The 71,497-nt window shown below is 40.1% G+C and overlaps 4 protein-coding genes and 1 long non-coding RNA gene across 6 annotated transcripts; 3 read left to right on the plus strand and 2 right to left on the minus strand.

Moving 5' to 3' along the window:
• The first annotated feature begins 4,988 nt into the window (after nucleotides 1–4,988).
• kcnmb2 (potassium large conductance calcium-activated channel, subfamily M, beta member 2) lies at nucleotides 4,989–8,599 on the plus strand. Its single transcript, XM_034703511.1, has 4 exons — nucleotides 4,989–5,086; nucleotides 5,850–6,020; nucleotides 6,249–6,444; nucleotides 7,511–8,599. Exons 1-4 carry the CDS (start codon nucleotides 5,028–5,030, stop codon nucleotides 7,793–7,795), a joined length of 711 nt encoding a protein of 236 aa, XP_034559402.1. The 5' UTR covers nucleotides 4,989–5,027; the 3' UTR covers nucleotides 7,796–8,599.
• Nucleotides 8,600–12,168: 3,569 nt separating this feature from the next.
• LOC117827045 (phosphatidylinositol 4,5-bisphosphate 3-kinase catalytic subunit alpha isoform) lies at nucleotides 12,169–28,908 on the plus strand. Of its 2 annotated transcripts, XM_034703497.1 has the most exons (22): nucleotides 12,169–12,559; nucleotides 13,901–14,316; nucleotides 14,529–14,738; nucleotides 14,890–15,140; nucleotides 16,040–16,285; nucleotides 16,896–16,981; nucleotides 17,081–17,186; nucleotides 18,173–18,325; nucleotides 18,798–18,932; nucleotides 19,031–19,155; nucleotides 19,265–19,346; nucleotides 19,564–19,728; nucleotides 19,867–19,970; nucleotides 20,174–20,345; nucleotides 21,468–21,476; nucleotides 21,781–21,887; nucleotides 23,853–23,974; nucleotides 24,296–24,374; nucleotides 24,563–24,733; nucleotides 25,574–25,691; nucleotides 25,807–25,958; nucleotides 26,123–28,908. In XM_034703497.1, the coding sequence occupies exons 2-22, from the start codon at nucleotides 13,965–13,967 to the stop codon at nucleotides 26,391–26,393; spliced, it is 3,216 nt and encodes a 1,071-aa protein (XP_034559388.1). In that variant the 5' UTR covers nucleotides 12,169–12,559; nucleotides 13,901–13,964; the 3' UTR covers nucleotides 26,394–28,908. The 2 variants fall into 2 exon arrangements, with proteins under 2 accessions (XP_034559388.1, XP_034559389.1); XM_034703498.1 differs by lacking the exon at nucleotides 21,468–21,476 and having other exon boundaries at nucleotides 12,178–12,559; nucleotides 26,123–26,805.
• A 3,164-nt stretch (nucleotides 28,909–32,072) lies between these two features.
• LOC117827328 (calcium-activated potassium channel subunit beta-3) lies at nucleotides 32,073–36,873 on the minus strand. The gene is made up of 3 exons (XM_034703884.1): nucleotides 36,572–36,873; nucleotides 35,101–35,272; nucleotides 32,073–32,824 (listed from the first exon to the last, which is right to left on the minus strand). Exons 1-3 carry the CDS (start codon nucleotides 36,688–36,690, stop codon nucleotides 32,456–32,458), a joined length of 660 nt encoding a protein of 219 aa, XP_034559775.1. The 5' UTR covers nucleotides 36,691–36,873; the 3' UTR covers nucleotides 32,073–32,455.
• Nucleotides 36,874–45,238: 8,365 nt separating this feature from the next.
• Nucleotides 45,239–45,944, minus strand: LOC117827329. Its single transcript, XR_004634187.1, has 2 exons — nucleotides 45,825–45,944; nucleotides 45,239–45,635 (listed from the first exon to the last, which is right to left on the minus strand). It is a non-coding gene; the product is annotated as an uncharacterized LOC117827329 (long non-coding RNA).
• Nucleotides 45,945–46,033: 89 nt separating this feature from the next.
• mfsd8l2 (major facilitator superfamily domain containing 8-like 2) lies at nucleotides 46,034–56,380 on the plus strand. Its single transcript, XM_034703883.1, has 10 exons — nucleotides 46,034–46,103; nucleotides 46,174–46,236; nucleotides 46,358–46,477; nucleotides 46,722–46,801; nucleotides 47,283–47,568; nucleotides 51,124–51,197; nucleotides 51,627–51,840; nucleotides 52,757–52,879; nucleotides 53,057–53,187; nucleotides 55,564–56,380. Exons 2-10 carry the CDS (start codon nucleotides 46,182–46,184, stop codon nucleotides 55,636–55,638), a joined length of 1,158 nt encoding a protein of 385 aa, XP_034559774.1. The 5' UTR covers nucleotides 46,034–46,103; nucleotides 46,174–46,181; the 3' UTR covers nucleotides 55,639–56,380.
• The last annotated feature ends 15,117 nt before the right edge of the window (nucleotides 56,381–71,497 follow it).

Genomic DNA, 71,497 nt, shown 5'->3' on the forward strand with positions numbered 1-71,497 from the left:
CACTGTCATTTTTTTTCAGCTCACATTAGTTTCACACAGAAGCTGTAGCTTTTTTGAAAGTTGGTTGTGCAAAGACTGGAGATTATGACAGGCACCAATGAGGAAACAGTGAGACAGCAGAGACCATGTGCACAAAATGATGCAGCGAATGGTCCAGGGTCAACACACAGCACATAGCTGGGAATAGAAAATTGTTATGTGGCTCACGCCTACAATGTAGGTTTTTGATATATGATTTGAGTTCATTCAGAAAATGTATCCATATACAGCCCTTTTTTTTCGTGCCTGGATTATGATAGAAATATGCTGCATTTAAGACAAAACAAAAATTAACTCAAGGCAAAATACATTTAATTTATTATTAATGGACATGCATGTTAATGTTAATGTTAGTATGAACTGTATGTCCAGTATGCTCAAGACATGCACTTTGTAATTCCTTGGTCTGTTCACACTCTCCAGTTGCCTATGTGTGCACTCCTCAGGTGAGTGTTTACTGCCCTGTTATACATCTGTTCGGGGCTGCGAAGTGCAGCATGTGACGTTTTAAAGGCACCAAACTTTAAAAAGAACACTTGACAGTGAAGCAATAATCACTAGAAGGACAAGGCAAAAAATACATGCTCAGACATCCTTCATCAAAGAGCGTGTTGATAGCAGACCGGGCTTTAAATTCCACTGAGCAGCTAAACACGCAAAGTGAGTAAACACCTGCTGAAGCAAAACTTGGGGGATCAAAGCCGAGCCCTGAGACCTCCAGTCACTATGAAGTACATGATAAAACCTTACAAATCCAAAGGAAACGACCAATACTCATATATCATCATCATCATCATTACCACTGATGGACTTTGTGACATTAATCCCCCAGGGACACTCATGTAGAGTTGAGCCCCCTAAATCCTTCCTTGTTTCTTGATATGTTTGCATCCATTTTTTGCTGTTTTTGTGTCACTTTTTAATTTATTTACAGTGTTAAAAATGTATTTGACGTATCAGTTTAGTTGCATTCCTTGTAATGCCTTTGTTGTTGTTTTGTCTTTGTAGTTTTTTGGGTAATACTCTAAATCCCCTTGTTGCTGCGTTTCATTGTGATTTTGCTTCTTTCTAATAATAATAATAAACTTTGTTTATATAGCATTTTCTAAACAGAGTTACAAAGTGCATCACAGAAAGTAAACAATAATAATAATAAATATAAACAAAAGATAATAATTAAATAGAAATATATATACGTATACATATATACACATACTATATATATATATATATATATATATATATACATACACATATATATACATACACATATACATACATACACACATACATACACATGCACATGTATATATATGTACATACACACACACACACACACACACACAAAACACACACACACACACACACACACACACACACACAGATACGTGTGATGTGTGTGTACGCACGTATAAATAGAGGAACTCCAAAGTATGAGAACACATAACAAGACTTCCAGGGCATAATACTCTTTGTGTCTCCATCCTACATCTCTATGTAATTTTATAGTGTCATTTAGTGGTCATTTTACTTCTTTATGCGTCCATCTTTTTGTACTCCCTTTGCATCTCTCACAGGAGAAGCAGAGTTCACAGGGTTATGCCTCAAAAAACAGCAGCTGTGAACTCCAGAAACCCATTCAGTAAATCATAGGTGCAAAAGACAACACCTGCTCCGCTGTTACGTAGAATACCACCTGTCATTTTGTTTTATCATTCATTTAGTCACGTTTTAAGTCTCAAGATGGGTGAGAGGCAGATGGAGGAAATATAAACCAAGGACAGACCCATAGAGAAAAACAGTCAGGTCGGTCGGCTCTATCTGCCCTCGGCTTCAGATACGTAGTTCATTAAACCGATAATAGGAAAATCTGAACAATACGTTCCTGCTGGGGTAAGCAGTTTCACACTAGAGTTGAACATGAAGCACCTGCACACACACACACACACACACACACACACACACACACACACACACACACACACACACACACACACACACACACACACACACACACACACACACACACACACACACAAAGCTGTCTCCCTCCAGTGCTTCATGTGGTGACACTGCAGACTCAGGGACTTTTTAAATAAGCAGGGATATGAAGGAGGACGTAAATTTATCCCAAGTCATTTTTTTTAAGTAACTGTCTTTCAGGACTACTTTTCACCCTGTCACTGTGACATCATTTCAGTATCATTCAAGTTTCATGCAGATCAGCATGAGTTTAGATTTCCAGGGGTCTAATGAAGCTGCAGGGGTTACATTGCAGTTTTTAATGTCTCCCTTCATTGGAAGGTAACTCTGAAGGCCCAGCATAGTCGCTTTACAGCGTGAGACTGCCTGGCCCGGCCCATAAATCATTAAGATTGGCGTCACCATCCATGACTTATAGACAGGAAGTCACCTGTCACTATAAGTCCAGCCTACGTGCAGCATGAGGCCCAGCTACCAATAAATAAACTGCTCTCAGAAGTCTTAAAACCACTGACTGTGAAGTTGGTGCAAGTAGTAAGGCGGTCTTTCTGAAAGTGTGTGTGTCCATGTTTAGCTGAAATCAATACAGTTATGTGTGGAACTTGAGACACTCAGGAGGCAATGACCAGCATGCTTTTAACGGAGGAGAAAAGTTGTGAGACAGAGCATAAAAATCATGTAAGTGTCACTCTTTGTTGCATGAAAAATGGAGTGGAGTGAAAGGATAAAGTTAAAAACCCTTCTGGGTTTCCTGTGGATTTCTTTTGTCACTCTGGGGTCGTCTCTCAGCAACATTTCCCTTGAGCAGCTGGGAATGTGATACAATGAGGAAATTACTCATCTAAGAGGAACTTGTTTTCTGACTTTTCTGTTCCTTGGACTCTGGCAAGGTTGACATCTCTCATAAAAATACAGCCTGCTTATTGTGCTTACATGTTGGACTGGATGAGAGCTACGGAAATATTCTGATACCATTTTTTCCTTCTCAATAATGATTCAGATTCCTGAATACGAGTTGTGGATAAGTATCCCTCTGACACTAGAGCTATTAATAAGTGTGTATATTGGTGGAAAAACACAAATTGCTGACATTTGCTCGCTTTATCTCTCACAACATTCTCTTCATGGTCACAATGTTGCTGTTTGTTGTTGCACATGACATTTGCTTCAAGTGAATTAATTTTGGGACTGAAATGTTCATCAGATTTGTGCAATGGCTAGCATGCTACTAGATACCCAAATATCACGTCTAAGGCTTTATCTGAGGCTGATACAAATGCTGCTGTAAATATTGGTACAGGGCTAAGATGAATTAAACATTTTATTTAAGTATGTTTTCAATTAAACACAAGGTATTTGTGCTAGAAAGATAAGCACTCAGTGAAGAAACAGCCTCATCCCATGATTATGCTCTACTGATAAGTTACATAACGCGCCATATGGCCCCTATCATCCCCCAACACCAAAGCATGAAGATAGATGAAGATGGGGAATGAGAGCCAACGCATCACCAGGGTTATCAAGTGGACACCTCCCTTCCCCAGTGTTTCGTATAAGGCCCACAACACTTCAGGCAGGCAGGACAGTTAGCTCCGGCATCCCAGAACCATTTCTCTCCGTACTAGCTCTCACTTTCTAACATATTCATGCACCAAAATAGAGGACAAAAGAGAGAAAGCAAAGAAGAGTAAGTAGAGAGATGCTAGAAAGAGGACATGGAAGGCAGAGCCAGGGTGAAAAGTCTGTTTGGGACTCACCTCTGCCGGGCTAGGTTGTATGCTTTACCGCCCCACACTCCCTGATTTTCATGAGAGCAGAGTGAGAGGGAAGGAAAGAGCACACAAGAGAAAAGTCAGAGGGATGCAAGATAAAAGACAGGGAAGGCAGGGAAGCATGTTCAGGCTCACCCCCACTGGGTCAGACTTTCTGCTCTGCTATCCCAACTGCCCCATTTTCATCATGGAAGAGAGAGACATAATTATTATAATATCAAAAATATTATTTCTCCTCATCCAGACCCACTGACTTGTTTTTACTGCTTCTTATCATTCTGCATCTGTGAAACAGTAAATAAACAGCCTGATTCAATCATTGATCCCGACTTGATCGATTTGTATTTCTTATTAAATTCTGAATCATACTGGATCAGCCTTTTGATTTTTACATCACTGCTTTATAGGAGTCAACGACCCCATATAGCTCATAACAAGCTTGTGTAAATACATCTGTTTAAAATGTATGTCAAAGTAAATGCCAGGCAATCTCCAGAGTGGGTTTGCATCGACCTTCACCTTACCAGTCACCCTTCAGTGACCCATAACAAATAACTCATAATGTCTCACTTGTCTAATTCATTTGAATCTGAATCAAAGCTAATCTTATTTATGAGGCCAGGGCTGCATGCGTTTGCATTCACTTGTGTTTGTCTGCAAATTGTAGGACTGGCAAAGAGCGACGAGGAGGCGCATGCAAGGTGTTGTTGTTGTGCCCTGAGAGGAGCCAATGACTTTGTGTTGACAGCACAAGTGTGGAGAATACAGCAGGTAGGTTTTTCACACCTTTCATCTCTGGTTATCTGTCATCTTGTTTACCCTTTGTAGAGTTTCTTTGTGCTCAAAATGAGATGTTTACATGCTGGTGTGAGTCCACTATATGAGGGCTGCTTCCTGCCCCGACACTGCAGAGTACTGTGAATCATGACATGCTGTTTCAGGGTTATGAAGAGAGACGTATTCCTTATAGTTTCTTACAAAGCTGGACATATTTAGAAAAGTATTAAGTTTGACGGCAAATATGCACCAAAGGTACAGTAAAATTTGTCATCCTGTAATTTTTTTTTAAGTAAGTGTCGGCTTGGGATTTCTGTTAAGTAAATGGTCTTTCCAGTAAAAGTGCATGTTAGTGTAAAACAGCTTAACATAAGACTGGCCATAATTCACAGGTCTTTCCAGCAGTCTTTCCGCCCCACCTCATCGAGGAAAGGAGGACGCGGATCATCAGGAAAGATGTTCTTTGTGGCGGGAGCCAGAAATGCAGGAGGGTCAGGAGGAGGAGGTGAAAGGAGGTAACAGGATCATACCAAGTTAGGCTTCAAAATTCAGACCAAAAAAAAAGATAGACAAAGGATCATGGTTCTGTGTGTCTAAAGCGTCCAGAGACAGCTTCTCCTGTAATTTGACACTACATAAATAAAAATTAATTGGTGATTGATGAAAGCATTATTACTTTTTGAGACAATGGGCCCTTTAACCCTCTGTGTGTCAGCAAGACACCGGATAGATGCACACAATAGTACAACAAACAGTCCCGTTATATGTGACTTTAATTAACTTTTTGTGTCTGTTTTACACGACTTTGAAGTTGTCTCTTAGTTTCATTTATTTGTTTTACATCTCTTGTTGCTGTTTTTAACCCTTGAAGCCATTTTTTGTGTCTTCAGTGTTGTTTGATGTACTCAGGTGTCTTACTGTGGCAGTTTAACTTCTTTTGTTTCTGTTTTGTAGCTTTTTGTGTACAATATACTTCTTTGTTGTTGTTGTTGTTTTGTATCCTTTTTTGTCTTTTGAGGTTGTTTTATGTCATTGTGTTATTTTGTGCCACTTTGTTAGTATTTCTGTGTCATATCGTTTTGTATTATGTTTTTGATGTTGATTTGAGTGGCTACATTTATCTTTTTTGTATCTCTTTTTGGTCATTTATCTTCTTTGGTGTCTCGTTTAACTTTTATTTGTGTCTTTTTGTTGCTGTGATGCCCTTTTTGTCTTTGTTGCCATTTTAGATGAAAAACTGTCTTGTATTGCAGTTGTGATTATATTTTCCTAATTTAGGTCAATCTATCAGAAGTTCCGTGATGTTGATTCATTGGACAAGAAGAAAACAGTGACAGCTCTGAAGCCAGGTGAAGATCGAGCCATCTTCCTGGGCCTGGGGATGATCCTCTCTTCAGTCATGCTGTACTTTGTCCTAGGGATCACAATACTACGCTCCTATGCAGACAGGTACAACCTTGTGTTAGTATTTTGTTTGTACTCCCTATAAAAGATTAAACTGATATTTCTGTTTGAAACATGTTTTATTCATGAGACACGCTTGTTGAAAAACAGCTTCAGAGCTCTTTCAATGTGAAAATTGAAAACATTATGAAATTACACTCCAGCCGAGTTGATTTCACACAGTAAGATCCTTTTTCTCTGCATTAAATTGGATCATCTTTTTTATGTCAACAGTGTGTGGACAGAAGAGGGTGTGTGTATTGTACTCAACTCCACAGTCACAGCAGACATGAACTGTTCCTACAACTGTGGCTCAGACTGCTGGAGGGTCTCAAAGTACCCGTGTTTGCAGGTTTACGTTAGCGTCAACAACACGGGCCGCGTCAGCCGTTTATCTCACAATGAGGAGACGCAGGACATCAGCTCTGAGGTGAGTGCAAGTGAGAAAAAACTGTGAATAACCACACATACACTTTCTTCACAAAACTGTTGCTTTGATTAAATATTAAGGCATGCTCTCTGTCATGGTAGTATATGGAGATCTTTTCATTTTTTTTTCAAATAGTGGCCCCAAAGGAAATTACAATAATTGTCTAAAATGTTTGTCTTTCTTTAAAAAGCGAAACACCATGCGGGTTATAAAACAATTTGATAACATGTGTAATCTTTAAGTCATGATGTCACATCCTAGTCCTTTATAGACAGGCACAAGTTTGCATAGTTTTTAAATCATCAGTACTGGCATTATTTTGGCGTTATCTTATCATTATGGTCTGTACTTTTCTTTTAGAACTTTCTCTTCCCTGAATGAGGAAAATTATCTTTTCTTAACCTACGACGTTGTCAACATCAAGTCTATCTCAAATATTACATTTTTAATTATCTGTGAAATAGAAAGACTAGCACATTTTGAACGATGTAATCTGAAATAACTGAAATACTAGATTTAATTATGACAAAATAATAATCCCCATCATTGTTTTAACTGACTTCATAAAAACCATGCTGACCATATTCATGTATCCACAAAATAAACACAGTATTTGGGGATTTTAACCTTTATAAATGTATGATAAAATATGTGTATGCAGTGTCTGTGTATGATAAAGAAAGTTTTGATTACATTTTTTATTAAAAGTAAGAAATTCATTTGTAACCACAGCTCAGGAGTCAGAGAAAAGAAGTGATATAATAATAATACTAGTAATAGTAATAATAATAATAATAATAATAATAAAAAAGCAATAATAATAATAATAATAATAATAATATAACCATTATCATCATGTTTCTAATTTCAAATTCTGCAGAATATTTTTTATATCTTAGAATAATATGATTCCACAGTAGTATTTTCTCAGGATAGTATCACACCATGTTGCCAATCAAATTTTACCTTTTACAGTATCCCAATATTTTGCCATGTGTGTTTTTCCCCATTAATTCACAATGATTACTATTAAAAAATCCTGTTTCCTTTGACTCCCTCTCTGCAGTGTTTGTATGTGCCGCGGTGTCAAAAGGACAGCTCTGCCATGCATATCATCATCATGAACATCTCAGAACATCTGAAGGTGCATCAGCAGGTCCCTTGTTTCTATGACCCTAGCGAGCAGCAGGAGATGGTCCTCCTTACGCGCCTGTACGACCACAGTGTTGTCTTCCACTCACTGATGTGGCCCTCCTGCATGCTGACTGGAGGAGTCCTCATCATCGTCATGGTGAGGCTCACCCAGTACCTGTCCAGGCTGTGTGAAGAGATAGGAAAGATCAAACGGTGAAAAAGCAGCAGTGAAAGACAAAAATATGGTGATTTAGTGATGGTTATCTCTCATGACAGGGAAAGTTCTGGTCAAACCACTTGGCTATGACCTCTTATAAACTTCCCTTTTCAGCTGGGACTTTGGGAGCAGCTGATATTCACTCAAGATTGAGGATGTGACTGTTTATAATATAAAATCAAATGTTTGTAAACTGTCCCACATGTAAAATATGGTTATACAGTAAAACTATGACTGCATTTGGCATGTTGTTAACTTGTAAAAAGATTTATTTGTACTTGTTTACAAGAGTTGTTGACAGTTGTAATCTTAAGTATGTTTTTATGAGCATGTGCCTGAAATGTCACATATGAGACAGGTCAAAACCAAAGTTCAAATGGCTGAGGGGAAAAGCTGCTGGATGTTCATTGATGAGGGTTTGTAGAACTTTGGAAACTTTTCAGATTTATATGATTGTTTTTCAGAAACATGTCCTTTTTTTTTTTTTACCTCAGCGACCAAATATCTGTGGATTTGTTATATTGAAATGTATCTTGTGTTTCAACATAAGGCATGCTATGATTGATTGACTGATTGATAAATCTTGACTCTCCATGACAGTATGTTCACTTCATCACAAAATTACAATAACCCTGAAAAGACCACGTCTACAAAGTAGTGCATGGATTCTTTGAAAATATATTCTGCAAGGTGTGGAATAAATGTGATCCTGCCTCTGATTTAGAGGTCATAAGTTTACTTTACAAGGAAAACTACCATTGCATCCATCTTCGTGTTATCTCTACAATAAAAACTTAAACTGAATACTCACATTGTGGTGAATTTTGGTTCTTTATGTCAAATAGTCTAATGCTCCAGCTGTAACACTCCATAATATTTATCCACAAGGAAATAAAAAAACAAAGAAAATGTTTCATAGAGTTGCCATCTGCTACACCTGCATCAAAACACTCAAATTGCTGAGTGGCTGATGGCAGTCATTATCATTAGGAGAACATCCTTGTCCTAGATACATGACTATATTTGCACAAGGATAGGTGTGCAAATGTAAGCTTTGTATTACTTCTCCTTATAAGTTCCACTGAAACATTGTATTGCGGCCTGATTAAGTGGCGAGACGTGGTATCAAAACATATTAGCTAAGTGCATTAAAAATACTTTATGCCATGGAAGTTAAGAACAGGGTATCATTCAGTTTCCTCTTTCCTCTTTCCCTCTGGGGGTCTATCCATCCACACATGCTGCAGAAAGAATCTGCTGTAGGCTCTGCATGTGACTGTGTGAAGCAACAAAACAACAACCCTGACTCTGTTTTTTTTTTCCTTGTGGTATTTCCTAACAGTGAACAAGCGGTTCCCCTGAATTCCCCACTCTCATCTCATGACAAACTGCTCCCCGGCAGCCAGTGGTGGACAAAGTACACAGCTTCATTACTTTAGTCAAAGTATAGATACTCCATGTCAAATATTACTCCAATACAAGGGAAAGTTGCTCTGTCAAATTATTACTTGAGTTAAAGTACTGAAGTACTTGCTTTTAAAAATACTTAAGTATTCAAAGTACTTCTTAAAAAATCTCAAAACATTGTATTGTGCATTCAAGAATAAATAGGAGTACATTATGTTACATTATGTTTATCTAGAAACCATTACTTGAAATCTCTAAAAACTATACCATGGAATAAAAACAGAAACCAAGTTACTCCAAGCACAGACAACTTAGTTTGAAATGTTCATCTGGAATGAAACAAATGTTACGTAGCTCAACACGCTTTCTTAGGTTGGACAGTGAATTTTTGTATGTTTGTATCATTCTTCATTTCAAAAACGTCTAACACAGGCTGAGGATACGGACATGGGTGCTCAGGTGAAGAATTATAGCCATCATTACCCAGGGGCGAAGCCAGGGGGTGGCAAGGGGTGGCCATGGCCACCTCCAAAAACTGATTGGCCACCCTGAAATTCTTTAACGTGATTGGCTATTTGCCATGTTAAGATCTTCAACACATCGCTGGAGCTGTGTGAAGTGCCCTCATGCTTCAAAAGCTCCACCATCATCCCAGTCCCAAAGAAACCCACCATCACAGGACTCAATGACTACAGGCCCGTCGCCCTGACGTCTGTGGTCATGAAGTCCTTCAAGAGACTAGTGTTGAGCCACCTGAAAGACATCACAGGCCCCCTGCTGGACCCCCTGCAGTTTGCCTATCGGGCAAACAGGTCGGTGGAGGATGCAGTCAATATGGGTCTGAACTACATCCTGCATCACCTGGACTCCCCCAGGACCTACGCTAGGATCCTATTTGTGGACTTCAGCTCTGCGTTCAACACCATCATACCAGACATCCTGCACCAGAAACTCACCCAGCTCACAGTGCCGGCCTCCATCTGTCAGTGGATCACCAACTTCCTGACGGACAGGAGACAGCAGGTGAGGCTGGGGAGCATCAAATCCAGCACCCGGACCATCAGCACTGGCGCCCCACAGGGATGTGTTCTCTCCCCACTGCTCTTCTCCCTCTACACCAATGACTGCACCTCAGGAGACCCCTCGGTGAAACTCCTGAAGTTTGCAGACGACACCACCGTCATCGGTCTCATCCAGGACGGAGACGAGTCTGCTTACAGACAGGAGGTGGAACAGCTGGCTCTCTGGTGTAGTCAGAACCATCTGGAGCTGAACCCGCTCAAGACGGTAGAGATGACAGTGGACTTCAGGAGAAGCCCACCCCCACTCCCCCCCCTCACCATCCTGAACAGCACTGTGTCTACTGTGGACTCTTTCAGGTTCCTGGGATCCACTATTTCCCGGGACCTGAGGTGGACCTCCCACATAGACACAATCAGAAAAAAGGCCCAGCAGAGGATGTACTTCCTGCGTCAGCTCAGGAAGTTCAACCTGCCCCAGGAGCTGCTGATCATGTTCTACACCTCCATCATCCAGTCTGTTCTGTGTACCTCCATCACTGTCTGGTTTGGCTCTGCAACCAAACTAGACAAACACAGACTGCAACGGACTATAAGGACTGCAGAAAAAATCATCGGTGTCGACCTGCCCCCCATCCAGGACTTGTACCGGTCCCGGGCCAGGAAACGGGCAGGGAGCATTACCGCTGACCCCTCACACCCTGGACACAAATTCTTCAAACTCCTCCCCTCCGGCAGGCGCTACAGATCACTGTGCGCCAAAACAACCCGCCATAAGAACAGTTTCTTCCCCCAGGCTGTCACTCTGATGAACACTAAACCATAACAGTGTCATACCTGTTAGATAAATACTCTCTGTAAATATACATGTAGATACACAATGCAACAATTCTCAAGCAGAATTCCATATTTCTATTTTTTGTATTATTTAACTACTATTTTATAATGTAAAAACTACCTCTGCAACTCACCACTGCACTTTATCATATTATTTTTAGCCTGTACATATTAGTCATGCCTATTTGTTGTTTCTTTGTATTTATAGCTAAGGTTATTGTTATTATATATATATTTTTTTTTTTTTTTATTGTAGTTCTTATTCTTATTCTTATGCCTTGTACAAAGAGAGCACAGTTTACTGAAGTCAAATTCCTTGTGTGTTCAAGCATACTTGGCGAATAAAGCTGATTCTGATTCTGATTCTGATTTACTTATATCCAAAGAAACTATTGCGCTTCAGCAAGCTGCAGAGACAGTAGTTTCTGTGGATTTGAATATTATTTTTGTTGATGCTTTGACTTTGGACAATCGTCTTAATTTTGAGTCCTTAAAGAGTTCAGTTCAGCAGATTTAAATGTTGACACTCTGCCGAGTTACATTTTTAATGTTAATGTTAGAAATATACAAAAATGTAACATTTGTTTAATTATTTTATAAAAGAAGTTAAAGTAGATGTGATTACTGGAAGTAACCCTCCTAGGTTTGGGGTAAGTCCCTAATGTTTTCCACGCCTGGCCAACCCTTCAAGGGTCAATGCGCCAGTTTGATCACCCAGGTCAAAACTGTGTGGCTACGCCACTGTCATTACCACCTCTAAAGGAACTGCCTGATCTGAGTGAAATTTGCTCTTTGTTTATTATACAGGTATGACTAAACCTCTGAGACAAACAGAACTACACAAACACATTTTACTGTCTTAGGGATCAGATTTCAGAGAAGAGAAGGAAACTCATGAGCTGACTTCAAAGCAAAAGTATAGTGAGTAACTAGATCATTGATAGAAATATAGTGGAGTAAAAGTACAATAATTGTCTTCTGAATGTAGTGGAGTAAAAATAATAGGTACCCCAAAAAATAATACTCAAGTAAAGTACAGATAATCAAAAAATGTACTCAAGTAAATTTACTTTGTTACTGTCCATCACTGCCAGCAGCTAACTCTCTCCCTCAGTGTGTGTGACTGTGTGAGTGTGTGTGTGAAGGGAGGGCGGTCCATCCGTGATGATGAGCCTGCTAGCAGCCTTCGAGCAGGCTAGCTGTGTGGGGCTAGCGTGCTGCCAAAGTGTGCAGTTAATTTTCGGGACAGCACGATGAGGAACATCATGAAGTATTATATACTCATTCCACTACAACATTTTGACAACACCACGGGGAGATAGGGGCGTGTTTCCGTCACTACAGTGGGTCGCTGCGACCCTCCAGGATCCTTGTTTGGATGGACTATGGTTGGAGCTAGTAGCACCGCAGCGGGCTCGGATGGGATTTCCTCAGATAGCCGATGCTAAGAGTTATGCTAGCTGACTAGCTTGGCGGCTAACCGGTTGGCTATCTGACACAGGTAGCCTTACATTTGTTTTTTTGTATTTGATGATCATGCTAGTCGGACTATAACTAAGTTTCTCACACCACACACTGTCGGGTCGCACCCCTTTATTGTCACTCCATGTTTTCAGGCTATAAATGTCATTGATCTGCATAGAGAAGTTAGCTAGCATGAGACGCTATATAGCCAACATAGCTAAGAAATATAAACCCAACATAAACCCACAAAACAGCCTCTAAACACTGAGTATTAATGATAACTGGGAAGACCAGATTAAGAGACAAACATTACAGGCCAACTTAAGTACTGACGGATGTGTTTTGTCTTGTTGTTGGCTAACAAGTTTGTTTACATGATACTTTATGCCATATGATTCGACATTAATGAACCTTTGTTGCCTTTTCAAAGCTATTTTAATACCATCTTACCGCATACTTTTAATTGTTGATTGGTCTTAAATATGCGTTTTGATGAGAAGTTGTGTTATCTTTGGGTAACTTACCAACGTCATTTATAGATATCTATATGTGACATCTTTAATAACTATAATCAGCATCACTAAGTCAGCCATCTAAATTGCAATGACTCAGTTTCTGCCACCTTTCTTAGTTCCTGAAGTAAAGAGACCTTTATAGGATGGCTCTGTACAACATGGTGATCTGAATAGGCAATAAAGCTAGATACTGTAGTTGGTCTTCAATATGTGTTTGGATGACAAGTTGTTATCTTTGGGTAAGTTGCCAACGTCATTATCAGATATCTACATGTGACATCTTTAATAACTATAATCAGCATCACTAAGTCAGCCATCTAAATTGCAATGACTCAGTTTCTGCCACCTTTCGTAGTTCCTGAAGTAAAGAGACCGTATAGGATGGCTATGAACAACATGGTGATCTGAATAGGCAATAAAGCTATATTCAAGATTCAAGATTCAAGAAAGCTTTATTGCCAAGTGAGCTCGCACACACAAGGAATTTGATGTTGTGAATGGAACACTGGTACTTAGCAACAAGACAGTAAAAACACAATAATACAGTAAGGACACAACAAGGCAGTAAGGGCAATAGATATACAAACCTAAACACAAATCCAAAAGTTCTAAATAAAAGTAAAAATACTCTGTACAAAGAAAGGTAAAGATACACTGTAGATCTACAGGATCTGGGGTGACCAAATTTGTCATACAATATTTCTCAGTTAATAAGAACATCCTTCCCAGGTCTGTGTATTTCACATTTGTAAATGCTATCATCATGCAACCTCAATTTCCTTCAGATATTCACCAACAGCATTTTGCATTACTGTGCACAGGTCAGTGCTTCTTATATAATCCGGTTTCCTTCTTCCTCACAGTTGGTTGACATCGCTCATCTGATAATTACCAGGCTCTGAAAAGAGCGGATTTGCTGGCACGACCATGCCTCCCAGGCCCTCCTCAGGAGAACTATGGGGGATGCACTTGATGCCCCCCAGCATCCTAGTTGACTGCCTTCTGCCAAATGGCATGATTCTCACGTTGGAGTGCCTCCGGGAGGCCACACTGATCACAGTCAAGCATGAGCTTTTCAAAGAGGCCAGGAAGTACCCTCTCCACCATCTGCTGCAGGAGGAGAGCTCCTACATCTTTGTCAGTGTCACTCAAGAGGCTGAGCGGGAGGAGTTTTATGATGAGACCAGGAGGTTGTGCGATCTCAGGCTCTTCCAGGCTTTTCTCAAAGTTATCGAGCCAGTTGGCAACAGAGAAGAGAAGATCCTCAACAGAGAGATAGGTATGGCTCTTTACTTATTCAGCACTTCAGGAAAAGCCACTGTATATTATAGTTATGTAATGTACCAACTTGGCGATATAATTACCATGTGGAGGATTAAAATACTGCTATGTGTGATGATGTTTTCTGTGTTATACTGTGCCATGACGAGGCAAATGTCTCTCAAAAGACCTATAACAATGTGTTATTAAACAATGTTTGTTTCTTTTTAGGTTTTGCTATTGGAATGCCCATATGTGAGTTTGACTTGGTGAAAGACTCCGAAGTTCAGGACTTCAGAAGGAACATTTTAAATGTTTGCAAAGAGGCTGTTGACCTCAGAGACAGTAACGGGCCCCACAGTAGAGCTTTGTACGTGTATCCTCCTAATGTAGAATCCTCTGTAGAACTTCCCAGGCACATCTATAACAAGCTAGATAAAGGTAAGACATTGGACACAGGGCTCAAAATGTTCAGTGAACAAATAAATGAATATGATATAGAAGCATTTGCCATTTTCATTGCATCTCTTATGTGTGATTCATTCATGGCAACTCTCTTATATTTGGTATTTTTTATTCTGCTTCTCCTCAGGTCAAATCATAGTGGTCATATGGGTTATTGTGTCGCCCAGCAATGACAAGCAGAAGTACACCCTGAAGATCAACCATGACTATGTGCCGGAGCAGGTGATAGCTGAAGCCATCCGTAAGAAGACGCGCAGTATGCTGCTCTCCCAGGAACAGTTGAAGATGTGTGTGCAGGAGTATCAGGGAAAGTACATCCTCAAAGTCTGCGGCTGTGACGAGTACTTACTAGAGAAATACCCTCTGAGTCAGTACAAGGTAATCTAATTTAATCTCAGGCCTGCTGCATCAGATGCTATTGTGCTTAGAGGAGAAGAGATCCACTTCACATTAAATTATCATCCAACACAGATGTGCTATGCATTTAGGACCTGAAATGAGATTTTAGATAGAAAGTGCTGCTTGTCAAATGATGCTGATTCAATAGACTGTATGCATCACTTGAGTACTTCATGTTTCAGTTGTTGCTGTGTTGTTATTTAACCCTCCCGTTATTTTACTTTCTGAGGGACAGCAATAATCTTCCTGGGTCAACTTCACCCGGGGCGTATTTATTTATTCAAAAGTGTCAGAACCCCAAAAAATCCCAATTTACATTTTTTACATCTCATTATTAACTCCATTACTAACCATTTAATTCGATATTTAGTGCATTGGTGTTCTTAAATTCTTACAGATTGTGATTCAATGAGGATAATTCACTCGTTTTTATGAAGATTCATGTTAAAACTTTTTTTTATGTACATTGGAAAGTGATTGGGGTGAAATATGTCACACAGTTGCAAAGAAACATTTAGTATTTGTCACTTCTGACCCTTTTTAGCTTCCACTTTGACTGCCAGGTCAAAATTGACCCATGAACAGTATCTATGTAATATAAACATGCAGGGGGGTTGCAAATGTGTGAAATGAACCATTTTCATTTTATATGTTGTTCACGCTCATTAAGCCATGCAGAAGAAGTTTTACAGCAAAAAAATACTTAAAACATTTTTTGGGGTGATTTTTGAACTTTAAAATGGGTCAATTTGACCCGCAACACAACATTAAACATTGGGTTAAATTCCAATATGTTACATGCTTTTAAATCTGGAAATGTTCTTCTTTAAAATGTCAAAAAACATAAATAGTTTCTAATGTCACTTTGTCCTCAACAGTATGTGCGCAGCTGTATCATGCTAGGACGGATGCCTAACTTGATGCTGATGGCCAAAGACAGCCTGTATTCCCAGCTGCCCATGGACAACTTTACCATGCCGTCTTATGCAAGGCGGATATCCACAGCAACACCCTACATGAACGGAGAAACAGCCACAAAGTCTCTGTGGACTATCAACGGGACGCTGCGGATCAAGATATTGTGCGCCACTTACGTCAATGTCAACATCAGAGACATTGACAAGGTAAACATGGAGATCAGCACTGTCGTGTTGAGCCATCTACATTTTTAAATAATTGAATATTAAGTGCTTTGTACAGCTTGGACTTAAAATACATTCTAACATGTACATACACTTTGCTTTCAAGTTCAGCATGTAAACATTTGGATACTCGGGCAGTGCAATTCAATTACATGGCTATTCAGAGGAAGCCACAGCCGACCATCAGCTGCATAAATGATGCCAATTAGTTGGATACTGAGATTAACTAGCTTTATGGCTAAGGAAGAAATTAGATCAATGAATGAATAATGAAAATGTTGTAAAAAAAAAAGAACAGCACTTAAACTATGTGGAATTATTTTTTTATTTTTCAGAAAAGATAAAGATTACAACATCAGACATGTTGCACAACAGAAAGTTATTGGAACTGCTCAGGATTAGCTAAAATACTTCAATGTTTTGTAATTTATCAGATGCCATATAATCATCTCTATTTTGACTAAGGGTCTGCCTTCTTTTGCCCGTATTTTGCAAGCCTATCACGCAGCCTCCTTCATTGTATGCAGTCAGAAGACCATGTCTTTATCAAGCAATCGATCGCTGAATTAATCTGTTATTGTTCTGTCTCTAGATCTACGTCAGGACGGGGATCTACCATGGTGGAGAGCAGCTTTGTGACAATGTCAACACCCAGCGCGTGCCCTGCTCGAATCCAAGGTAACACACCAGAGAGAGTGGAGTTTCACACTCTGGGACCTTCCTCATACATGCAACAGTCATGTGGTTCTGTGATAATACTTTCCTTCTTCATTTCAGGTGGAACGAGTGGCTGAACTACGACATGTACATTCCAGATATCCCTCGTGCTGCCCGGCTCTGCCTCTCCATTTGTTCTGTGAAAGGAAGGAAGGGAGCTAAAGAGGTTAGAAGTGAAATACTGAACAGCTGCATTTAAGAAATGATGATTGTGATTTTATTTGTGGTAATTTAGCAGAATAATGTGCTTCTGGATTAGATTAATGTATTCTGTGCTATAGTAAATACTTCTCCAGAAACTGGTTGGACAACAACTAGTGTTGTCTGTTTACAATTCAGGAAAACAATGCATTGTTTTAATAAAGAAGCATATCAATAATTTACAGTTTTTCATCATGCCATCAGCAATTACTATCTGATTTATTGCTACACGTTGTGCAAGTAGTTTTCCACACAACAGCAGAGCAGAGCAGAGTTAGAGGACTTTGTTATTTAACCGAGGAGTTGGTGATGTGCAGCATCCAGCAGTGCATAGTGGCTGCTTCCTCTTGTTTTATTATGCTCTGCAAAAGATAAATCTGATCCGCAGCCTAAATGGGGGAAAAAATGTTCATGTCTGGCATTTTCAAAATGCATTTTTCATAAACTGTTGCAGTCAGCATCGACCCCAGTGACAAATACATTGTGTTTTCTTTTGTCTGCTGCACAATAATAGTCGAACACTCTCATTGTGAAGCGGCGTCTATAGAAAATGCATTTTTTTTTTAATGCAGCTCCGACACAGGCTTAGTAAAGTGAGGCTGACTCTCAGAGACAAAATTACTACTCTGGTCTACATGCATTCACCATTCTTGTGAATCCTTTGAGTGAATGTAAAAGCAGATTCTGCCACCTACAATGGATAGGACTGTTTACATTTGATTTTACAGAATACAAAAATATTGAATGGCTGGAAAAAAATGTGAATCTTTGATTTTGTGAAGGTGTTAGAGGTCATAACTTTAAACATCACCGTAAAACAATGTCAATGTTTGTAAGCTTGGGAAACAAACCGCCTCTCTTTGTTCTGCTCTGCACCTGTCTGCTTCATAGCTCGGGGCTGTTGACTCTAATGATTTTCATATGCCTCATCTTACTGGTATTTTCCTGTAGGAGCACTGTCCCCTCGCCTGGGGCAACATCAACATGTTTGACTACACCCACACACTTGTAGCCGGGAAGATGGCTCTCAACCTGTGGCCTGTCCCACACGGCTTGGAGGACCTGCTCAACCCTATCGGCGTCACAGGATCCAACCCAAACAAGGTGAGCAGCAAATGTCAACAATATGAACAAAATGCTGAGTCACTGTTTATGCTCCCAGAGGTTCCTCCTGTTTTGCAGAGAAGATAGTGGTTAGATGGAAGTATTTTCATTCCATTAATAACCTCTTTGTTGAGCTGAAGATATTCAAAGTAGAAAGATGTGTATGCAAAAAATATCAGAGCTATGAACAATGATGACATTTACAACTGACTACATGTTCATCTTTCCCCTTAATTTCCTCAGCCTTTTAAATCTGTTTATTGTGTATCTGTGACCTCTGAGCCTCATAACCTAGTTCTAATCTAGCAGGTGACAACATGTAGCGTTCCAGAGCTGGACTTAAGCTGCCTGGATTTAATAAACAAGCCTCTTATCTCACTTCATTAATGACTCATTGACACAGGCATCTTTGGTTGACAACAGTAAACAGCTTGAATGACAGTTTACCCTCTTGCACTTTCTAAACTAACAGGAAACCCCTTGTCTGGAGCTGGAGTTTGACCATTTCAGTTGTCCTGTAAAGTACCCTGATATGACCATCATTGAGGACCATGCAAACTGGAATATCTCCAGAGAGCTTGGCTTTAGTTATTGCCACACCGGTTTGGTAAGATAGCAAGCATTTTTTATTTATGGGTTGTGTCTGCTGGGTTGTGTTTTTTCTTCCATTCATTCTTTTAACGTCTGTGTTTTACGGCCTCATAGAGTAACAGACTGGCACGGGACAACCCCCTGACCGACACTGACAACGATCAGTTACGTCAGGTGTGCAACAGAGATCCCCTTTCTGAAATCACTGAGCAGGAAAAAGACTTTCTGTGGAGGCACAGGTAATGTATTTTCACTTTTTATATCATGTGGGCTGTTTGAGGCCTTATAGGTCTACTCTTGTTGACATGAAGGCTGTCACTAATTTATACTCTTACCACACCACTTTAGACACGACTGTGTCAACATGCCTGAGATCCTTCCCAAGATCCTCCTGGCTGTGAAATGGAACTCCAGAGATGAGATCGCACAGGTAAGCTCAGGTTTCTACTGCTGACATGCCTTTTATTTTGAAGGACGTCACTTAGAAGGAAACGAATATGGGCCTTACTCTGTTGTTTATGTAAGATCTGCTGATTTTTAAACTGGAACTAATGAACAAAAAATTCTGCTATGCATTGTTTAAAATGGCACAATGCTTAATACTTTGATACCTGTAGTCAATGTACTATATATTTTTTGCATTTCAGATGTATTGCCTTCTGAAGGACTGGCCTGCTATCAAGCCAGAACAAGCCATGGAGTTGCTGGATTGCAACTTCCCTGATCCCATGATTCGAGAGTTTGCCGTAAAGTGCCTTGAGAAATACCTAACTGATGACAAACTCTCACAATACCTCATTCAACTGGTTCAGGTACATTTCATTCTAAACTTAATTACTGTCAACCCTTTTCATCAGAGCAGCAATGTTGATATTTCATAGAGTGCGGTTACATTGTTTAAGAAAAATAACACTGGTGTTATTGTATTTTCTCTGTTTTTTTATGCCCAGGTTCTTAAGTATGAGCAGTACCTTGATAACCCGCTTGGACGCTTTTTGCTGAAAAGGGCGTTAACCAATCAGAGGATAGGACATTTCTTCTTCTGGCATTTAAAGTAAGTTCTTTTTTTTTTTTTCTTTTAAAGGCCCACTTCAGGAATTTGGCAATTTTGTATGTGACTAATCATTCTGCTCATAAACTATGTTGAATCTATCATCTGCAGCTGTGTCCGTCAGTGTTGTGCGTGTATACCCAAGTAGAGACTGGACACTGTTTCCATCATGATACAAACCTCATCATCTCCTCTCTCTCATGCAGGTCAGAGATGCACAACAAGACAGTGAGCCAGCGATTTGGCCTGCTGCTGGAGTCGTACTGCCGGGCCTGTGGCATGTATCTGAAGCACCTGAGCCGACAGGTGGAGGCCATGGAGAAACTCATCAATCTCACCGACCTCCTCAAACAGGAGAAAAAGGATGAGGCACAGAAGGTAATCCGACAGCCGACAGCTGTTAATTGTGATCAGCTGAGCAGTTGAGTTTAATCTTGACAACATCTGGGCCAATCTGTCTGCAGAGATCCCTAGATATTAGAGGAGTGGATAGAGTGATGGAGTTTGAACAGTTGTGTTTTTTTTCAGACTGACTGTAGCTAAATATAAACAGAGTAAGTTAAGAGACTGAAAAACAAAGTGACAAGTGACACATTTACAGCCATAGAACTATGAGGACAATGTTAGATACATGCTGACACTTGAATAAAGCAACACAGGCCAGTACAACCTGAGATAATGTTTACACAGTATATTCAGCATAACTTATATTTCATCAGCTCCATTTACATTAGTATTATTTCTTGGATTAAGTACTGTTCTGTGTATATCTGTTAGACTGCTTTCTGCTGTTGAACTGTTGAGCTCCCGTTAATAAAGGTCGGCTCTTGTAGTTGTTTCACAATTAAGCCTTCAGGGAAGTGAAAAGAGCAGCAATTGCAAATGAATGCAGATCAGAGCACAGAGATGCTCCCTATTAAAATATGATCGAGGCGTATCTCTTGTTTAAATGCTCAAACTGAGGTCTTTTACAGAAGACTGTGCTGAAAATGGTTGGTGTTACTGTATTCAAATGACACCTGTCCTTTGTAGAAATGTGACATTGTGAAAGGGTTGTCATGACACCCACATTTTGAACTTATATTCTGCTAGTAAAGTTAAAAAATATGAGATACCACAATAGTAAAAACATAACAATAGTCATTATCTTTGTCTTTCTTATGAACCTGCACACAGTGCTGTTACAGAAGAAACGCGATTGAACACTAACCAATCCATTTGAATCTATTAGAATAGTTTTGAATAGCACAATGAGCTGGATTTTCCTTCAACAACAATGTACTGACCGACACAAAAATGACTCTTCTAATGCATCATCGTGACTGCTGATCCCTTAGCTTAGAGTAGAAGAGAAGTGTGTGGCAGTGTCTTTGTCTGTAGAGAATCTGTGCTCTGCCTTTATTTATTAATATTTAATATTTTGCTGTTCAGCACACATCAAGGTTTCAATCTGACTCTGCTGTCTCTGTCTCTCTCCTCTGCTCTCTGTGTCTGCAACAGACGATAAAGGTACCTTGTGTGTCTGTGTGACATGTCTCTCTCTATTCACTATCAAAGTTGTTTGACCACCACCTACTCTGTCTCACTCACGTCACTTATGTTGGGTTTTAAAATTTTCATACAACATGTAAATGCTTTTTGTACCTGTGACAGTTTCAAATCATCAGTAGGAAGCCACACAGCACAACACTGGATTAGTGTGTCACCTCATTGTGCACTGTTATCAGTTTGCTGAGGGAAAGCTGCAGCGAGCAAACTGTTTAGTAAACTAGTGTTTTGCCAACTGATGCTTTTTTTTCTCTCACCTTTTAAGGTTCAAATGAAGTTTCTGGTGGAGCAGATGAGGAGGCCTGATTACATGGACGCCTTACAGAACTTCACCTCTCCACTCAATCCAGCACATCAGCTTGGAAACCTCCGGTACATCAGCACTCGCTTATCTAATGCTCCCCAATACATTTTAGTTTCCCCTGGAAGTTGGCTGTTGCATCTAATGGCTGAAAACAGTGTCATAAATAATGAAATGTCTGTACTTGGTGTTATTTTAGGGTACAAGTTTAGTCATAAAGTCCTCAAAAATAAGATCAAACAATATCAGAATCAGAAATACTTAATTTATCTGGGGGGGGAAATTCAGTTGTTACAGAATGCTCATGTATATAGTATGAAAAAGCCAAATTATTAATAGAAAGAAATGATAAAATAAGATATAAATACGAATGAAATGATATGAATTGTATTAATAATAAGTATATACGCAGAATAAACCAGGGCCTTTATTGATTTTACAGCAGAAGGTATCAGGCCTTTATATGAAACAGGCTTGTATTTGAGGTGGTCCTTTAAATCAAACTCTCACTGCTTGAGAAGTTTAATTGTTCACATTCTATTGCATCTAAGTGAGGATCTGATTCACACAAGAATTGATTGACTTTTCCCCCTTAATCTGTGCAAACAAGCCAAGAGGATGTCATTCATTTTCAAGCGGGATAAATGCTCTCTGTGAGCACTTACTTTATGCGTACATTTGACTGAGCAATTATGCATTAATCCGAGCAAAATATGCCTAAATGCAAAAAAACCACCTAGTTCACAAACACTTGCACTAACAGACATGCACAGTTACAATCACATCGTTATGGCCAAATTCCACCAGATCCATGTCCGGTCCGTCTCCTATCCATCACGGCCCGGATCTGATAGGTTTCTATTCTAGTCAATCTGTCAACCTCCACTGGATCCGCTCCGTTGCGTTCCTGCTGCGTCCCTGATCCGGCAGGTCGGAATGCAACGGATCAGATACGCAAGACTTCTATTTTTGCCGGATGCTGGAGCACAACGCATCAATTCAGCAGAGAGCAGATGGAGTGGGACAGGAAGTTATCGTTAGATCGTTTTTAACTCAACTATTACAAAAAAAATGGCATTTAGAGTGGAGGCAGGCCTGTAGTCATCAAGTCAGAGGTTTTCATAGGCTGATAAAAACAACATGGATGAGGAGAGGAGGAGGAGAATACTTGATTCAGTGATTACCACGGGAAAACCTCGGTCACGTGACTCCAGATGTGTTCCGAAAAACGCAACCGCATTGTGACCCTCCACCCATACAAAATTGGAAAGCAAATTATATAGAAATATAAAATAAATAGAAAAGGAAAATAAAGAAAAACATAATAATAAAAATAATCATTTAAAAATAAAATAGTTATATAAAGATAATCAAAACTCAAATTTGAAAATACATAAATTCATATATAAATAACCAAAAAGAATAAAATAATATACATATATACACATATATACACACATACATACATAGACAGACACACATACATATGCATATATATACATATATGTACAGACACATACACATACACATGCATACATACATAGAAATTTGCTAATGTTACTTTGACAATTTATATAATCAGGGGTTCAACAAGTCAGAGGCTCTCTGTGGCCTAACCCCCTAACATACAGTCTGTGCTATTATGCACAATGGCACAATCTGAATGAGCTGCTTTTTTACTAGCTAGAAGTTTGTATCACATTTTGCCATCAGTCAACTCCACAATATAAGGGTATGGACTTTCCCTCTGAATTCACTTCATCGTGTATGTGGATAGAATTTGGTGTTGTCAGAAACAGAGCACACAGCACTGGCCAATAATTGGAAGCTGGCTTTTACTCACTCATGAAGGTTGTGATCCAGGCCATAATAAAGGACTCAGCCACAAATTAAATACTGGTCTTGAATTGAAGATTTTTAAAGTGCCTTATTTTAAGTCAGGTCTCACGAGCAGCCATTAACTGCAAACTACAATTGTTGTACTTATTTCTAAGCTTTCTCTCCCTCTTTTAAAAATATTTTCGGCTCTGTTTCAGTCTGGAGGAATGCAGGATGATGTCATCAGCCAAGCGACCACTGTGGCTTAACTGGGAAAACCCAGATATGATGTCAGAGCTGCTCTTCCAAAACAACGAAATCATCTTCAAAAATGGAGATGGTGAGTTCAGCACGCACATACTGTCTATGCACAGCCCTGAAATAGTCTCTCATGAGTGTGTACCATAAGTCATGCTTATCCTGTAGTCCATATCATGGTGCACAAACACAACCTAATCTATGCTTTAAACTCAGAAGTAGCCCTCTTGTTAGAATCACATTTCACAGCAGCTGCTTGGGCATTTCGGTGCACCATCTGTGACCAAACCAACTTTGACAGCTCTGCTCCATAATGCATGGTGCAGTTGATCAAAGTGCAGCTAAGCAGCTAATAATCACCTGACTGTCATCCTCCTCCTCGTCTCTCTCTGTGCCTCTGCAGATCTGAGGCAGGACATGCTGACGCTGCAGATCATTAGGATAATGGAGAACATCTGGCAGAACCAAGGCCTTGATCTCAGGTAGGCTCCACCACTCCCCCATGACAGCGAAGATGCAGGTGCACGTTATCAGGCGATGGATGCTTTCATGTTCTAGTCTACATACCTGAATGCAGATTAGTGGAAACCACCTCAGCTCTTCTGATGTCACTGCTGTCCCGAGGATTTCTTACCTCTCTTTAAGTTTCCTGTCCCTCCTCTTCCTCCAGGATGTTGCCGTATGGTTGTCTCTCCATAGGAGACTGTGTGGGTTTGATCGAGGTGGTGAGGAACTCTCACACCATCATGCAGATCCAGTGTAAAGGAGGCCTGAAGGGGGCGCTGCAGTTCAACAGCCACACGCTGCATCAGTGGCTCAAAGATAAGAACAAGGGAGAGATGTGAGTTTAGATTTCCTCGTCTTAGAGGTTGTGCTCATGATGATACAAAGACTTACCTGAAGTTCTTAAGTGTTCTTTAATCTGATTAGCATCACTCTTAATGATATTTTAGAGTTTAATTATTTTGGGATACATCGAAGACCTTCATGACTCCTCCTGCAAGTGACGGTGTAGCAAATTAAGCATCAAGGAAAAATCTTTCTTGATAGTTTTTGGCATCTAACCATAACGTGGGCTGTACGGTGGTGCAGTGGGTAGCGCTGTTGTCTCACAACTAAAAGGTTCCTAGTTCGAATCCCCGGCCGGGCAGGTGCCTTTCTGTGTGGAGTTTGCATGTTCTCTGGGTACTCTGGCTTCCTCCCACAGTCCAAAAACATGTTCACCAGGTTGATTGATCACTCTAAATTGCCCGTAGGTGTGAGTGTGTGCATGAATGGTTGTCTGTCTCTCTGTGATAGGCTGGCGACCTGTCCCCTGGCCTTCCGCCCGAAGCCAGCAGGGATGGGCTCCAGCCCCCTGTGACCCCCAATGGGATAAGCGGTCAAGATAATGGATGGATGGATAACCATAACTCGCTCTCCAATATTCATAAAGCCTTGTACTTTGTAATTCACATTTCCCTGTCATTAATTAAAACAGTCATACATTTTGTTGATTGGTGATGTTAGTGAAGGGGTGGTAATACACTTAAGTGCGATTAGCTGCAACAAATGCCAAACAAAACCTGCCACAAGTTCCTCCCTAGCTTTCAGATTTTGCAGGAACTCATTAGTGGAATCATGCTAATAGCATTCAAAGGGGGACTTCACATATTTTTAATGAATGACTTTTTCTTCTCAGGTACGACCAGGCCATCGATCTGTTCACGCGGTCATGTGCAGGCTACTGTGTAGCCACATTTATCCTGGGCATAGGAGACAGACACAATAGCAACATCATGGTGAAAGATGATGGACAGGTAAGGATTCTATTCTGACGTGTTTCGAATGTCATTTCTGCATTTTTTTCTTTTCATTAAATTGATTTTTCATTAAATAGATGTCTCATTTCTTACTTTTCTTATGTGTCCTAAGCTGTTCCACATAGACTTCGGCCACTTCCTCGACCATAAAAAGAAGAAGTTTGGGTACAAGAGGGAACGTGTTCCTTTCGTGCTCACGCAGGACTTCCTGATTGTTATCAGCAAAGGAACTCAGGAGTGCACCAAAACAAGAGAGTTTGAAAGGTAACACCACCACAACACATGAACCATTTTATCTGAGGTGAAACTAGAAGTACATGTTGGTAATTGTCACTGTTCTTCCTGGTAGATATGTTGGACTATCTTGAACGTGTCTTTGTCTCCACTTTCTTTGATCCCTCCATATGTTTAACCTTTTCCATGCTCAGGTTTCAGGAGATGTGTTACAAAGCCTATCTTGCGATCCGGCAGCACGCCAACCTCTTCATCAACCTCTTCTCCATGATGCTGGGCTCCGGGATGCCTGAGCTGCAGTCGTTTGACGACATCGCCTACATCAGGAAAACCCTGGCCTTGGACAAGACAGAGCAGGAGGCCCTGGACTACTTCATGAAGCAGATGAACGACGCTCATCACGGCGGGTGGACTACAAAAATGGACTGGATTTTCCACACAATCCGCCAGCACGCCATGAACTAACAAGGCAAGGACCTTAGCGTCAGCAGCATGCTCTGAACAGACCGAAAAGAAAGAAGAAAGCAAGGTATTTCCCCCCCAAACACAGAAAGACTGAAGCCAGCGTCCTGCTCTGAAACATTACCTGCAAGTGCACCTCAAAGTAAGGGTGCTCTGAAGGGCCAGTTTCAGGGCGATGACGCCTGAACGCCCCTGCAGGTTTCTTAATGTCTTCTCCCTGCATTGTGAACTTAGGAAAGCAGGGCTGAGTCATTCTCTACCAGTCTTCTTCATAGGAACTAAACAAGTGGGATGGACCTCAACAACATTGGCCTTCTTCATGTGAACTATGGACAAATTTTTATTTTCTTATTTTTTAAAACTTCTTTCACCACATCCTAAACCATCAGCATTAAGAAAAAAAAAACACCATGAAGTTGAAAACATTAGCACAGCTTGTTTTTCTCTATTGAGAAAATGACAGAGCATACCTGTACTATGTCCACTACCTATTCTGAACTGATACAGACGTCGGAGAACGCACCAAATCATTGAAGCAGTCACAAAAACAAGTTAAAAACACTCTTAGTTAAACAGAAAAAAACCCACTTAGCTAGCATTTAACTCTTTTTGGAGAACTGACTTATTTGTAGCCTACAGATGAATTATCCTCAGTTTATATCCTACAGCAGATAACTGACTTTTGTACAGCAGTATATCCAGAGACTTGTATGCATTCGGTGCACATATTCCTTTTTGATCTATTTTCTACTGAGCCAAAGTACTCTGTGTAACCCCACTACTCCGCAGTCTTATCGTAAAACAACATCAAAAAAGTCACTACTATTCCAAGTCTTGCGTGTACTCATAGCACTGATCTCTGCAGTATTTTTGTTTGTTTTGTTTTGTCTATCAGTATTATTCCGTCAGATGTTAAGGCACAGGAGTTGTATCAGTCATCCAACCGCCCCAAGCAGTTTGTTCACGGATGAAATGGAGTGGAGATAAACTCTCCAATGGTCAGCTGTGGGAGATGTTGTGAATTGGTCTTTCTCGAGCTGATGGGCGGGTGAGAAAATGCAGGGGAGAAGGATGTGCAGTGTTTCTTTTGTGTGCTGTGCTGTTACACTATGCAAGTTGTGATCCTATTATGTACTGTTTACTGCAAGAAAGGAAAAAAAAGTGATGTTGGAGTGAAAGAAAGAGAAAAGCATCTCCCTCAGACAACGCCGAGCGGTGTCTGCAGACTTCATACAGACAGTACACGGAAGAAAAAAAAATGCTGCACCATAACAGGATCCTTTTCTTCTTCCCTACACAAAACCAGCTGTGAGAAACATCTTTGGTCCCTACCTTTTTGATTCTCCGTACCAGCTTTCTCTGTGGAGCTTCAATCAAAGCCATCTGTAAAATGTACAGTTCTGCTCCTGTCTCCTTGTTCCTGATCAGACGGACAATTTTAAACACTCTTCCCTTCACGATTGGTCCCAGATTGCAACATCCAGGTAAAGAAGAGCAACCGAAGTGAGTATGTTTTGAACCTTCCAAGTGTCTTCTTCCCTCCTTTGTCCTATGATTGTCACCCTTATGTGTGAAAGGAAAAGTCTCTGCAGGTTACACTGCACAGACACATACATAAGAGGTCAGTAAATGTTGTAGCTTTACCAAATGAAACACAACAGGGTGGTTTCTGGGTGTGAAAGTCTGTCTGAAAGTCCAATTCATGTTTTCTGTACATCTTGTAAGGACTTTTAAACACCCAGGAAACTGTTCCTACTGAGATGCATGAGCTGCTGTACGGGCTACAGAGCAACGGGCCGGACCCAAACTAAAAATGATCCCCCTATACTTTATAGAAGAACTATCTAAATGATGCTATCCCCCCTTGTACGTACATGTTATGCTTGTTTTCTGTTCCTCTCACTGCGTTATGCATGAGGTCCTCAAATATCTGCTTTTTTTTGTTTGTTTGACCTGATGTTGTTTACTTGAATTTCATGTATAAAATAATGACCTTGTTACTTGTGTGAGGTACAACAAAGTCACAATGAAGGTAACAGATAACTGCTACTACATGTGCATATGCTTTTTCCTTGAATAACTACAGAGGTAATATATTTTTGTATTTTTAAAATGTAAGCAAACTGGCATATGTAACTGCTAACCAAAAAAGAAAAAGGAGGATTCATGCATTTCATGCACCATCCTCATAGAAACCCCCCCCCCCCAGTAGACAGCTTCTAGTTGTTGAATCGATATGAATGAAAGCAGCAGAGATGAATTGTTGAATGAAGGACAAGGACTCGATGCTGTGAGATTCCTCACCCCGAGTGGAAGTCTGTAAGCACAATAAGGAGGAAGAAGCAACCCTGCATGTTAAAAAAAAAGAAACAGACTCATATGTTAGTCATTTATTCATCTGTATATATATCATAAAACCTTTTCAAATACTTGTTGTAGTCATCCTCATATGACCATGTCTGATGAGAAACTGTATGCATTCATTTATTGTACTGATGAATAAAAACATCTCTCCCTATAGAAATACTGTGGTTATTCACAACTCTGTTACATTATTGAAATAATTTTAATTTACAGCGCAATTGTCCAATGTTGTCCTTCAGGATAGAGATGGACATTAGTGTAGAACAAAGCTACAGTCTACCAATAGAAAACTACAACAAAGATTTAAAGTTATGCTGAAGTGAAGGACCACAAGTAGCTAAAAGTAACCTTTAAGAAAGACTAAGTGTTATCTTGGAGAGCTGACTGCATTGACCCCTAAGTGATGAAAAAAACAAGGACTATGTTTCACATTTTTCCTGTGAAGTCACACTCTGAATGAGAGGCTCAAATTCTTCTAACAAAATAATGAAGTACTGCTGTGCACCAGACTGAAAGTAAGCTCAGGGAATCTGACAAATTATCACTTCACAGCTTGCGTTGTTTCAGCATCTGAATGGACAATAGTGGAAACCTTGAAAGACAACAGGACAACTTATTCCAGGCTTAAACAACTCAACATTAGCTACTGCCAGTCAACTGAGCTGAAGTCACACTATGATAGAAGCTCAACAAAATAATAAAAGGACATATAGTCAAGTTACGCCTGGGAAACTTATTTACATCTTGAGGCGTTTTTCAACCGCAGGAACTTTACCCTGGAACTAGGGACTTTACCCCTGAACTACATGCGTTTCGACCAGAGGAACCAGGGTCTAAATTTAGTTCAGGGGTAGTTAATCTCCCCCCTGAAAAGCCCCTGCTTTGGGGATAATACTTTTCAAAGGTCCTGGGACTTTTGGCTGAGCGTAAGGGTGTTTGTGGAGTTTACACAGTTGTTGAAACACAGAGGGAGTTCCTGGGAATGCATACTAGTTTAGTTTTTTATTAAGATTTGAAAATATTATTTAATAAAACATTTTTTCTCCATACGTCACTGGCCTGATTTGCACAATCTACTACTTCAGCCCACAGTCGAAACACAGACAACAATGGGGGCAGAGGAACCTTTTAGTTCAGGGTAAAGTAGTTCTGGGGGCCAAAAGACCCTGGAACTCTTGGTCGAAATGCACCTTTGGAGCAAAACACAGGATTTAATCAAGCTGTCAATGTTGACTATAACAGAGCAGTATAACACTGTCTTTATGATGACAGCATTTGACGCAAGTAAAAAATAGCAGTGTGAACATGGTCACCAGTCTGGTGCAGAATATAAAAACCTGTTTTGTTTCCAACATTATACATTCTCAAACATATTGTTGTTTCTAAGATCAAAGTTCATAACAAGCTTAAATATTGAACATCAGATTTGCCTTTTCACAGAAGCAATAAGTTAATTTCTGGTAGTCCTCTGGAGACCTTGAGTATTTTTTCTCATCATCTGGAGATAAGTAAAGCTGTGTGATACTTTATTAATGAATGATAAATAAAATAAGATAAGAAAACAAAGCTGAGATTTCCAGAATGCAACCAGACATGGACTCATTGGAAATTGGAAATTGGAGAAATAAAATGTATACATCCACGTCTTATCAGGGTTCTGACATATTTTTCATATAAATCTTAGAGTCACTTTGTAAAAGCAGCAAAACTTCACTGTCCTCTCCTCTCCTCTGCTCTTGACAGTTCCTTAAGTATAAACTGATTTAATAGCTAGAGTGGGTGGACATTACAGATATCAGTAATTCAATTCTACCAGGTCAAAATGAACATTTCAGACATCATTCTTCTACAGACAGATGACGTTCCTCATCCATTCACAGGCTTTCACTGTCAGATATCCACTAAGTCATTTTCCTATCTATAATGAACAGTATGGATATCTGCAACACAGCTCGTCCTGAGGAAAAACTACTACTCCAGATATCTACAAACCAGTTGTTTCTCGTCATAATTCTGATTCTGGATATCCAAAGTGAAAAATCCTTCCAGACACCCATTATGTTATTTTATACATCCAAAATATATATGACTAGTAAAAATGTCATTAAAAATATCCACATTTAAGATTATAAGTAATGAAATGCCATTTGAGAACTGTACAGTTAGAATTATGACTATAAATAATTCAACAAATGTACTCTGGATATCTGTTAAAGGGTAAACAAACAACTAGCACTTTCAACATAAAAAGGTTAATCAACTACAATCAAATGATATTCTCACTGCTCAGAATGGCAAGTAGAGGTGTCAGCATTCTTAATAAATATATTTTGTATCTCCAGATATCTTAAAGGTACAGATACAATGACAGACATCTGTAACACTTTACCAATTAAACCTGTTAAAAGTTAAAAATGCGGCTTATACTTTTTGAGACTTTTAACATAACTTAAATTTAATTTTGGTTAGGAGGTTAGAAATATCCTTTTTTTGCAAGGGGGGAGTGTTATTATCAATATTTTTTTATTTCAGTCCTAGTGAGAACACAGTTTTTCACTTCAACATATAAATCCTGGTATGAGTCTGTTTTGATTTAATGTTAAAACAGCTTGTCATACATGTATGCTCACCAAACAGTGCTGTCCCTTTGTGCGGACCATAGACCGTATAAAATATGGACATAGTATCCGTGACGTCACCCATCTGTTTCTGAAGCGCTGTTTTGAGGCCAATCGGCGGCGGCGGCAGCCATATTGCTGCTGTCGAGCGAGTGTGACATAAAGAGGCGGAGTTTTAGCCTCCTAGCCAACAGCTACAGTGTTCCTGCCTGTCAATCAAGTCAGCTGTGCCTCTCATTGGAAGACTTGTAATCTCAATATCTTTGAAAGTACCACATTAGAAAAAAATTCACCCCCGTACAGTGTGTGCCGATCGAGAAATGACCTATCCAGACTACACTCGTCTTTTGTACCAGGCTGTAAACATGTTTATTTCTGCTGTAAAGATCTTCTTTTTCCCATTCTTGTGTATGTGACTTCCAATACTTCCGGAGCCAGCCTCAAGCGGATCCTCGATGAACTGCAGATTTTAGCACTTCTGCATTGGACTCATATTTTTAGACCGGAAGTTGCTGCTTGGTGCGGACACACCCTAAAGTACTCTTTCTGATTACTGCAGGAAGATGAAAACGTTGTCATTTTGAGGTAACATGAAGAAGATGTTTTCTTATGAAAATTTGAAGAATCTAATTACCATTTACAAATAAAAACACATTGAGAGGCCCAATAAATGTTTGTTTTTTATTTCAACAATGTTTAGTTTTTTCTGGATTTGGCCATATTTTGAAAAAAAGAAAAATCCCTAACACATTGTTGCATCCCTTAGCGAATGTATTAAGAGACTTATGTACTTCATGTGCTTAGTGGATTTGGAAGGCTAACAATAACATTTCAACTTTTTTGGATTCATGTCAAGCTGTTATTTTATTGTTGAAACCTTTTATTAAATGTGTGTTTACCCTCTATCTGTGTGCATATACAAACATCACTTGCTGTTCACTGAAAACAGAATCATTTAAAACCTGCAATCTCTACAATCACAGGTTTCTGAAGGCACTTTTCTTATAGTAAAAAAAAACGAGACTTTAAGTTTTACCTCTTCTGTTTTTTTGCCACACCAGGGAACTGAAGTTTCGGGATGTGTCATGGAGCAGACACAATACCGGACCTCCGCAGCAGTCTGTACAGTTGTCCCTGTGTGTGTCTGGATGTCAGCCTGCCTCCTTCAGCCTCACTGCACATCTCAGAGGACACGTGTGATAAGAACTGTGTCAGCTTCACCAGGCCCACCAGCACAGCCCCACCCACCAGCATCAGGCAGGGCCACAACAATGCAATCAGGGCCTTCTCATAGGTGAACTTCCTGTTTAAGATGGCTTCTCCTGGGTGCCTTGTGTAGTCAGTGAGGCATGATGAGGTGATTCCCAGGTGGGTGTCAAGGCTGTTTTTCACTTTCTCCACTTCTATCTGTAGCTCTGCCCGGTCCATTTGACATTTTGGTATGTAGAAGCACTGAAAAAAAGCAAAGATTGTAAGAGCTGAGCTGAGTCAGATGAGTTTCAAGGTTCTTTTTTGATTCCATTCTTGTCTCTCAAACAAACCCTCTCTTTCCTCGATGTGTTTCACAGGGAGCAGGGTCATGCAAAGTGGATGGCCAAAGGTGGCATAGACCATTTGAAATCTTATGTCACCAAGACCAAGACTCAAAGACCCTCATCGTTTGACTGGCACTCGGCTTGGTTAAATGCAGGACTTTATATACTTTTATTTGGCTTTATTTCAGCAGTATTTTAGTCACATTTTAATCGGGCATATTTTTTTTGATTTTTTACTTTAAAAGATCAAATTTGGAGATAAGATATATTGTCTTTTGATAAGAGCCAAGCATTAAAGACAAGCATGTTGTCACTCACTTGTAGTGGCATTTTTACAGCAAAATGTAGCATCTGTGTGATATGAAGTGGCTGATCTATATCCTTTAAACTTAGTTCAGTCAGACAACTCACGTTTACTTAAGATAAAGTTCATTGCAGCATACAGTATTGTGTTGGCGTATGGGCTCCGAACCTCATTACTCCTCGTAGATTATTTCAATGCAGACATTTAGGAGTAATGAGATAGGACTAACCCCACTCGGAGCCCGCAGGTGGATGCTGGGGAGGGGGTGGGTACGAAGTTTGCACACAGCACTGAGCAGGACAGCAGGAGCACTGGCAAAGCAGAGGCAGAGACAGGGAGACTTGCATCCGCCAAATGAGGATGTTGAGATCAGCCGATAGGGAGGATGATGACGTGTCAGTATGAATGAGCACAGCTCGAGTTGTCTGCCTGAACAAGCTTGCAGGCAACGCTCCATTCAAACACCAACACATAAATGAAAAAATGAAAGAACAAAATTTGAACAGACATCAGACAAATCAGAATAAACTGTGAGTCATCCCCAGAGAAGACTGGTAAATGTTGCATTGACAGTGTATTTTATAACATAACTGTTACTTCTCTATAGATGTTTTGATTGATGGATCACATCTCATAAAATGTATCACATCAACTCTGTATATGTTACAGAGATCTTGAGTCAGCAAAACAAATCCAGCCTATATTTCTAACCTCCCCTAAGTCGGTTTGTGTGCACCTGCTCTTCAGGTCAACTCTCGGTCAGACTTTCATCCTCTCAATTCGGCCATAGACACAGGAAAAGTCCTGCCGCCTTTTTGTATGTCCTCCTCCCAACATGCAGAGGTCTAGATGCCAAACTCCAGCCCTCACTTTGGCACCCACACAGAGACTGGCAGACTCTCTCTCACCCACACACACACACACACTCATAAAATAATAATTCTTTGACGCTCAATCAGAGATCATTTTCAAACAGTATATGGTTCATAGTTCATGATGAATTTTAATTGCTTCAAAACCTGATGGTAAACTTCAGTGATATGATGCTAACAGGTTTTTTTTTAAGACACAACAGATACCTCAATGTTTGAGGTCAAAATGCCTGTGAATAACTTTTGTTTTTTGTCCGTTTCGGCACCCCTGTGGACAAAGTGGTTCTGATTTTCTCTTTGCTGATTGGTTGTTAACCTACCAGTGGCTGTTAATCTACACAATGGCAGTGGTTACAGGTACTAAAAATAACTACAATTAAATTAGCAATCTGGTAAATCATAGTTTGCTTTGGTTTTCCATAAAGAAATCATTCATATTTGTTTCAGTCTGTTTCTAAACAGCTTAAAGTTCCTCATAGGGGCTTGAAAGTAGATGCAGTTATTTTTTTAAAAACGTGTGTGTGCACATAGCTACAAGCCCCCTGCATAAATGAGGTAAACAGTTGGGCCAATCCAAGCAAAAAAAAAAGTCTGGATGTGCCACTTACTGGTGTTGAAAAATGTTTCATGCTATTCCCCTGAATGGAACATAAATGCAGCATGAGGGCATCCCATAATAATGTCTTCTAGCTTATTCACAAGGGTGTAATAATCTGCGAGTTTTCCATCCTGTCAGCTAGTTCAGTTCAGTTTTTCGCGTTCTTGCTTTCTCAGGTGCTCTCCCAGGTCCCAGCTCACATAGCTTACATGAAGAGGACACAGAGTGGTCCTTTACCTCTGCTGTAGTACACACACAAAATCCTCTATTGCTCAAATCTCCTCCTCAGGCCACTATCCTGAAGTCGTCCTCCCTTACAGTCTACAAACAACACCTGGTGTGAAACAGATCCAAACCTAAGGCTCCTAAAGCCTTCAGGTAAGACCCAAAACCTTGACTTATCTGCCATAAATCCCTACCTCAGAAGCAAGCAGGACCGACTCCTCGTTGAAGTGCAGAGTAGCTGTCTGATTAGAGCCTGTGAGGTTAGCCTTCACCCTGAGGCAGGGCACATAGCTCACACCTCTGCAGTCCACCCACTTCTCCAGGATTTCAGAGTGCAGGGCAACACAGCTGGCCTCCTCCCAGTAACTGAAATCAAGAGGGAGAGTGTCTTCAACACACACGTAAACACACTCAATAGAAGCATTAATTGATTATATTATATCTGTCATATTAGCAGCGTTGTCATTTCAATCATTTATACAAATACGTTTTTATGGCAGACCACCAAGACATAAAGAATTCATCTTTGAATCTTATTTTTTTCTTGGTCAACATTTAGCACTCAGCCCATACACATTTTACATGTTTGATGTACAGATTTGCTAGCTTCATAGCTCAAGAGATGATTATTTAGGTCCTTCTTAACGTGGTGAACACTGTTTGTGTACATTTTATTGAGAGCTTGTTAGCATGCCAGCAGTTATCATTACTGGTCCAAAGAATTGACATACCAAGTTTACAGAGCTTTAACTTACTTCTCCAACATGCTTCTGTACTGTATCTCCTGAATGCATAAATTGTGCAAAGTCATTTATTTTTTTCATTTTCATTGAATATTTAATTGGACCCCAGTTTTGATTACACATTTTTGCTCAGGCCATTTATAAATGCTACAAATCTTTTTAGTGTATTCTTCTTAAAGCTGCTGTTGGTAGGAATGGTGTAAAAAACCTAACTTTTTTCTGCTGGGTTTGGAGAAAAGGTTATAATTCCCATCAGTACCATAGACTGTATAAAATATGATATCCGTGACGTCACCCATCTGTTTCTGAAGCGCTGTTTGAGGCCAGTCGGCGGCGGCAGCCATATTGCTGCTGTTGAGCGATTGTGACGTAAAGAGGCGGGCTTTGTTGTTCCCGTTATGACGGACCAATCATTGCTAATCTCCAATCCTCTGTCCTGACTGGTTAAGGGGGCGGCCCCTACTACGTACTCCGATTGGTTATGAGTCCTGCACTATCATGACTGCACACCCCAATCTGTGTTGGGGGGCTAAGAGGAAATCTGATTGGTTGGGATAGTGTTGACATTAAAAGTCCCTCTCTCTGAACAGATGTTCACTCTGTGACTACCAACAGCAGCTTTAAGTACAATAATTTTTGCTTTGTTTCACCCTGTTTGAAATGTAACCAACTAGTTTAGTGTTTTCTGTTGCTATGACACTTTTAACCAAGTAATTCACAACATAATCAGAAACATAATCAAAGTTAAATCAATGATGGAAAATTAATATTGGATGTAGGACTCAATGTTCTTCTGTTATCACTGTGAATATTACATTTTCAGGTGATTTACTCAAGTAAGATAATACTACTTTACTCATAAACTAAGCCGATGAGATATACTGTCCATTACATGACACCCTTAATGGACAGACCAATGTACCTGTTAACATAAGGTTTGACCATGGTGATGCCGACCACAAAGAACATGAGCACAGAGAAGGCCATCATTGTGAAGCCCAGCAGGATGGCTCGATCTTCCCCAACACTCGACACAGGCATCTGGGTCCGAGCCCGATGACCCACGCGCCCATCCGCCCCCCTGCTGCTCTCCTGCTGCTGAGCTGTGGCTGGGTGGAAGAATTCTCTGTCTCTCACAGAAACATGCACACAAACACACGCACACACAGGGATATACACCAAAGACTGTAGAAAATAAGCACAACCAAATGAATACCTGCACGATCGATTTAATCCAACAGTGATACAAAGTAGTTTTTGATTCAACAAGAAATTCCATGACGACTAGAAAATTGGTTTTGAATCATTAAATAATTCCCCGCTGTTCAAAAATACATAATTCTTCTTTATTGGAAATCTGAAAATATTGAGTTGAATTTAAGTTTTGGAAATATGATGTGGAGAAAAAAGACTGTTTAGTTTGTAAGCATACTAATTTCGATAATCACAATAAAAACAAAATATATTATTTTTAGTAAGGGCCATGAATAGAGGTGGAATTCTATAACCTCATTGCCAAATGAAAGGCCAACAAGCAGTGAGCAGTACACAGAATCAGTGATTCAAGCCCTTTTAAAATGCAGTACTGAGTTTCAATTGTTACTCATCTTTCTTATTAATTGCCAGGCTGTATTAGATACTTTATTCTGATCGAAACCCCATAACAACAGTGATTAATCTTCAACAACATAGGTGACAGCATAGATAACCTCATCACACAGGTCATATCAAGTCAATCTGCAGGAAAAAGTTCCTGCACATTTCACCTCTGCTTGTTGTCACTATGGCAAAATAGTATCCACTTCAGGCTGGCCTTGAGAGTCGGAAAATAATGTCAGTTATCAAGCACATATGTGAGAGCAGCCTGAAGTGACTGAGCCCCAACCATCTCTGATAGGGGAGAGTGGAGCAACATCCTGTCCTGCAACCCAGGCAACGGCAGCAGGGATGATTTGTTAATCTCTGAGTTGCAGATCACTAAAAATTAACTTTAACCATGAGAAGTAAGGATAATAATGGCAATGTTTAACCCTCCTTTTATATTAGTTTCTCTGGAACTGCAATAATGTTCCTGGGTCAATTTGACTGAGGGCATTTTCAATGATCCAAAAGTGTGAAAAAACCCCAAAATGCCAAAACACATTTTTTTTAAAATCTAATGTTTAACTCCATTACTAATCATTTAAATCAAGATTTAGTCCATTGGTGTTCTTTACTCTGAGATCATGGTTCAATGAGGATAACTCACTCTTTTTTCATTAAAATTCATGTTAAACCTTTTTTTTAATGTACATTGGAAAGCCCTAAATAAAAATACAATAGTTTTACATGACATTGATTTTTGTTTATTTTATTTTACATTTTGAATTTATTTATCTTTTATGAAGTGATGTTGATAAATTAACACGACACCTCTTCTGTCACATGCTGCCCATATTTTTTTTGCTGTATTTAGCTGGTTTGGAAGGGATATATTGCCTAAAATAGACTTTAAAAAGGGTAAATTTCACCCGCAACATAACAGGAGGGTTAAAGGTGTGACATTTGCCTCATTTATGTTTAAAGGTGTGTCAACTACAAAGCTCTGGATGGAAATCTTCTGTTTCAGATATACAGGCTAATGTTCAAACTTGACTGTGAATTGAAATGTCCGGTTTCACATTCCTCCCTCAGATCAGCTGATAAAAATCTGTTGTTGTGAAAGCATTATTGAACATGGAATAAGATGGACCATTATTTTAATGGATTAATAAGTTGTTTTTTAAATCAGCAAAATCATCTTGAAATCCATATTTTGAGTCAATTTGTGTTCCTTTAGTTAGTATAGCTGGGTAGTAAGCAGCATAAAGCGAGCAGGTGGTAGAACTCCAACATGATGAGCAGGATCCCAACATGCAGCTCAGGGCTATTAGTGAAAAATCAATCAAACATCTTTATCCTGTTATGCTTCATTTTTCATTCTCTTTAAATTTTCATTTGTTATTTTTTAACTGCACATTGACTTTCTCAAGTATTTTGTCTGTCATTCATAACAAGGAAAAAAACATATTTTGAGTGTTGTTGCAACAGCTTGCAGTTAATGACGGTTAAACTAAAGTGTAAATAAAAATGTGTCTCATTGAAATTTCAATTACATTTTATTGAAGTTTTTCTATTGCATTATTTTAATAGGAATTGTACAAGCCTGATATTTTTAATTAACTTCTCAAAAATCTCAATCACCACCTGCAGCACTCTGAAGTACTCCAAATATGCATTCTCTTAGTTGCAAGGAGGATGAATATCAACACAGAATCCCAACCCCTATCTCATTCTGAGCTGACTGACTGACCAAACCCTCCATAACTCACCAGCATGTAGACAGCAGAGCTCCATTAGCGTATTAGTAGTCAAAGGTTATCTCAGTTTTCTTCTTTACGACCCAAACACAAACAAATAGTGTGTGTCATGACTCATTTGGAGGCTTTAACTCCACCAGTGTTTTTCTTCTTTAATGAACTCCATCAGTGTGTTTAAAGCTCTCTGGTTCAGTCGATGGTTCTCTCTTACCGTGTCTGCCTCCTGCGAGCACCCTGCAGGTTGATGTTAATGGGGATGTTGAACGACCTCCGGGGGGAAGTGGTGTTCAAGAACATGCCCACTCCTATCTGTATTTCAGCCCCTTCCCAGCCCCCTGACTCCACTCGTTCATCTAACAAGCTTGTCTCTATCTGAAAGTCAAATGTCCGACTGTGGGCAGCTCATCATCTCATATCTCAGACAGGCTCCAGTGCAGCGCTGTGACTGACTGAGTGGATCTGATTGCAGTTTTATTCCCTGGGGGAACTCCCTGTTGTTTACTCAGGCTCAAAGGTGAGCAGCAACACCTTCCACCCTCATGTGTGTTTCTATAGAAACCACCACAGGTAAGGCAGGTAGGATGCTAATGGCCTCTCAGTGGGCCCGTGAGGCTCAGCAGCATACAGTCATTTGTCACGAAGAAGCTGAATTAATCTGTTCCTCATTATCAACGTCTTGCACAGACTGACATGGCATAAAGATACAGACAGTTTTTGTAAGCTCATTTGAAAGCTAATTTATTAACCAGAGTTAATTAAGTAAAGCTACTTATAAAAAGTGTTAAGCATTCATGTGATGTACTAAATTGTAACAAAAAGGGGACACAAAAAAGTCCAATCCCACCAATAAAAAAGAAAAAGCTGCCCATTGAGTTTATCACTAAATTTCCTATGTTTGCAATTCATACACAAACAAACTAATACTCCTTATGCTTATACGCTTCAATTTGATAAGAAAGAATAGTGGTTGAAACATGATCAAGTAACTTCAGTCCAGGTGTACATCATGTACCAATCAGGATTATTCAGTTAGCCATGTAATGCATAAAATTGCATGCAAAAGTGCTCTTAACATCCTTCAGTAACAAGCAAAATCAACACAAAGAGTCAGACCAACTCAGCTTAAAAAGAGAGGTAATTTGTTAAAACGAAATATATTTTATTTTTCAAATGATCTTGGAAACCATTGGCTATCGTATGACAACAATTTAGCTTCTTGAAGACATCACCGATTGTACAGGGCTTTTAGTGAAGCCATAAAAGATTTGTAGCCAAGACTTCCATTTTTCGAATAGAGCAGGTCCCAACATGATTCGGTGCAATGAATTACCCCTCTCTTCTCCCACAGTGACTGCTGTACTTGCATGACATACAGTATGTTGCATAAAGACATGGGTGTCCCACCTCTTTTGCTCCTCACAGACCGTTCTCCTGCATACAAATAGCTCCTGTTGAAATGCTGGTGAATTGTAAACCCCGGCCTACAAAGAAACCAGGAAACTCCTGATAAACTAGCTTGTGTCAGATTGTGCATTTTAAAGGCAGCATTTGTGAGATGAGATGTTCAGTTTTTAGCCAAGCGGCAACCTCCGGTCTAAAAATATGAGTCAAATGCAGAAGTGCTAAAAACTGCAGTTCGATCTTCACAGCAGAAATAAACATGTTTACAGCCTGGTACAAAAGACGAGTGTAGTCTGGATAGATAATTTCTCGATCGGCACACACTGTACGGGGGTTGAAATTTTTTCTAACGCAGCAATTTCGAAGATATTGAGATTATGAGTCTTCCAATGAGAGGCACAGCTGACTTGATTGACAGGCGGGAACACTGCAGCTGTTGGCTAGGAGGTTCAAAGCCCGCCTCTTTACGTCACAATCGTTCAACAGCAGCAATATGGCTGCCGCCGACGACTGGCCTCAAAACAGCGCTTCAGAAACAGAGGGGGGACATCACGGATACTACGTCCATATTTTATACCATCTATATTTTTAGCATATGCTATATAAAACATGGATGATCTCAGTGGCGTCACCCATTAGTTTCTGAAGAGGTTTTATGAAGCCAAATGATTGTGGTCGCCATATTGGACATGTTGACCTCAACTCTAAATCAACCTGAAACAAAGAAGTAGAGCTGAGGTGGGCAACAATGCTCCGACCTGTCAGTTAAATCCAACACTCCCCTAAATGTTTGCATAACTCTGAGCTTTAATATAATCAAAATGGATTCATTTCACAAAAATATAATCCCTACACAGTGTGTAGAAATAAAGAAAAATATTTTTTTCTACTGTTAAGTGTGCAGCCTCAAGTGGACACTCAAGGAAGTTTGCACTTTTGCACTAGCTTCATCTTTCAACACCCAAGTTTGCTGATAAGTTTTGAAGTTTGAGCTACCATGAAGGATTAAGCTACCCCTGTGGACAAAGGGATACTTCTTATCACTTGCCTGAGCCTATCCTGAGCAGATATGCATGTGTACTGTTCTCCAATAAAAAAAACATCATCTTAAATCCTTAGATCTGTGAAACTTATGTACTGAAAATATAAACAAAGGCTCTTTTGGCCACATGCTGTTCAAACTGCCATCAATTACATGCATTAACAATTACTGTCAAGAACAATCAGTCTTCTGCCTGATGGCCTGGTTTGCTGCTGTAAATGGACTGTATTTTATATAGCGCTTTCTCAAGTCTGCTGACCACTCAAAGGGCTTTTACATTACATGTCACAAAGGAAGTTTTGTCACTTTAATCAGTGTTTAAATATAAATAAAGTTAGCTTCCATCAAGCCGCTGTAAAATGTATTTGATCTACTTCATGACAAACAGTTCAATACTCCCCAGCTCTGCACACTGCGCAGCTGATTACTTTTTTTCTATACAGTCGGATTGGTTAGAGCAGGTGAAAAAGATAACATTGCATCATTCAGCTTCATAATATTTACACACACATACAGAGGAGATACTGACCCAAACACATGTGCCCTGCAAGATTTCATCATCCTGTTGAGCTCTCAACTCATCCCAGCACTTTCTAATAAAAGTGCAGGATGCTGAATGAGTTTTTATGTGTTATTCAAACAATCAAAACTCTTTGTATTATTCATGTGTTGCTGGAAAAAAAACAACATATGGAGGTATTAACTCTGTGACAGTTCTGTTTAATATAACAAGCCCAAGGCAAGGAACAGCATAGCAGCTTGAAAATGGAGCCAGCCTTTCAATAAAACAGATAGCAGTGTCATACCTAATTTATTCAGTATTGAATACAATAGAGTGATTCTGAATATTTCCCTCAACCTTTTATCACGCATTCTGGTGTTAGGCTTTATATTCAGGGAAATGTAATCCCATTTTATCAAATTTATTTTATTATCTGTATGTTTTTATTACTGGGTGATATATTTCACTACAGAACAGACAGAGAGTCTCTTTTTGTGTAAAAACCTGCAAGAGGGCTGGAAGGGCAGGCATATTTCTACCCAGGGTTGTGGTGGGATTCAAGTGCTTTTGATGAAACTGAAGAAAACAAGATTAAAAATGTATAAAGCTCAGTGTACTTTACTTCACCTGGTAACCTGAGACATTGCCTTGGCTGTGAGGCTCGCAGTGTGGTGCAGCACTGCAAACATGACTCAAACAGAATTTCATCTTTAACATAAATGCCTAATGGAAAACGAGTGCTGCAACCATTTCAAACTGGACCAAGTCGGCGTTGTTGTGGATTTTGTGTTTCTTTTTTTTTCTCCAGTGTTTTGGGTCTCCACCCTGGTGGGCCTTCTCAATAAGCGAAGCCTCAAAACTGTATTTTTTAACTTCAGAAATGACTGAAAAAACAGACAAATTCTTCTGATTATCCAGGCCAGCAGTTGTAATTGGATGCACAGTGTCTTCTGTTACATGATTATGTTGCAGACCGTCTTTGAGCAACACACACAGACTGAGGTCAGTGTATAAAAGACAGCAAGTCAGTGATCAGGATGGATAATCACCAAAAGAGGAATCTAACTTTTCTCACCATTGGACTGATATTTGCGCTGAGCGGCATTGAGTACGGTAAGTTCCTAATGACCGCTTTATATACTTGAAGACATGAGATAATGGCCTCATTAGAGCAGAATCTTCCTGACATTTTGTCTGTGAGCACACATCACAGAGGAGACGGCCTCTGGTCTAATTCAAATCTGTTTTGCTGTGGTTAAACGAGCCTCGTCAGTTATACATCTTCCTCCCTTTCCTCTTTGCTCATCCTCCCTCTTCTCAATGATGCTCAGCTGTCATCTTGCCGACAATATGGAGGTATCTGCAGATCTTAGAGGCACCGCCTTACTTCCTGGGTCTTGGTCTGTCTGCCTTCAGTCTGAGTGGGCTGCTTACAGGCCCCCTGTTTGGGTTCTGGTCAGACCGGAGGAAAACTACAAAGTCCATCATCCTTTTCTCCAATATATTTGAGATAGTTGGTGAGTAATCAGAGCACAGGACAAAACACATGACACAGAAATTAGTAGCTACTGAGTTGAATAACTGTTTTATTGCAGCTCATATTTGGGTAAAATATGTTAATGTCTTATCTCTAGCTAAAAATGTAATGCGCTAAAGTATTTGTTTCCTCCAAATATTCATTGTTAGAGGCTTGAAAGGCTAGAATTATCCAGAAAGTAAAACATATGAAAACAAGTCATCTTATTGATCAATCTGTGATCACTTTGGAGGATCAAAATTCATACCCAGACTAGACTTGCACTTCAAACTGACGTAACTAGTGTCTTCAAGTTTAACATAAAACTGAGCTACTCCAGTCATGCTACCACTACACACAACCTGTAAATGCCAGCATGCTAATTACAGGAACAATGCTAAATAGTTGTATTACTAGTGAACTAGTAATGATGTTGACTTTGTTTACCTTTGTATAGCATGTCATGCTGCTAACTAATTGCCAATGAACACAAGGGCAGATGGAAACATTAGTTTAACAGGTATTTGTTCATAACGCCCCCACACACAAAAATGTAATATTACTTTTGCAATGTTTAAAATTTCCATAACTTTCTGCCTTAAACTCAAACTTTTAGGTTGTTTTGTGACCAATTTAAAGAGCTCTCCCTGTAGGTTTGTAAACATAGGGTTAAATATTTGGCCAACACTAAAAGTTGGCTACTTATACTACCATTAGGCTACTCAACTGTCACTACTACTACTTATTAGGGTTGCAAAGGGGTGGAACATTTCCGGTTAATTTCCAGAAAGTTTCCGATGAATTTCCTTAGGAATTTAGGAAATATTTTATATTGGAAATTTTCCGTGGGAATTATTGAAATTTATGGGAATTAACTGGGAATTGAGGGCAATTGGCAATACATTTGTATGAATAAATTCACAAGTGATATTTGTAAGTGAAACATTAGTGCAATACATCAAATATGTTAAATATATTACCACATAATATCAAAACTTACTTCACTTTGTGTAATCCACAGGCTCAAATGTGTGTCTTCAATACTTTTTCTGGGCTGAAAGTGTGGTCCAGGATTCTAGAAATCATCTGTGCATGTGATGGAGGAATGTACAGTGCATGAAGGGAGTGTGGTCTCAATAGCCCTGCAGTAAGCCGTGTGCCATGTGCATGTGATTGAGGAATAGCACAGATATTCAACTGTACTTGCATGAAATCTGGTTGTTTTAATGTGGATTATGCTAAAATATATTTTCCCCAACTATATTTAAGTTCCCTTTTAAGAGCCAACCTTCAATTTAGTAAATTCTTGTTTTATTCCCATTTATTCCCATGGAAAGTTTCCAACTTTAAAAATTCCTGGAATTTTGCAACCCTGCTAGAAATACTACTTCAAACAACAAACTAGCTAAAGTTAATTTCCAGCATGCCAATATATTCCAGTAACAATGCTAAGATGCTGAAAGCAGTAGTTGTAGCATTTCACCATCTCAGTTTTGCATAAAATAATGTTAATGTCTGCTTGTAAGTCTTAAATTTGAAAGTACAGCCATTTGAACATTGACATTTATAAATCAGTATGCTATATTTCTGTATATTTTAGATACTTTAGCCTTGATGCTAGTGTGGCAAGGTGGAGGGGGGCAGCACTAAGGGTTTGCTGTATGATAAAGAAACAAAAATGTAACTGATCAGACAACGCTACCTGGGGAATTTCACCCCAGGAAATATACAAACACCTTAATAAATAAAAAGGCAACACAGGTTCAACAACTGAAGTGTGACAGATGTGGTTCAAAAGAAGACGTAAATGTATTGATAATTAAAAATGGGAGTATCTGTGAAGAGAAGGGGGTCAGTTATTGTGTTAAGGAGGCAAATTAGTCAGTTTAAGTAGATGTATTAAAGTTTATAACAATATAATGTTTATCTTATCTTAAAAAAGACACTTCCAATCTAAGGTGATTTAAAAATAGAAAAATAGGAGGGGGAAGTGAGGTGATAGCAGAGGGGAGGCAGCCTAACAAAAAGGGTGTGTTCCAGGAGTGCAGTTTACCCACCACTCGTGAACTCACAGCAAACACGTCAAACAGGTGCAAACTATTGTGTCCCGGTGCGCTTACCATTACAAATGAGTACAGGGAACCAGCTAGAGTGCCTAGCCTCGACCAGCAGCCGGCAACCACCTCACTACAGTGGAAATAAAAGTATTAAGAAGAGCAAATAAACCAGTAGGTTCGGTTAAAAGTACAACAAGGCAAATACATTAAACATAGGCAAAACGTTCAACACTGGCAAAGCAATCAATAAAGGCAAAACAGCAGCTGACAAAGGTCCATTAACTGGCTTCACTAGAACAGTGACAAGGGTGACAGCTACCAAAGATGCCTCAAGCAAAGGACCAACGGGACAACAGACACTTATCAAACCAGACACCAGTTCACCCGAGGCAGAGAGGAAGACAGGGGGCTCAGTACAAGGAGCATGTGGCAACCAGCAGCCAAACCTGACAGAAAAGCAGCCATGTTGCCACAGGTGCTATATATATGGTTCACCTGATTAAGGGGCTGGACCAGGGGAGGAGTTTACCTACTTTTGAGAGGCTGCATTCAAGGCCAACAATTAAAACCAAGCACTGCTCCCACTACACTTGCAAGGGTGTAGTTGATACATTTGTTTCACACTGCATCTTGGTACAAGCATGATTATCATTTCGATCTGTCCTCAGGTAACTTCATGTATTTCATCGGATATTCAAAGTGGCTGTTGTTATGCAGTCGGCTTGTAGCAGGTGACACACATACACACAAAAACACGTACACACATGTCATAAGTTAGTTACCTAAACCTTGTACTGTGTGTCTGTGAGCACTGCCTGAAGGTGTGACAGAAAGTTGATGTTTCCCTTTCAGGTGTCGGCGCAGGAGCAGGCTCCTCTATCTTTGGTTTCCTAACACGGACCACGCGGCCGGAGGAGCGCGCTGGTATCTTTGCAGCCATCATGGCCTGCCGGCAAGCTGGCCTCCTTGTTGGTCAGTTTCTCTCCGTTTATCCTACCACAGAGGGTGAAGTGTCATCTCACCTCTCTGCACCTCCTCTGTCCTGTCAGAAATATCAGAGACAGGGACAGATTTTGTGATGTTCTCTTTGAAGTTCTGTTTTAGCTCTAAAAAGAAGCATTCAGTAAAAATCGTTGAGGCGGAGGCTACTGTCTCCACACATCCTCTTTTTGTTCCGTCTTCTCTTTAAAGCGTTTTCTCCTCGTCTTCTCTCCAGGGCCGGCGTTCAACCTGTTCCTGCGGCTGTGTGATTTCAAACTGGGGCCCTTTGTTGTGAACAAATACACATCTCCTGGGGTAACAGCTTCCACATAATCAGTAATCTGAGGTTCTCCGAAAGCCTCATGAATACAGGAACAATCCTCAGAAAGCTATGTTCTATATTCTGCTCTACTCTTTTCTCTCACATGTATTTCTTTTTCTTTGTTCTGCTGTGAGGTAGAAGAATACAAAATGCCTGCAGCGATACTCAGGCCGGTAACAACCCATATCGATCTATTTCCGTCTCATGAGTCCCTGAATAAAACACCTGTAAAACAGATGAGGCTTAAATGAGATAGAACAAAGCTCCACACGCCTACTTCCAATTTTTTCACATAATTCGACACTGCGTGTCTCTTTTTACTTCACTCTGCCAGGTTACTTTATCTTTTGAACGCTCTCCTCCTTATATCAAATACTTTATCTCCCCTGAGACTTTGCAAGGATTGTAAAAAATAAAAAAAAACCTCTCTTTGCAGCAAAAAGGATTCATATATCATTTTGCTCTCACTGTCAGATCTTCATGTGCCTGCTGTGGGTGCTACTCCAGTTTGTCGTCCTGGCGATCTATTGGGACGTACCACCTGTCAGCTCAGAGGGAGGTGCAGTGTTGGTGGAGATGAAACAAGAGGAAGGTGATGTGGAGGAGGAGGCACCTTTGATGGGGTCTGATGAGGAGTCAGCACAGACCTACAGAGCTGTCAACTCTGACGAATTGGAGACCTCCGCAGCGTCTGAGAATCAGCCCTTCCAGGGTTCCTCAGCAGGTTCAAACCCCTTCCAGAACTTCAGCGTTAGCAGAGGTGAGCAAGTGGGTTTGAATCCTGTCCTGAGCAATGAATATAAGCTTTCCTTCTGCTCTGTTTGTGGGGTCCAGGAAGGAAGAGGTGTCACTGCTAATACCAGCTTCTTCCTGCTCTATAGATTATTTCTTGCTTGCACACACAGTTACAGTTGCATGGACAGTTTTACCTGAGTACAGAATTTAACCTGCACACATACATTTTCTCCTGGACACACACTTTAGACTGCACACATACTTCACCTTGCACACACAATTACACAAGCACACATATACCTTAACCTGCAAAAACAGTTATACTATCTCACACTTATTATTGCTCTATCTTACATCTGCATACAAGAGTATACCTGCACACACACTTATTCCTACACACGCACTTTTACTTGCACACACTTATTGTAGAACAGACACTTAAACTGCACACACGCTGTCGTCTGCATATACACTTTTAACTTGCACACTCTCATCTACTCGCACACACACTTTAACCTGCAAACATGAACACTTAGACACACACTCCAACCAGTGAACAACCTTTTACCTTCCCAAACACTTTATCTTGCATGCAAAGTTTACCTTGCACACACATTTATTCTTGCTCACACTATTTTAAAAGCAAATTCAACTTGATCTGCAAAACACAACTATCCTTTCACAAACACACGTACACCTGCACACACACTGTTACCTGCACACATACTTATTGGTGCACACACACCTAGGACATCTTCCTTTTTTTCTGTTCACATAACTTTTTTTTTTTTATACAAAACCAGTGCAGTTCAGGGTTTTCAGCACTCTTACTGCAGCACACATACTTTTACCTGTATGATCACTATGGACTCTTGCACACAATATCAATGCTCAAGGTCCCTCGGAGGATTTCTGTGTGGCATGTCAGATCAGATTCCCTATGTATTGACCGCATGTGTGAGTGTGGGTCTGGTTTATGTCAGTGTGTGTGTATATACATGATGTCAGGTGTCTTATTGGATTATGTTTACATGGGATGCAGGCAGTGTTTGTGTGCCATTATTGATTAACTTCTCTTTACTTTGTTGCTCTATGTGTGTGTGTTTGTGTGTGTGTGTTTTGAGGGTGTGTGTCAAACCTCTGCATTGATTCTCTCACTCTTTGAAGATGTGGCAAAAGGGGATGGATGGCAGACTTCCTTTTGTATTGACGGCCTTGCTGTGGTTGACTTGTGGATGAAATGGAGACAGAATTGGTGATGTGGCCAACATTCTTTCTATTGATTCCTTTTTGTTGTGAAAAAAAATCTGCTGCAGGGGAAACTCTGGAGTGAAACTGGAGGATATCTGCTGCTCCGGTTCATACAGTAGCAGAGCCTGTTAGCCGTTACACTGTGTCTGCTCTCTTAAATTATTGATCATCCTTGACTTCTTCTGTATGAGTGAGGAGTCTTTAACACTTTCATTTCTGGTTGGGTTTGTGCATCAGAATTAACAATAGGAGGACCTATGTGCATTTTTGGTAGTGGGAGAAATAAATGAGCATAAATGGGCTGTATATAAATATTAAAAATAATTTGCAAGAATATTTAGTCAGTTCAGTATTTTTGTTATCGTGCTTTCTTGCTGAGAAAAACAACGCATCTTTTATACTGTAAGCTGAAGATGAAACTACAGCCAGCGGCAGATGGCCTTTCACCATGATTCTGGTTCCACTCAAGGTTTCTGATTGTTAATAGAAAGTTTTTTTCTCAACATGGTTATGAAATGTTGCCAAGTGTTACAGTGCTCTTCATGGACAGTGTGTTGAGATAACATTTGTTATGATTTGACACTATACGAACAAATTGAAATGATTGATTGAATCAAGAGAAAACAGCCAGCCTTCCTCATTCCTGAGATTTGAAAATACCACATCTTTGTTTTAGGGCTCAAAAATTTGAGTATACTTACACAGTATAATTTATCAACCTTTGTGCTAAGCTAGACAACAAGGTACTGGTTATAGCCATAGACTGTATAAAATATGGATGTAGTATCCGTGACGTCACCCATCTGTTTCTGAAGAGCTGTTTTGAGGCCAATTACCGGCGGGAGCCATATTGCTGCTGTTGAGCGATTGTGACGTAAAGAGGCTGGCTTTGAGCCTCCTAGCCAACAGCTACTGTGTTCCCGCCTGTCAATCAAGTCAGCTGTGCCTGTCATTGGAAGACTCGTAATCTCAATATCTTCAAAATTGCTGTTTTAGCTGAAAAAAATGCACCCCCCGTACAGTGAGAGAGATCGAGAAATGAGCTATCTAAACTACACTCGTCTTTTGTACCAGGCTGTAAACATGTTTATTTCTGCTGTAAAGATCGTCTTTTTTGAATTGGTGTGTATGTGGTTTCTGGTACTTCCGGAGCCAGCCTCAAGCAGATCCTCGATGAACTGCAGTTTTTAGCACTTCTGCATTGGACTAATATTTTTGGACCAGAGGTTGCCGCTTGGTTATAGTTTGATACTTAACACCACACTTTTGACGTGTATCTGCCTTCTCGGTTAACCTTCAGCAATAAAGCAAATCGCATTTTCTGAGTTGTCAACACAGTTTCAAACCCTGCTTAAAATGAGCTCTTTGTGTTAGTTGTTTTACTCCAGCTAGTGAATTCCACACAGAAAGTATAGCTTCCTTTCTCCTTTCTAACTAGCTTTCTCTGCTCTTAGGAGTTTCTTCAGTTCTGGCAATGACCATCAAAGTCATGTTGGCTTAAAAATTCATATCTTAGTATATGACAGAACCTATGAATCACAAATTGGGGATGGGCAGATGGTTGAGAACCTGGTCGGGCGTGTCCCAGCAATGAAAGATGTGTTTTCCTTGCTTGACTTGCACAAGGGAACAAAAATCTGTCACAGCTGCAAAAATTTTTAAAGATCTTTCTCTTGTCAGTGTCCTGTCTTAACAGAAATACAAAAGAACATCACTTTATTTATGATCCTGTATGATCATGTTTAAACATATGTCAACTTAACAAACACTCAGCCATGCTCTAAATACACACACTATACTATATTATGTACAAAATAATTCATATAAACAACAGAACAGAAAGAACTGGACCACATAGATCACACACTGTAATATCAAGCCATTCCTCCAGCCATCTGGCACCTTCTTCCAAATTTAGCTGCAAGCCCAGCTCATTTTTTCCTCCTCTCCAAGTCCATAAGGGAGTTTTTGTTCCAGGAAAAGCTGGTATCAAAATTTAGAATTTCTTCTATTTTTTTCTTGTGTTGTCGTGTTTTGGCCATGAGAAACAGGGAACACCGAGATCTCTCTTATCTGCAGAGAAAGTGTGTTGGACTAGGGGATCAACATCACCATCCAGCCAGGATCGTCATGCCTGCATCGTTCAATCTTAAGACTGCAACTTTCACATTTCAAGGTTTTCTTTTCTCCCCAAACTTCTTTATCTCGATATGACTCGCCAATTGAATCCTTCGATTTTATGCTACCACTTGAGCTTGTTTTATGATTTTCTCTCATTTTTCAGTATCTCTCTCTCTCTTTCTGTCTCCCTCTTTCTCTCACTGTGCAGAGTTCCTGAGAGAGGAGGTGGTTGTACTGCTCACGGCTCAGTTCATCACTCTCTTCAATCAGACAGCGCTGGAGGTGAGAGCAGCCACTGTTGAGATCCATCAGCTGGAGTTTCCAAGTATTTCACAGACTGTCACACTATTTTACCCTTAGCTTCATTCAGCCAGTATCTGCCTGAGCCTTACCTGGAAACCCTGTGCTGTTAGACTAAAACAAAATATAATCATGAAATGATGAAAGAACTGATGAAACAAGTGAACATAATCTATCCGTTTGTCCCTGACATGAAAATAAAGAGGCCGTCTCTCTTCTCATTAAACTTCAGCTACACAGTCCTGACCTGGATTTGGTAATCATTTAAATTTCAAAACAGAATGATTCCTTTGATCTGGACTGAGTGAAGTCTTTGATGGACTTAAAAGCTGCTTGTTTCAGCTCTACTAACACTCTCCATCTCATCTAGCTGACTGTTCTTAATCACATCTTTTTTCAAAATTTCCCCAGACGATGGTGACTCCTCTGACGCAGCGCTACTTCGGCTTTGGCGAGCTGGGCAACAGCCTGATGTACAGCCTGTGTGGGGTGGAGGTCATCCTGGGCTTCTTCTTCGTGCGCTGGCTGAGCGGGAAGGTGGCGGACCGCGTCGTGCTGGCCACGGGCCTGGTCATCTGCTGCACCGCCTGTGTATGGTGCCTTGTCTTCCTCTGCAACCCCCGAGGTGCTAACCTGTCCGGGAAAACATACAAATACACACGCAGAGACACACATTGACTCAAAAATGCCTCATGTTCAGTTGCAAAATCCCTCTCTGTGGTGGTGTATGTGCAGGGCGGTTATATTGGGTTACACACAGGCTGAATGCTCGGTAAATGATATCACTCAGGCCAGCAGGAGATCGCACAGGCACACTGGATCCTGCATGTTCCTGTTGGCCTGCGTCTGTTGCAGCTTGTCACGTTTATCGCTCCGATTACAAGTGACAGGTGCTGGAGCAGGGGGGAGCCGGGTACATATAACAGGATTATAGTAATCTAATTAGACAAAAATGCTATCTGTTAAAGCATATCCTGCATTTGTTCCCTTTTTGTTACTCTCAGACTTAAAACAGAAGGCAGATACCTGTGGAAAAATATGTTTTCTTGGAACACTCAGACATCTTTGATTGTTAATGTTGCATTTTGATTTTAAAATTACAGACTTTAAGCTTTCAGGAACATCCAACAGTTTGAGTGGGCTCACATTCACACAAATGTGTGCGTGATGCAAAGCAGCAGAGAACAAAAATCTGGTGGCTGCCAGTTTGGCAGAGGTTTCAGTTTCAGATAGAGCTATCGCTGGTGCTGCCAAACCTTTCGTGGACGGATCTTAAAAAACTGAGGAAGAAGGGATGGATGAGTGGAGGAAGGATCTGTTGCTCACTTTGAATCATGAGCACTACATATTAAAATAAAAAGGCAATACCAGCTACAACAGATCTTTAAATGTATGGGTACTAATAAAGGTATGAAAGGCTTACTAGACTACTCTTACAGGCAGTAAATGTAATTGAGTGATTATATGTATCACTAATCATCATTTTGTTGAAAACAACTGTAATTTAGTAATCCTGTGTATCATTTTTCTGCCCCTGCCAGGTGGTTATGGATGGGAGCTTACAGCCTTCATCATCGGGGTGTTTCTGCAGCTGCTGGGTCTTCCCTTCGTGGCCGTGTCTCAGGTGTCTCTCTTCTCAAAAGTGACTGCAGAGAAAACACAAGGTTGGCTGATTTTACTCTGGCTCTGTTTGCACAGCTCAACATATTCAAACAACAGATTAGTGCTCAGCATATGTGATGCAAACAAACAGTTTATACATGCTGTGTTTTTTTTAACCTTATTTTAATATTTGTAGAAGAAAGAGTGACCTTTTTTGAAAAATAAAATGTTTCCAAAAGGATTCAGCCAAGGTGTCAGACGCTCAGTGGGGGGCCTCGCCACCATCTTGGGTCCTTTGTGGGCGGGAGGATTGACCAATAATTTGTACATAATGCTAGGCATGATGCTAGCACTCCTCTTAATGATATCAGTAAGTAAAGCTCTGTTAACTTAATAAAAGATCTTAAAAAATGTGTCCTATGATGTATAAAAAAAACAATTGACATTTTGGGCCACATTTGCACTCTTACTTAAAAGCTGCTGTTGGTAGGAATGGTGTAAAAAAACGTTCCTTTTTTTTCTTCTGGCTTTGGGTCATAATGCCCATCGGTACTCATTGGTAAGTGAAGTAATTTGAGACTATTGCGAAATCTCTGCGTTTTCCAATGCCTTTGTATCAAGCATTGTTATTATTCCCCTCGTTCCCTTTATGACGGACAAATCATAGCTAATCTCCAATTCTCTGTCCTGATTGGTTAAGGGGCGGCCCCTACTACGTCCACTGATTGGTTATGAGTCGGCACTATCATGACTGCACACGCCGATCTGTGTTTGGGGGGCTAAGAGGAAATATAGTTTGGAGGGATACAGTGATGACATTCGAAGTCCCTCTCTCTGAACAGATGTTTACTCTGTGACTACCAACAGCAGCTTTAAGTGTCATGTGATGATTGGTACTGCTCTCATGTCACTGATATGTATGTAGTATTAGCAGCCAGTTAGCTTAACATAGAGACTGGAAACAGAAAAATTGCAAGCTTTCGGTCTCAAGGAAACAACTGAACAAAAACCAAATTCTTACCAGCCAACAGTGTTTAAGAGGACTGATACCACTTTATTACCCTTTTGTCATTAGTTGATTAGCTTAGCCTAGAGGAAACCAGCAACAAGATCAGAACAGCTAGCCAAGCTCTATACTGTGCTTACAAAAGCACCTCTTAAGCACACTAATTAATAGTTTCATGTCTCATTTGTTCTAATTGTACAAACACAAATAAGCAGTGTTAGAGGTTTAACCCTCTGATAGAGTCAGGCTACAAAGTTTCAGCTGTTCATTTCTTTTTTCATGTTAAGCTAAATCACTCTCAGCTGTGGCTTCATATCAAAAATTCACCTTCTCACACCTCTAATGGTAACCTATTAAATTGTTATATATACAATAGGCAGTGAAAAAGCCTAATTTGTGGATTCACATGGAGTTTTTTGTGTAGTCACTACTGCTAGGCTAAACCACAGACTGAATATATAATGGACAGCGTCGCTCCGCCTTTTCCCATTGAACGGTTTTGAAGCCAAAATATCCCGTTCCAGAATGCAGACATCTTGTACATTTTCTGCAGCCAGAGTCTGTGCAGTAGGGAACTTGTGTGTTTCCACAGTAACGAGCTCCGCCCTACAGCGTACCTTCACGAGATCCTACAGAGTTTCTCTCTACAGCAGCTGTCAATCAAAGTAAATCCGGATGTAAAAGCCCGTTTTTTAACCTCTAATAACTAACGAAAAAAGAAAACTTTTCAGAAAACAGAGGCCTTGAACACAAAACAGTCATATAATAACTACATATCACCACAGCATACGGATGTGAGAAACATTGGTACGACGTGTATTTATTTTTTAAAGTTCTACCGTAGCCTCATTCAAGTGAATGGGGGAGACAGTTTTTGGCCTATACTGCAGCCAGCCACCAGGGGGAGCAGCTCTTTGCGGGCCTCACTCCGAGCTGTGCAAGATGATGTCCTTCTTTTTTTTACAGTCTGGGCTAAACATCTGCTAGCTGTAGCTTCAGATTTAGAATTCACCCACTTTTACCTGTACCGCTACAGCTTCCAACTGTCCTGTATTCACTGCACTTTAAGCTAAATTGATTTAAATAATATAATAATAAACTTTATTTATATAGCACTTTTCTTAACAAGGTTACAAAGTGCTTCACAACCCACACAGCATCATAAAACGCTAAATCACACTGAAATAGGTTTATTTAAGTTACATTACTTGTTAAATGTTCAGTTTTTTTGTTCAGTCCATTCAAAAACCAAACTTTTAAAAATGACAAATTCTGTATTCACAGTAAGCGATGTGCTCAGTCACCTCCTGCATGCTAAGTGTAGCTAAGCTAACCAGCTGATGGGTGTAAGTTCATATGAACCACTCAAAAAGTGAGTGGTATAAATCTTCTGCCAAGAGTTAGATAAGAAGATTTATCTAACTCTTGGCAGTGAATTGAGAGGATTGCCCAAAATGCTTTACTACTACTGCTCCAATTTCAAACTCTCCGGGAGCTGGAATTGACATACATAGTTAATGCTTCTTATTCCCAGAGCATCTTCTTTCCCTCCATCTCTGTATGTACCTTCCTCATTAGAACTAGTCAAAGCTGTGGCTTAAGACACAGTCTGCCTTTTTATTAACATATCCAAACTTCAAAAAAACTCAGAAATCCTTACCTCAGCATATATTTCTCAGTCTTTATACTTTTTGGTGCTGTGTATTCTCTCAAGACATATCACCATGTATATTTTCTCAGGTTATGACAGCTCTGTCCTACGAGCATCTGACTGAACCCAGGGCTGTGCAGAGCGCCCGGAGCTGTGACAGCTGAGGGTAGAGCTGCGTTCTGTCTGAAGAACAGCCGAGGCTAAAGATGAACAGAGAGGACGGACCTGCACTTCTAACAGAATCAATACAAGTTTACAGCACAGGGAAGTGTATGAAAGTGGAATTAAAAAATGATCAAACACACACTACATCTCAGAACCTGCCAGAGAGGTGAGCACACTTCACAGGTAAAACACTGTACGTTGTCAGGTTTCATTAGAATCCATATCACTATCACACTATTAATTATAATTCACACAAGGGGGCACCATTGCTCTCATATTGAATATTCAGAGGAGTAATTGAAGATGAAAGCCATTATTTTTAAACAGGTCTATTTATATTCCCAGGTGTTGATGAAGAGATGAAAGAGCAGGTTTTTCCATGTGACCCGTGTATCAAATTTTCATTTCTTGTCCTGATTCTTTGTTCTTCCACTTCTACAATAAAAACTAAATCTGTCGCTGACAATGAAGCAGTTGACACAATGAGTGCAGAAGTAGAGTTGTCAACATCTTAGCAGCTGCGTGTCAGCGTGGCTGACAGAAGACGAGGGTCAAAGAGAGGGGAGCTTAACAGATTTCATGATATTTATTTGTAGTGCTGGAGTAAAAACGTGTGCTTTTGCAGTGCTAAAATTAAACACAAAGTCTTGAAAGCACATAGATGATATCTGAAAATATTCCTCTTTATCTTATGTGCAAATTAGAAGCTCCTGAATTAAAACCAAAATGTTAAAATACTCATTAATGAGCTGTCTCTATCTTTTTGACTATAGGGTTTTTTTTAAAGTTTAATTACCTGTATTTATAATTTAAAACACGACAAGGTGTGACTGTGTGTAGTCAGCTGTTCTTGCCTTTAGTTTCCTCTAGGATGTGCTGTATGCTACACATCTACATGCTTTAAGCAGCATGAAGGCATTGTAGATTCCCTTTGTACCACTGAACATGGCTTTGGCCAATCTATGTGTTTTTTTTGGCATAATTGCAGATAAGGCTCGGTAACCTTTCCAGTTCTCTACACTCAGCATGTGGTGTTTGGCTTTCCACAGGCTTCTTCGCCCAAAATGGAAATTCTAATCTGTGGGACTCGAGGACATAATATATATAAGTACTTTCATGCCTTGATCAGCATATTCAGGTACTTGACATTTTAAAAGAGATAACAAGGAGCAGAGATTCAGGTCAAGCCTGAATTTACTCTTTTTGAGCGCTGGTGCGCGTTTTCAGCTTCGTTCCTGCTGCCGTGTGTTTTTAAAGAAACTCTGCAACGATCTGAAGATCCACAACCGTTTTTAAACCCTCTGAAAAACTTTCATCAAGTCTCCTTTATAATATTAAAAGTGCATGGTTAAATAAGCATCAATCAAAGTTAAAAAGGCAAGACTTTTTAACATTTAAGATGTTAGTTTTCAAAGTGGCAGGTCATTATTTATGAAGGCAAGAGCATGCAACTTTTCAAAGGAGAAATATATTAAAAATGGTTCCTTTTCTTGAAAATTTTAAGTTGAATTTCTAAATAAAACCAAGAATGTTCTTATGTTAATACCATGCTGTTACATGGCCTCACTTTGCTTCTTGTATGTGATCTTATATGATCAGTAGCGTATGGTGACCCCTAATTCAACCAGCTTTGGATCGATATTGCCTCTTTGTTATGACATAGCTACAATGGGTTGCAGAATATGTCAAAGATTTTAACAATAATAAGAAAAAACATCAAACTTTACCTCACCAGGCAATGAAGGATAGTTTTATGTCCTGCTTCTTACAGCAGGACAAAAAACAAGCATGCCCCAGTTTTGGTTTCATGATTATATTTTAAAGGTTTGAGTTCCCATCTGGGGGAGCTACAAAATCTATTATTTTTCTGTCACCAGCTTCATCGTTTGACATATCTGTTGGCCACAAGAACAGAACGTTCGAGCTTTAATTGTTAGTCTCTACCCTTGATTATACTGCAAACAAGAAAAATCATGAAATTATGCCACCAGCAAAAATTCTCTTTGAAATGCTGAGGATGGTGATGACCAGCAAAGTCATTTGCAAACTTATCAAGTTGTTTTTTATGAGTGAGTTTATGGACAAATAAATCTAGCAGTGCAAGGCTCCTTCTGCTCAAAACTCAAATCTTCTGAAAGATGTAGTCACTGCTGCAGAAGTGCCCTTTAATTTTTAATTTGTATACTTTATGTAAAGTGTTGTAGTATTTAAATAAGAGCGAGACATCAGAAGTGTATGGACGGATGTAGGCCAGTGTCCAGAAACCAACATACTCTATCAAACATGTTGGTTTTCAGGCACTTTAACGAGACTTGAACACATGGAGTGCCAATCTTCATCTGAACTGTATGGTAACATTTGACAAGATCGAACTGACTGAAACCAAACAACAATCTCATTCATGACCAAATATTGAGAACAATTCTGACTAGTGCAAAAGTGACACCACCTTCTTTTGAACAGTGCCCACCAGAGAGAACAGAGAAAACAAAAAACAGAAATATGATGTCAAGATAAACAGCTCATGGTTAGAGGGAAGTGCGTGTTCATGTAGGACCCAAATGATGACAGTAAAAAGCTGTTTGCGTATTATGTTTTACGGCCTTCCTGTGTGTACTTAAATGGGACAAAACCTCTTCCGCAGTACACTGTGATGATCCGGCTTTCATACAAAACTGTCTAGATCGGTGCAGTCAACTGTGCGCCGATCTTCAGCTTCTGTAACGGCCCATAGAGACGGCACAACAACCCCTCGAGGACATAAATAGAAAAGCTAGAGGCCTCAGGCTTTTATGTAAAATATACCAAAGAAAGGCACGGACGCATGAGTTATGAAATATTAAAGATACACAGAACAACCATTTGATGCAGGGGCCAGCGATTACTGCTGTGAGGCAAAGAGGAGGTTCTGTGGTTGTAGAGATGGAGATTTATGGAGGGGGTTAAAAAACGGAAAGGATATAATCATTTTATTTCACTGTAGAGAGGAAATCCTGGGTACTCTGAACAGATGAAGGAATAGTAGAGCTTCAGTGGGGCATCTGCATGTTGTAGTACGATGTGACTATAAATGGCTCAGTCTGTTTTCTACATACAAACTGTTGTAGCCATGTGCACTTCTTTTAGATGCTCAGTAGAGTGAAGAAATGTCTTGGTAGCAGTTTTCTCATTCCATACTGACCATTTGTTTTTTGCTAAACAATGAACCAAAGTGTGAACACAACTGTATTTTACTCCTGATCCTTTACTGTCCTGGGTAACAACATAAAACACACACAACATAAAAAAAACCCTACAAAACGATGACATGTTTCCAGTTCACTGAATGAGGTGCCAAATGTGTAAAATGTAATATGCAGACATGTGCACCAGTCTTTCTGTATTTAAATACAGATGCATTTATAAACCCTGATCATTTATTTTTGCTTCTTAGCAACTTCTTGCGATAAAGTGAGCTACTTGTGAGGACATTACAATCTTGAAATGTGAGTGTTCCTCATGATGACAAAAGCCGACGCAGCATACTCACTCATTGCAAGACAATTCACATTATAACATAATGAGATGTCAAATGACAACCCTTGTAAGTGTTTTTTACTTTCTACTATTATTACAATGTGGTCATGAATGACAGTTTCTTTTCATGGTTAAAAGGCAAGAAACCAAACTGGATTACTTGGACCTACTGTGCAGGTTTCAGCAAAAACAAAAGGAAACACCACCTTTTGTTTTTTATACATTTTACTCAAAATGCTAAAGATCTAAGAATGTAAAAGACAATAATTAAATTCACCTTAAAATATACATCATTTCTGTTGTAAAGACAGGGTACAGAAAACATTAGCCAGATATCTGTTTCATGACCAGAAGCTTCACCAGAGTTGTAAAACTAGAGAATAATGACAGTTGTTTGTTAAAACGAATTCCTCCCAAAAACTTTCATTCTACCAAAGAGTGGTTTAAAAGAAGTGCCCATAGCACACAGATCTAAAAGTGAAACCAATGTGTAAGTACCTTTAAACTGCATTATTCCTAAAGGCCAACAGAGGGTGCCATTGGTTGCAAAAGAAGTAAAATGGATGTTTATGAGAGAGTTACAGCATTTTGCTGATGGTTTGACAACTCGGGTAAACATTTTCTATGAATTTATGGTATCAATTGCAAGTTTTAAATCATATTCAATACAACAAAAGGTTCATCTTGGAAATAAATGTACAGTTTATACTCAAACAGACAAAGAATGTGGTTATCGCCTCATTTCTTCTTACACATGTGACTGGTGGCTGTACATACTGTACCTATATATACAGACAATGAGTCTAGTGTCCAACAGAAGGAAGTGCATGCCTTTACGGATGGATAGAGACCTAATAGAATTTACCTGTAGCCATGGGATTGTGGCTAATTTTATCAATTTCCCACCATCCAGGCTGATAATGATAAAGACTGTATTTCTGACTGTATACGATATACAACCACAGTTTACCAGTATAGATTAGGCAGGAAGTACGATTGCAGAGACCCCAGGGTACAGTATCTTGGAGACCTACTTAACCCTAACTCACCCTGACCTTCCACTCTGCCCACACACACACACACACACACACACACACACACACACACACACACACACACACTGCAAGAAGACTACAAAGGAAAAGCAAAAGATAAATAAATTGTGGAGCTGTTAAAGCCGCCCAATCGTGTTCTGTCATAAACTGTATATCAAAATGGACACCAATAATTGTTCACTGACAGTAAAATTAATATTTTTTTAGTCATTGTATTTAGCTTTTATGCTGATTTAAGTCCAATTAGTAATTTTATTTTAAAAAGGTTATTGACTGACAAATGCGGGCTCCTGTAGCATTCTTATATCAGAATAGCAGAGTAGAGGAAGAATAGTGAGAGACAACATAATGAACAATAACACAAGTGTAATTGGACTTTCCACAGCCATATATGTCTGCTTTAAATCAACACAAGAAGCAGTTCTACTGTCGACTGTACCAACCTGTGGGATCTTCAACGTTGTATTGGTAAGCTAACTGCTTGTTTTAGTAAGCAGAAAGGGTGTGATGTCAATCCTGCAGTTCTACCATCCAGGTTGCTTCTGTTCATGCTCCACAACCCCAATATGTCAGTGCCCATTTTTTTGCTTCACATCTCACAATTGGCAGAAATTAAGGCTTGTTGTCCATTTTATGTACAGTCAATGGGTTTTGGCCATTGGCCCCAGTGTCTGGTTGGTTCTCCACATTAGCATCAGGCTCATTAAAGTTCCCACCAGCAGGATTTCTGCCAGAGAGGTAAGTGTGAAAAGACTCTGTTGGAGTTTTTCAGTGCTTCAGTATCCCAGCTATCCTTTCCTCCATTTGCCTCCCTTTTTGTGTCTCCACTGGGCTACTTCCCCGTCTTTTTTGCTACCAAACTGATCAGAAACTAATTGACAAAGACTGAAGAAAGCACCAAGGGAAATTTCATATTTAAATATCATATTTGAAAGCCTCTTTGTTTGGTCAGACAAGAGCTAACATTAACATTCAGCCACCTACTAGCTCATACTGTTAGCTAGGAAATGGCTGACAGCTAACAAGGGTGTCATGTCCAATTTACACAGGATGCGCTGCATTGTGTTATGTCAATACATTGTTGATACGTTTGGAAGCAAGCTGAACAGAGAATATTGACCTGGACGGAAAGTCAGCAATGAGGATGGCTTGCAAAAGCTGCTCAATTTTCAAAACAAAACACCAAATATGGACTCTCGACTTTTTAAAAGATTGCGTAGATCGGAAATATTCATCGATTATGGATGTAATTGTTAATTCACTAGCAATGACCATGCCACGCAAGGATATAAGTTTGAACATTTAATTAATTAGTTGTGCATAGTGTGCCAAGCAGAAGGAGACTCAGGATGGGGGTTCTGTCTCAGCATTATCCTGCCAGAGCTGATCTTGACCCAGGTTGTACCTGGAAGTGGACAAGGGCATAGAAGAAGCCAGCACAAGTTGAGTAGGAGAGGATAAGGAAAAAAGTTAAGTGCAGTAGAGTACGGTGAGGGAGGGTGGGTTGAAGAATCACAGACAAGCAGTTGGAGTAGGCTGGCTACGTTTAAGTAGGCTTGTCAGGTGATTGAGGGTGTGGTTTACGCATGGTCCTGCTCCCGAATTTAAGTTAACACCTTAACTTCATTAGCTACAAAACAGCCACATATCCTGTTGATCACAACAGGACTTTAAGATGATAACTGTGTCAGAAGGTAGCAAGACAACAAAGTAGAGCACAATTGTTAATTTTAAGCTCATCTAAACCTGCAAAAAATGTAACTTTCTAATTATGCAGCATGCTCAGCAATGATAAAATATACTATGAATACTATCCAAATGAGCAGAAATTCAACCACAAAGAGGCTCTGTAACCTTTTGTTCGGATGTTGAGCTGCTCCTGGCTGCTCTGAGCTGCACTACACTTCAAACATGCTTCCTATATAGCAGGGCCCGCCATCAGACGGAGCAGCACTCACACTCCCTGTATAAATTGGACGTAAATTGTTATTAAGATGCTGTAACACAATAAAATGGGATAGGAAAAAATTCCTGGCTTAAGTACTAGCAATGAATGTACTTATGAGCTAATGTAATATAAGTCTTCATGTGGTTGAATACTAACATTTGCTGTTGTCTAGTTGTAGCTAACAAGTCTCAGGTATGTTCTGTTACTCTGAAATATGGCATGAGGCCATTCCACATTCTTACAAGCAATTCTTTTTACTCGCTCATAAATAAAAAAAACGACAATACTTATAGAGCATTTATATGACCCACATGCTAATATAGCAATTCAACATTATTACAGCATTTGAGCTGTGTGTTGTGTTGATGGAAAATGTTGTGATATGTCAAAGAAAATGAAGGTGTAGTAACTTGCATCCACCCTCTCCTGGCTGCCTTTTGCTCCAAGAAAAAAAAAAAGATGGCAGTGACCAAAGGATGAACTCGAAGATTTAGTCTTAAAAAAAAGGATGATTTCATGGTGCCTACATCCATTTTGTGGAATCTGCAATTTCTCAAAAGCGTCTCGGCAGGGGAGGAGAGTTTCATATCTTGACTGATCACAAGCGCTGAATTCTTCAAAACAACAAATCAGATATTTTCTTGCCTAGAAAAACAAGTAGTGCAGCTGAAGTCAAATAAAATGTCCACATTTTTCATCAAAGGGAATTTTACCCAGACCTATTCACTGGGTTTCTGCATTGACCAGCTTTGAACACAAACTGACGGCGTCATTCAACAAAGATGAAGGCAAATGGTCACAAAGGGGAAAGCAGTGTTTTTCTTTCAATGATGTTGGCGGCAGCACATGGGGCAAAGAATGGCCACTGTCTTTCTGACAGAATTAACTGGACTGAGGACGCTTGTTATGGCTTATAGATGATAGATGAGATATCGTCTGCTGAAAAATACAGTGGGGATGAAATCAAGCCAGCAATATTAATTCTGTGATTCATTTTCCCCCCGCTGCCATCCATATTTTGTGCAGAAAGATTGCTCCCCACAAATCATTCATTAGGAGATATAATTTTACAGGAATATATCTATACAGGATGTAATTTTGTTTCGTCCCAGGAGGCTATTCATTAAAAAAATCTTTTAAAATAGATGTCAGCTCTTGGTCTCCTGCCAGGCCTGGTTAAAGATTTACTGTTCAACGTTATTGTTGCTGACTTAAGAAGTTAACTTCTGAATGTCATTGCAGGGATGTGGCTCGAGTCCAAAACTAAGTATGTGTGGAGGGGATTAAGAGGAACCTATTGTTTCACACAGACACACAATTACACCTACCTGTGACCAATCACCTTTATCTTAGCTCCACACAGAGTGAGGGAAATTTGCTACCAATTAAGTGACTGTCTCCTTTATCTAATTCTCAGTATTATTATGTGTGAGCAGGCGTTTGATTCTACCCCTTATAGCAATATGAGGACAGGCGGCTAATGAGCTGACAGGGGAGGTTGGGGGGGTGGAGACGACAGTGTGCTCGTGGCTCGGGTATCGATGAATCACAATTTTTTTCCATGTCCCCTTCTCTCATAAGCAGCTTCAGATTCAAAAACAAGACCAGCATGCAGGCAGAGAGGTAAATGGTTTGATTTATTACATGTGACGCGTATGCTCGAGGGTATGTATATATGTAGAATCAACCAGGTAGCCCCCCTCTGCATTCCTTACAGCTCCCATCACTGTGTGTTGGTATTCTGCATGGCTGGCATTGCCTCAGATACACTGAATCAATTGCCTCCACCCACAGCAAACATCCACCCCCATATTCATATGTGAAATTAAAGCCTCTGGGACTGCGTTTAAGGCAGCCACGCTCATTGATTGCAGTCTATTGTAATAGCAAAGGAAATATATTCAGATAATTATCAGGCTCATTTAGGTGTGTGGCTTGGTTGTGATCCTGGTGTCGTTCCAAACAGAGAAGAGAGAAAAAAAGAGAGAGAAAGACACAGAGAGGTAGAGAGAATGAGACAGAGACAGACTGACAGAGAGTGATAGAGAGAAGTGGAACGCAAAGATACAAAAAAGAAAGACGGAAAAGTAGAGAGAAGAAAGTTGTAGACAGAAAGAAGGACAGAAAAAGACAGACAAGAAGATGTTAAGAGAGAGGAACAGGTAGAGACAGACAGATGGAGAGAAAGAGACAAAGTTGGAGACAGAGAGTGGAGAAGGAGACAGGGAAAAGCAGAAAAATTAGGGATGGATAGAAACAAATAAAAAGATGGACAGAGTAGGAGAGACAGAAAATGAGAGAGATTGACAGGGACAGAGAGACATGGAGAGATAGACAGATACATGAGAGATTGAGATCAGCAGAGAGAGACAGACAGAGGCAAAGACAAAGTGAGACGGACAGAGAAAAGGAGACAAAAAGAGATGGATGGACGGATGGAGATGAAGAGAGACAGATGTAGACAAAATGGACCAACAGAAACAGGGACAGGTAAACATAAAAAGAAAGGCAGAGACAGGAAAAAGAGAAAGAGCAACAAAAATGGGGACAGAGACAAAGAAAGGGACAGAAAAACAAAGAATAAACGACATAGTGAAAGAGTTAGAGACAGAAACAGCAAGAGATAGAGGCACACAAAGCTAGTGACATAGATGGTAACAGGCAAACACATTAAGAGAGAGACAGACAGAAAAATGAAGAAAGTATGAAAGAAAGAGGGACAGAAACACAAAGATAGAAGAGATACAGAGACAGAGACACAGAGGGACACAGAGAGACAATGAGAGAGAGAGAGATGGACAGAAAAACTGTGACAGAGAAAGGGGAAGCAAAATGAAGCAGAGACAGAGCAAGAGAAAGAGATACTTAGAGGTAGACAGCTGCAGAAAGAGGAATGCGTAGAGACACAGAGAGAGACAAAATATACAGACAGAGAAAGAGGCATGAAGAGACAAAGAGAGAGAAGGAGAGAGGGAAAGAGAAATACAGGCAGCAAAAGACAGAAAGAAAGAGACAGACATGAAGAGAGGGACAGAAAGACAGAGACAGAGAGAGAGAGAGAGAGAGACAGACTCTTTTCCCAGCAGTAGTTCCTCAGAGCTCTCGAGCTGACAGTAAATTCACTCATCAACTAGTTTCGTTCCAGTGTGAGGTGAAATTATCCGATATTTCACGGTCTGGCCCTTTGAAGGTGGCGTTACTCAGCAAAGCTCAATGTACTATGGAGCCAGAATGTAACAGCGCTCTAACTCTCTGCATATTTTCATGGGTGGATGGCGGACCTGTCCAACATGCTGCATGAAAAAAATGATGAGAAACTCATCTTCTTCGTTGTTGTACCTGCGGTAAACAAATCAAGAAAACAAGGGGCTTCATTTCACCCTCCTTTATCTTCCTGTGGGGGTTTGAAAAAGAGTGTTGTTATGCTTGTTGTCTGAGGTCAGGGTTTATCTACAAGCGGACATGTGGGAGCTCATTGATCTCATTAACAGCGTGCGAGAAGAATATCATAAAATGATGAGAACTTCATAGGAGGTCAGCCGAGGATCAATACTAAATCCTATCTCATTTATAATCCTGCCGAGCAGAGAGGCTCCGTGCGGCTTAGCTGCTTAAAGAAGACGGCATTTGACAATTCACTTTAATGCTCGTATGAATAAATGTAATGGCACACAAGCGCTTTGAGAAGAGGTTTTTTTATTGTCTTTTTGCAGGCACCTACTACTGTTTGGTTGTCAACAAATGCACTATAAATACACTGATGGATGATGGAAAGGATCGAGCAAAAAGAAGCCCTCAAACACTCACCAGTCAAAGAAAGTAATGCGGTAGAATCAATAAGAAATTAAAATGAATCTTCTAATGTTTCTAACATCTGATGTGTCCTTGGCTATTTTTAAGGAGATTTGGCTGCTCTTATCTTGCTATCTCCACCCTCTAAGATGCAGCGTCTTCAGATCAGGGATTAAGCCTCTCATTATACATATCACTTAGAGGATTAACCCCTTCACACACTCTTATCTCCTTGAGTTATGAATCTGACCGCTGATGGATGTAAAATTTGATGTGGGGCTTTCGAGGGATTGATTTTGAGACAAATTCCAGCAGGCAGCTGCAATAAAAATCCCAAACTTTGTCTCCCGCTCTCTCCCAGATCTAGGAATTTAACCTCTGAGTTTGTATGTTCCTGAGCCAATTAAGCTGTGAGATTTGTTTGAAGTCTTAGATTGAAAGGAGAGCTTGAGGTTTCAGGCCCTGACAGAGAAAGGCGACCACAGGGGTCCAGGTTCCCAGAGCCTGCATGTGTAATCCAGTCTAACATGCATGCAAATCTCATCTATGCCCTCACACAATGGCCTGTCTGTGTGTAGGAGGGAGGAAGGGAAGGGGAGAAGAAAAGCGTAAGTGTGTGTCCTCTGTGCCAAAGAATATGCCATGATACTGTTGCAGAAGGAGCAAAAAGACACACTGAGATTCTCAGGCTGGTAGGAGGCTTTTATCGGGGCTGATATTTAAACATCTGCATAATTAATCCAATATCTGTGCAGCTCTCTGAGGAGGAAGGAAAACACAGCATCGCCCGTGGAAAAAAAAAGAACATTGTAAATTCTTGGCAGCACTGTAAGTGCAGCTCTTCTTCTCTGTGGTGTGAAAACAAAAGTTGGCAACCCAGATCTCGGGGGAAATTAAGAATCTTTGTCTTATCCAGCCAATTAAATGAAATACACCTTTTTGTACATGGCTGGAGCTGGCCTCTGGAATCTATTTATGACTGTGTTGTAGTTAACACTTCTACGAGCAGCAAGAAGAGGCTGTGAATCGGGGGAGTCGGGTGAGGGGTGGGTTTTTTCCCAGAGTCTGACACACAGAGAATTTATTTTCCATCTGTCTTGATCATATAGATTTATAGGATTAAACCAAGTGCTGTTTTAGTCCAAGGCAGAGGCCCAACTCTTTCAAGTGAAACATTGGATTAGATAGTCAGGAATCCTTTGTTAGTGTCGTCTCAACTCCTCCAATAGATCCTTTCTCTGCCGTCTCATTGTTATTATTATTGTATTATGTAAGGGTGTTTCTGTATGCACGCCACGCCTTGAACTTTATTACATTTCGATAACTTTATACTTGTGTGTGTGGGTCTCTATTCTTCCAAGCTAGCACCTCTGCTCTATAAGGACCCCCGCAGGCAGTCCATAGCTCAGCAGGGAGCCTTCACTCCAATTTGCTATCGTTTGTCACCATTTGTTCGTCCTGACAAACAAAATGTTGGCCCTCAGTACCCCTCCTGTCAGCGGTCACACATGGGCTCAGCTGCTGTCTTCTTCTCATGCTTTTATTTTAGCGGGATCTCTTTTCTTTCCTCTGAATAAAGCGACCCCTCTTGCTAGTCGTGCACTTAAAATAGAAAAATCATTTCCATCTAATTACTTTATTTCATCTGACATTAATATTGTATCATGTAACTGTTGCATTATTGATGATGTGTTTGTCTCAGAGTGTGAGATGTTAATTAAAAGATAAACTGGAGCTGAGGCAGCTTGACAGTTTCTTTATCCAGGAGTCGAGAGATTTCTTTTTTCAAACCTGTCTCTATGTCTATTGTTGATTTCAGACTCTTTGTGCTCTTAAATAGCTCTATTACAGACCCTTACACTTCAAGGTAATTACATAATGCACCATAAATCTGGTTTTACGATAAGTTCTAGACTGACTACATCCATGAGGACAAATGTTGTGGAGATGTTTCAGGCAGATATGAGCTCTTGCGTACAGCCGTCATGGCAACCTTCTCTGAGAACAGATACCTGAAGCTGATTTCCTGCCTCATATCACTTTCTTGCATCTCAGCTGGTCTTGCAGAGAAACTCAAACATGTTAAATTGCTCCCTGCCTCCATAAAAACACAGGAAGGTCAGGCAGTTAAGGAGCTTTCCGAGGCTTCCTGGAGGAGTTAAGCCCCTCTTTGGATGCCTTGCAAATGGACGGGCCGTAAACTTTGGGCGACTTTACAGCGTCAACAGCAAGGAGTAAATCCAGCGGGGGGTTCGGTTTCACTCTCCTCCTCCGCTTCTCTGCTCCCTGAGGTTTTAGCAGCCAGTTGTGAGATGAACTGACAGATGACTGCAACATTAGCCTGAGTGGCTGGATTTTGCTCTAGTCAATGACCACAAAGACGCTGGCAAAAATCTGGACAACAGTCACCCTGGCATCGAGGCCCAGGGTGCTGCTTCCTTTCAGCCCCCCAATGAGAGATGAAGAACAGATGTCTGCTTTAAAGTCACACTTTTTTCTCTCCAGCTGCAATTTTTGTTTGAAGTGAGCCCCGAGGCATGTCTCATTTTCAGCACTTGCATACCTTTATTCACATCTTGAAGACTCTCATTACGCTAAATGAAGAGTGCCAGATATAGAGGAAGCTATTAAGGAAGAGCAGCGAGCCCAGTGGTCTGTCATAATCGGAGACACTGTTGCTGAGATGAGCTTTATATTACCAGCACCATAGTAAATACTGACCTTGCTGTTTCCATGTTCGTGGCCCTGAGGGTGTTTTTAGACTCCAGTTGTGATTCATAGAAAGTAAATGGTAAAGCATAAATCCTGTCTTAGGAAATTGCGCAAATATGTTGGTTTTTGCCCGCGAAGAAGAAGACTGATCATTAAAAAGATTTACGTTCAGGAAACTCAACAAGCTCAGAGAATAAAGCCTGGTGAAACTTAACAGTTTTGTTATTGTCAACAATTCCCTCTCAAAGAAACCAAAAGCATACCAGGAGAAATAAATAAAAATAATGCCTAACAGAGTACATCTTATTTTTCTGTGCCATAGAGTCCCTTTGTGCCAATAAAAACACCAGCCACACATCAAAACATTCAACTGGGTGACATTTTCCTTCATCACTATAAACATGGGCCCTGTTGTTTATTTTCAGTCTGACAAACATACTGTGCTTCCGCTGTAAATACTCACTAGAGCATCAAATGTGTGTTAATCCACCCGAGAAAATAATCCTTAATCCTGCTTGAGTAAAATTTGGTGAAACTACAGTGACCCAGCTGTTTTAGGACATTTCTCAGCCCAATTTAAAACAAAAAAAAACAGGTCAAACAGATTGAGCTGATTGTTGGCTGGTGGTAAAGTTCAGATAGCTTTTCCGACATCAGTTTAGGGACATACTGTGTCAGACCATGTCAGTGTCTTTCCAAATCCAACGACCAGACTCCTCGCTATGATAATTCAACAGGGTGCCAATGAGGAAGGAACCAGGGGTATGACATGTCTCTGTTGGTCTATTTTTTCATTCTTGACTCTCTTGCCAAGCTTCATGCCAACTCTATGGGTGAAGTGGGTACCACTGAGAAAGCAAACTGGCAGCTCAGAAGTCTACAGACATACTAATGTGAGGCTGTTATTAGCTACAATTTTCCATATTCACAGGGTGGAGCAGTTACTGTACTATCACGCTCACGGTGAGTAGCTCTAATACTATGAGGTACTGCTATTTAGTTCTATGCTTCTATTTAACTGTTGTTTCAAGTTAGCTGGTTGATGGAGCACAGGGAATTTGAAATATCGTATCATTTCAGTCAGAATCAGAATCAGAATCAGAATCAGCTTAAGACACATTTGTTTGTTATGGCCTTCGACCTTCTGTCGTAATTTGATGTCATTTTGTTTGCTTTCTTTGTTATCTTATTTATTGCTCATTGTATTGTCTCATCAACAAAGTGAAGCACTTTGTGACTATGTCTGTGAAAGGTGCTATACTAAATAAAGTTTACTTACTTACTTACAGAAATACTGTAATTATCCTGGGGAGGCCAGGGAGGGATAAATAAAGTATAGATATACCAGTTAAAGGAAGTGGTTGTATGCTAGCTGTCATCTACAGGTAACTGAGTTACCAAGTAGCCTATGTTGTTGTTAGGAAGTCAACTGAATTGTATGGATGCTAGCAGATGCTTTGTTTCAATAGTAGCTAATGAGTTCAAATAGATTTCCCCAACGACTGTCTTACATGAAGGGATTTTCAAGTTTTGGGGGGGATTTTTAGCCAATTATGAAACAGACTTAGATTCATGCTGATGTGTCCATATGACCAACAAAAGCAAACCAGACCATCAGGAAACTTACTTTACTTTATAGATAGGCTATTCTACTGTGTGTCACCACTACCACTGGGTCTGTGTTCGACAAAGGAGTACAGACGGCACCTACTATCCGGATGCCGCCCTTCCACTTACGTGTGTGTATGAAGGTAAGCCAATTAAAGCTGGGGTTGGTAGTCAGATTTAGATACACTTTTTCTTATACTGGTTAAAATTATCTTTATGTCCTGATGGCAATCAATACATAATGTGTTCTTAAGAAAGAGGGGAAATAAGCCTCTATCTACAGCCGGAGTAAACCTGGGAAAACACCAACCAATCCCTGCCATCAGGAGCCAAATTATGAAACCAATCAAATCCTGTCCTGCCATTCTGCCCGCCTCCTGCGCGTACATTTCATGTTTGTTTGTGTTTTTAACTTTCACTATGATAATGTTTTGGTGTTTTCTTACCGCTGAGTGAGACATGAGTTGTCGTAGTGCAAAACACAAACGATGTGCTGAGGACCGGTTTTGAATCGGTCACAATCATATGGTCGCGAAGCACCAGCGCTCGTGCATGTGAGCGGGGCGTCGTTTTGGAGGAGCTCCGAGGGGAGGGGGGGAGGGGTTAGACAGAGTCCTGAGGAAATGTCACATTCAAATTCATGCTTGTTTTCCGTGACTACCAACCCTAGCTTTAAGTCCATTCATGTGCCTGCAACTCTTGTCCCACCCAGGACCAGTGTCTGCCTCCATTACGTTCCAAAAATGCAACTTTTGCTGTGGATCAGAGAGATCATACGACAGGTTAACAGGCTGCTAACTAGCTAGCAGGTTATTTATTTTAATTCAGTTGCCCGTGTTGATTGCACAGTGAGTTTGTATAATTAAAAAAACTTGTTTATTGAGTTTTAAAAGACTATGAATCTGAGTTATGTTATTCTGCTTTAGTAAATACATTTAGATAGTCTTCTCCGCCATGGCTACTGGTAGTTTCCATCAAGTTTCTATCCATCTGCAAATAAATGACCTTCCTTCTGCTGGGCACTGAAGGAATCATCCATTATTTACAGATCTATGGACACCAGTCCCAAACCTAAGTGGAAAGAGGTTAACTACTTCTGTACTTCTGCACATATTCTGGGAGCTTATAGTTATGGACTGAACATTGCAGTACAGCCGGGAATCATGGGTAAACACAATGAAGACAAATACTTTGGATGACGGCAGAAATTCTGAGGAAGGATTGTGA

The sequence above is a fragment of the Notolabrus celidotus genome, chromosome 15, assembly GCF_009762535.1.
Source record: "Notolabrus celidotus isolate fNotCel1 chromosome 15, fNotCel1.pri, whole genome shotgun sequence".
NCBI lineage: Eukaryota > Metazoa > Chordata > Actinopteri > Labriformes > Labridae > Notolabrus > Notolabrus celidotus.

Bases quoted from the DNA above. Each gene is read 5' to 3' on its own strand.
- kcnmb2 (XM_034703511.1), top strand. From the start codon at position 5,028: ATGTTCTTTGTGGCGGGAGCCAGAAATGCAGGAGGGTCAGGAGGAGGA. The intron at 5,087-5,849 runs GTAACAGGATCA...TTCCTAATTTAG, and splicing joins GGAGGAGGAGGTGAAAGGAG to GTCAATCTATCAGAAGTTCC. The intron at 6,445-7,510 runs GTGAGTGCAAGT...CCCTCTCTGCAG, and splicing joins CGCAGGACATCAGCTCTGAG to TGTTTGTATGTGCCGCGGTG.
- LOC117827045 (XM_034703497.1), top strand. From the start codon at position 13,965: ATGCCTCCCAGGCCCTCCTCAGGAGAACTATGGGGGATGCACTTGATG. The intron at 16,286-16,895 runs GTAAACATGGAG...TTCTGTCTCTAG, and splicing joins ACATCAGAGACATTGACAAG to ATCTACGTCAGGACGGGGAT. The intron at 18,326-18,797 runs GTGAGCAGCAAA...CTAAACTAACAG, and splicing joins CAGGATCCAACCCAAACAAG to GAAACCCCTTGTCTGGAGCT.
- LOC117827328 (XM_034703884.1), bottom strand. From the start codon at position 36,690: ATGCCTGTGTCGAGTGTTGGGGAAGATCGAGCCATCCTGCTGGGCTTC. The intron at 35,273-36,571 runs GTACATTGGTCT...TCTTGATTTCAG, and splicing joins GTCAAACCTTATGTTAACAG to TTACTGGGAGGAGGCCAGCT. The intron at 32,825-35,100 runs GTAGGGATTTAT...GCTTTTTTTCAG, and splicing joins CGGTCCTGCTTGCTTCTGAG to TGCTTCTACATACCAAAATG.
- mfsd8l2 (XM_034703883.1), top strand. From the start codon at position 46,182: ATGTATTTCATCGGATATTCAAAGTGGCTGTTGTTATGCAGTCGGCTT. The intron at 51,841-52,756 runs GTGCTAACCTGT...TGCCCCTGCCAG, and splicing joins CTTCCTCTGCAACCCCCGAG to GTGGTTATGGATGGGAGCTT. The intron at 52,880-53,056 runs GTTGGCTGATTT...TGTTTCCAAAAG, and splicing joins GACTGCAGAGAAAACACAAG to GATTCAGCCAAGGTGTCAGA.